The 71,739-nt window shown below is 41.8% G+C and overlaps 4 protein-coding genes, 2 long non-coding RNA genes and 1 pseudogene across 7 annotated transcripts; 3 read left to right on the top strand and 4 right to left on the bottom strand.

Moving 5' to 3' along the window:
- The first annotated feature begins 3,803 nt into the window (after window positions 1-3,803).
- LOC131024492 (ethylene-responsive transcription factor ERF061-like) lies at window positions 3,804-5,025 on the top strand. The gene has a single exon (XM_057954000.1). The coding sequence runs from the start codon at window positions 3,985-3,987 to the stop codon at window positions 4,786-4,788; it is 804 nt and encodes a 267-aa protein (XP_057809983.1). The 5' UTR covers window positions 3,804-3,984; the 3' UTR covers window positions 4,789-5,025.
- Window positions 5,026-9,879: 4,854 nt separating this feature from the next.
- On the bottom strand, window positions 9,880-11,211 carry LOC131024491 (uncharacterized). Its single transcript, XR_009101874.1, has 2 exons — window positions 10,640-11,211; window positions 9,880-10,565 (listed from the first exon to the last, which is right to left on the bottom strand). It is a non-coding gene; the product is annotated as an uncharacterized LOC131024491 (long non-coding RNA).
- A 9,275-nt stretch (window positions 11,212-20,486) lies between these two features.
- On the bottom strand, window positions 20,487-36,895 carry LOC131024490 (uncharacterized). The gene is made up of 2 exons (XR_009101873.1): window positions 36,756-36,895; window positions 20,487-21,074 (listed from the first exon to the last, which is right to left on the bottom strand). It is a non-coding gene; the product is annotated as an uncharacterized LOC131024490 (long non-coding RNA).
- Window positions 36,896-39,252: 2,357 nt separating this feature from the next.
- LOC131025992 (transcription repressor OFP15-like) lies at window positions 39,253-41,403 on the top strand (annotated as a pseudogene).
- Window positions 41,404-42,376: 973 nt separating this feature from the next.
- On the bottom strand, window positions 42,377-43,033 carry LOC131025991 (uncharacterized). Its single transcript, XM_057955772.1, has 2 exons — window positions 42,781-43,033; window positions 42,377-42,693 (listed from the first exon to the last, which is right to left on the bottom strand). The coding sequence occupies exons 1-2, from the start codon at window positions 43,031-43,033 to the stop codon at window positions 42,377-42,379; spliced, it is 570 nt and encodes a 189-aa protein (XP_057811755.1).
- Window positions 43,034-44,404: 1,371 nt separating this feature from the next.
- On the top strand, window positions 44,405-47,986 carry LOC131024489 (probable polygalacturonase). 2 transcript variants are annotated; one of them, XM_057953997.1, is made up of 6 exons: window positions 44,405-44,568; window positions 45,153-45,503; window positions 46,156-46,276; window positions 46,506-46,680; window positions 46,840-46,910; window positions 47,186-47,986. In XM_057953997.1, the coding sequence occupies exons 2-6, from the start codon at window positions 45,159-45,161 to the stop codon at window positions 47,830-47,832; spliced, it is 1,359 nt and encodes a 452-aa protein (XP_057809980.1). In that variant the 5' UTR covers window positions 44,405-44,568; window positions 45,153-45,158; the 3' UTR covers window positions 47,833-47,986. The 2 variants fall into 2 exon arrangements, with proteins under 2 accessions (XP_057809980.1, XP_057809982.1); XM_057953999.1 differs by lacking the exon at window positions 44,405-44,568 and adding an exon at window positions 44,586-44,697.
- A 5,312-nt stretch (window positions 47,987-53,298) lies between these two features.
- Window positions 53,299-54,456, bottom strand: LOC131025990 (uncharacterized). Its single transcript, XM_057955771.1, has 2 exons — window positions 54,124-54,456; window positions 53,299-53,925 (listed from the first exon to the last, which is right to left on the bottom strand). Exons 1-2 carry the CDS (start codon window positions 54,454-54,456, stop codon window positions 53,299-53,301), a joined length of 960 nt encoding a protein of 319 aa, XP_057811754.1.
- Between the last annotated feature and the right edge of the window lie 17,283 nt (window positions 54,457-71,739).

Genomic DNA, 71,739 nt, shown 5'->3' with positions numbered 1-71,739 from the left:
CGGTTAGTTGAGCAAAACTTGAAATAGAATAATTGGGAAGGTTAGTGTACCACTGGAGGGCCGGTCCTGTCAAACTAGAACCGAACCCCTTACACATGCAGGCCTGCCTCAATTCACGAGGAATTGCTGCAGTGAACATCCGTTGCTTGTATTGAGCTATGTGGTCGGTCGGATCCGTTGTTCCATCAAACATTTGCATGATTGGAAAGTTGAACTTGACAGGCATTTCAACTAGAGCAATTTCATCCACAAACGGCGAGTCGGCGTAGCAATTCTCTGAGCTTTTGTGGATGGGTGCCGGGACACCAGGAATTCGCTGGATCAGGGCCTCCATTTCGGCCAACTTTCTTGCCAGGACCTCGTCTCTGATTGCATACGAGCCGATCGCGGTTGGTTGGGCGAATTCATTCCCAAACAACTGTTCTTGGGCGATCTCCCTCTGACTGGGTCCGTCCGCCTGTTGATTGGGTTGGCTTGGCGCGACCGCCAGGTTGGGCCCCAATATAGTAGGTTGTGTGCCTCCTACGACGGCATTGCTCATTGCTATGCCTGGGGTGGTGAAGTTGGTTCGGGCGAGTTGTCCTCCGATGGTGGTTGTTCCATCCTGTCGGAGTGTTCATGCATTCAAAGTAGTACGGCCTGGATCAGTCAGGTTACTAACGACATTGCGGTTTCTTACCGAAGATGACGGATCCATCATGAGATGGTTGGATCCGTCCTTGTGAGTGATCGGTGTATCTCCCAGGGGTTGCATGGAAGATACTTGGGCTCGGAAGCCGGGAGGTTCGATGATCTCGATAGGCTCCATGGCTTCGAGACGGTCATACAAGTTGGCATTCTCCTTTTCCAACTTCTTGCACCTCTCCTGTTCCTGATTCATCTGTTCAGTCAGTGCGGAAATCTGGGCGGCTAGGTCAGCCTGAGTAGTTTGAGCAACCACGTGGGGTGCGTCAGGAGTTTCAGATCCGTCGCGACCGTCAGACATGATTGATGCTTGTAGAGATCTACGGAAAGTGCGTTGATTCGCTTGATTGCTAGGGCCCCACGGTGGGCGCCAAATTGTAGAGGCTAAAATCTACAATTGAAGTTGACGTCTGCACGTCCGGATGGATTGGGCACTAGCAACCTGTCAACACAAGAACACGTAAGAGCCCTAGGTTGAGCACCGGGTGGGGGTGTCGACCATAGAGCCTCCGACGCTCAAGTCAGTATCGGAATAGCCAAATAGAATGATAAACGAATTGAAATAGAGAGAAAGGCAGGCTGGAGTATGCAGTTACTCCAGGCTGTAAGCGGCGTCGAAGGGTGGAAACGGTGACAGTGTTGTGAAAATAGAATATGGGAGGCGGAGATAGGCCAAGCTGGCTAGGCGGCGGAGTAAAGAGAATTCAAAAAGTAGAGAGCAAGTAGGATTTTGTGTCCTTTGTAACCTAGTCAGTCTGTCTATATAAAGGGCAGCCAGCCGCTAGGGTTTTACAAGCTGACCTTATCCGTCCACGCTTTCCACTTCCAAGTTGTTGCGATTTGGACGGGATCATAAAGATTCATCCTTTGACTGTGTCAGCTTGGCGAAAGATATTTTATAGGGTTGATGGCTAGGTCATGTGACTTCGTCAACAAGGTGGGCGGTAACCCTTGGGCCGGATGTGATACCTCCAGCCTGGTTATCGATTCAAGTTGATCTATAGCTTATTGGGCTAGATGGACCAATATGCTTGACTGACTGGGCCTCTTAGGGTCGTGCCAGATTGGCGAGCTAACTTGATGGGTTTGGGCCAAGTGCGATTTATCCAACCGGACTATTGAGACAAGTTGGACTTGAAGTTTGTCGGGCTGGATTGACCAGGCTGTTTAGCTCATTGGTCCAACTTGAAAGATTAATTGGGTTGGATTGACCAGGTTGCTTGGCTTGCTGAGCCAGCCTGGAGTGCTGATTGGATACGGGTCATGTTGACGAATTTTGCCCACTACAAATATTCATATACTAATATTCTCATCAGATAATAGCACAGATGCACCTACAGAAAGTAGTCTTCGCAGTCGAATGCAAGGATTTAATTAGAAATACCAACTATAAAATGCCCTCAGATAATATTCATATACTAATATTCAGCTAAGCTAACTTTATAAAATTTTGCTCACAATTTAAATTTTATTTCGGGTGTAACTAAAATTTCAACAATGAAGATCTTTCTGAAGTTGAATTATTATTTTTTTGAAAACTTTCAGAAGTTGATTAAGATAGTGATTATCTACAATTATAATAAAAAAAAGGCTATGACGAAGTACACTCTATATATATTTTGGGTATCATTAGACTGCCACGAAAACATCACATGCAACAAGATTAGCTTAGATAGCGATTTAACTGGGTTTCTCGAAAAGACAAAGCTTATTATTTGAGATGAGGCGTCAATGACGCACAAATACTACTTTGATATTATACATAATTTTTTTCATAAATCAGACAAATGTTTCTGGTTTGAATGCAGAAGAAACAAAGAATTCATAGAATGGATACTTAAAGTAGGTGACAATGCTGTTTTTTAAAGTATTAGTGATGAAGAATTTAATGTGACATTGTCAGAAGATATTCTTATACGGGATGCAACAAATCCTATTGTAATTATAGTGGAAAGCATATACTCTGACATAATGAATATTAATGCATCTAATCCAGAAAATTTATTTTTTATTTTAAAATTATTTTATTCAGTACTTTATTTTATTGAAATGAAATTTATGAACAAAAAATTATATTAAATAATTATATTATATTATATTATAATAAAATATACCCGTCGAATTTCGACGGGCGCCTTACTAGTGAAAATGAAATAGTGATTTTTACGTTCATTCATAATTTCATGACTGTTCTAATAGGAATCATCATTTTTGAAGGAATGCATGCTTCCATGAGCATGAGATTAATCATTCATTCCCTCCACCATGATATTGTTTATTCTCATAAGTCCATAACTAGATTTTAATTTTATTTTAACAGAAAATTCTTATTTATTTTGACAAATTTAATCTCATATAATAATAATAATAATAATAATAATAATAATAATAATAATAATAATAATATTTTTGCTCATTCCAAGTTATAAGAATACTATGTTTATTCCATTCCATTCATTCATTTCATTTCATTGTTGCAAATCAGTCATCACAAAAGATTAACTTTTTTTTGGCACCCTAGTGAATTTGTTCGTGATAATTGAAGTAGAAAAATACTCCATTTGTCCCGCGAAACTTGAGCAGTATTTATTTTCAAGTTGTTCCGTAAAGTTTGAGCACTTTCTTTATGTGACAAAAGTTTTTCCTTTTATTCACATTTTCACTTTTTCACCTACCACACTTAACACACAAAATACTAACTTTTTAAAATTTGTGCCGAAAAAAAATTGTTAAAGCTTCACGGGACGGAAAAAGTATTAGTGAACACGATGAGTACAACTTTTATAATGAAATCAAAACACATTCTACAAATATTAAGAGTTCATTATAAATTGCGTTAAAAAAAATTCATTATAGATTTAAGAAAAAGTAATAAAGTTCAACAAGCAAACAGGTATCAGCTTGATTTTCATTTTTTCATTTTGGAAATTTTTTCTTCTTTTCAGTCTATTAAGGCCAAATGGATAGTTTGAAACTTAATTGACATCATGCAAAATAACAATATTTGAGTGGCAATGTAGTCATTTTCAGGCTCTATAAAAATGCAAAAAGTTGAATAATGAATGTGAACTGCTTAATTCCACTACAACTGGAAACAACAAAGACTCGTTGCTCTATAAATACACCACTCTCGTCATAACCAGAATCTAACACCTAAAATCAACCCAACTTTATTGTTTCCATTCATCCTCTAAGAGGTTCTCTTTTTTTTCTTCCTAATTTTCGATTTCTGAGGAAAAAGGACAAATTTTTGAGGTCCTGTTTCCCTCCCCTGTTTTCAGTTCATAAATTCAAGAAAACATGAGCACAACCCATCAAAATACTCCATTTTTCACTGGAAAAGATGATTCTGATATTGGATTATGTCTTTCGCAACTCATTTTAAACAGTAATTCAAACACTCTGGATTCAATATTTTCCAAGTGTTACGAACCGGGCCCTGCAACGGGCCCTGTTTTGGAGCCGCTGGGATCATCAGTGTACCTGCGGCAGAGAGATTTGATCAATCAATTCTCGGCCGTGAATTCAAGAAGCGCGCTGAGCGGGCCGAGAAACGGCAAGATGTACAGAGGAGTGCGGCAGCGGCACTGGGGGAAGTGGGTGGCGGAGATACGGCTGCCGCAGAACAGGATGAGGGTGTGGCTCGGCACCTACGACTCGCCGGAGGCCGCCGCCTACGCCTACGATCGCGCGGCCTACAAGCTGCGCGGCGAGTACGCCCGCCTCAACTTCCCCAACCTGCGCGACCCGGCCGGCCTCGGCCTCGCGAACGGCCCGCGCCTCGACGCGCTGAGGAGCGCCGTCGACGCCAAGATCGAGGCGGTGTGGCAGAAGGTGAAGAGAGAGAAGAAAGCCCGCAGAGCCGCCAGGAAATTGGAGGGAAAGAGAAGCGAGAGTGAAAGTGGGAGTGGCGTGAAGAAAGCTGATTCTTCGGAGAGCTGGAGGGCTAGTGTTTCTGGAGATGGGTTGTGGAGCGGCGTGGAGTTGCCGGGATCAGTGTCGTACGCCGTAGCTGCGGTGGAGGAGCCGGAGATGGATGGATGCTTGCTTGCTCGGCTGCCGTCTTATGATCTCGACTTAATATGGGAAGTTCTTGCCACTTAGTGGTATGCTTCCCGTCTATTAGGCTGAGACCCTAGAATATGAATCTCAATTCGTCAATTAAACAAATAGGAATATTTGTATTATATATACATCCAAGAAATTTGGAGGATCGAATTTTTATGTGGGTAGCTTGTATAGTCAAAGTGGTATATTTGGGTTGAGAAGCTTTGCCCATCCGGGTTTTATATATGGATGTATCTGCTTCTAATTCGTAATTCTACGACGTTTTATATTAAATGTTAGGGTTAATTACGCCAAAACATATGAACTTTTTTTTTCTTCTGATTTTAAGATTCTTCATCAACTTGAAATTTTACCTGCAATTCCCTCAATTTAGACGCGCGTTCAATTTTTCCACATAATTTTGCTCCGGCGAAGGCCCGAGCTGCCTTGGCTCCTAAGTGGCTGTGTAGAAAACGATGTCGTTTTTCGGACTAAATTAAAAGACGTCGTTTTTGTTGGAAATATGGTTTTAAGGCCATATCTGAAATTAATTATTTAATTAAAATAGTTATTGGATGTTAATCTACGTCTCGAGTAGATGAAAGTAGTATACTTGAAGTCTCAAAACCGATTTCCGGTGAATGAGATATTGTATGTTAAAGTTTGGAAGTTGTGAAGGGAAATAACACTTGAGAAGTGTTTATTGTCCCGCATTGAAAAATGAGAGAAGTATTCTCATGTATAAGAACAGCAATGCTCATGGAGCTAATAACTTGTGGGCTTGCTAGTGAGCTTGGATGAAGGCCTTGGCCTCGCGCACACACACGCGCGCCGTCGACGATCGATCGGACGGGCGGGTCGGGTATGGGCCGCGGCCTTGGATCTTGGATCTTGGTGCTTTGGGTGGTGTTTGGGTCCAACTATATTCTTTTTGGACAAAATACTTTTGGGCCAAATTGAAGTACCAAACTGGAACTGAAGTATATCAGTCTCGGACTGAAGTTTTCAATCGCGAACTGAAGTGTGAGACTGAAGTTTCAGCCGCGAACTGAAGTGTCGGACTGAAGCAGCTGTATCAGCTTTCGTTTGGCCAAACAGTATCAGTCTCGGACTGATGCAACTGTATAGTTTCCGTTTGGCCAAACTGGAACAACACAACAGCTGGCAGTTTCGAATTTTGAAGCCAAAAACGTTTTAAAACGTTCAACTTGAATTCACTTGAATTCTATAACATCCATAACTGTTGTTTGACAGATTAATGAGTAGTAATCTGCACTAATTCCTCTATGGTTGAGAGCAGCCTATATATAGGACTGCATAGATAGCATGGCATTACACTGAAATTATCCCAAATAGCATTCCACACTCCATTTTAGCTCAGTCTTTGATCCTGTTCAGTTCGTCGGAGCTCGCCGGACTTGTGGTGCTACATCCGCCGAGATGCTGCCGTTTTACCATTGGGGAAGAATCGCCAACACCGAAGAGCACTACCGGGGCGATATTCTTCTTGCGGGAAGAGTTCTACTCGACTCAGCATTCTAGTTTGTTTTAATTCTTTGTAACATCATCTTTCTTCATTGTTATTTTTTGATCTTCTACTTGTTGTCCAGTTTTATTGAGTTGTAAAAGTTTAGTCGATCGTGTACCCGATTGTAACAGTTTTATTATTAGAATAGCTTAAACTACGTCGTTTCAGTGGAGAAGATTAAAAGTCGTCTTTAACCTAATATCTCCAACTGTTCCCGCTATAATTTTTCTTTCACCATTGTTGACTTGTATTGTTTATGTGATTTTGACGCTGAGAAGAAGACGATATCTTGTTGACGACATGAGAAGTTGATGAGAAGCTGGAGAGAATCCACTGTTGATGAGAATAACCGTGAGCTGAAGGAACGAAAATTTAGCGGATTGGTATTTTTGATTTGGAGGGAAAATGGACGACAGGTACGAGCTTCACACTTTGTAAGGTTTGTGCATGCCTTGTTCATTTCATTTTTTTCTTCGTTTGCATCGCCTATAGCATAGTCCATAATAGCGATTAGGGTTGAGTCTATTTCAGAAATCTGTAAGCATATTTGGACCTAATTCCATTTTTTTTTGTTTCTTTCCCATTGTAGTGATGAATTTTCACTGGTTATATATCATGGAGGGAGGTTCGTTTGCGTAGGCAATAACAACAAATTGTATAGTGATGGTGAAATCACACCTAGATATGGATTAGATAAGGATAGGTTTGGGTATCTTGATTTAGAAGACGAGGTTCAAAAACTAGGATACGTCTCTTGGAAGTGTCTAGCATATAAGGTCCCTAGAAGTCTTGTTTTCATAGATTTGACTGAGGATAAGCATGTGATGCAAATGATTAAGCATATCTCGAAGACTTCTAGATCTATATCCATTTATGTAGATGATGAGAAGAAAGAAAATGTTGTTGGTGTTAAGGCTGTGACTGAAGTGGTTACTAAGACAGTTACTAAGATAATCACTACTACCAAGAGTAGTGTTGGTAAGAGAGGGGGGAAGTTAGACAAAGGTAAGAAGAAGGTAGATAAAGAAAGGCAGCAGGGAGACAAGGGGAAAGGTAAAGTATGGGAGGGAAGGGATAATGAAGACAAGGAGCACGTTGTTTTACATGATGACATAGAGCCAGTTTATTTCCAATTGACAAATCAAGCAGACTATATTGACACGAGGGGGAGAGCTGCTAACCCAAGAATCGCAAGCCAACAAGTGAATGACCAAGCTAGAAAAAACTCTTGTTTTGTCTCCCATGTTTTAAGTTAGTTTTAGCTTATTTTGGAATGAAGTACTTTGTCTACCAAACATGAATATGTAACTTAACACCTGGTGTTTTGTTATCTTTTGGTGTTATTAAGAATTGTTGGGTTCGGAGGATCTCGAATAGGTGTATGGGGGAGGGGAAAATACACCTATAGGCTATTTTTGAAGATGAAACTTGAAACACAAACTGACTCAACCTTTTAGTTAAAAGAGTTTCATCAAAACCAGGTTGACGACTGATACTGAATACTCTTCAGTAAAGAGTTATCAGTTAAGTCAGAGACTTTAATTGATACACGTAAAGCTTCAGTCGAGTTTGTTGAACAGAGAGATGTTACGAATCTTACTAACTATCACTACTACAAAAACGCTCATAGATAACGGATAAAATCCGTTATCTATGACCCCAAAAAACCGATAAGTATAGTGGTGATATCTATGATACAGTCATACATAACGGTTTTTTTACCGTTATGTATAATAGTATAGATAACGGTACGATGCTCATACATAACGGTACATAACCGTTATCTATAATAGTTATACATAACGGTTTTTCACCGTTATGTATTAAGATTTTACCGTTATGTATTAGAATTTTTTTTATTTTTTTTAATCATAGTTAACAGTTTTTTGTACTTTTTATAACGGTTTTAACCGTTATCTTTGATAGAAATACATAACAGTTTTTTTGTATTTTTTATAGTGTTATGTATTCCAACTATAAGTAGTATATTTAATATTTTTTTCTCAATTTTTATATTATTTATCTCAAAAAATAAATAAATAACTTTAAAACAACAAAATGATAAAATCAACAATAACAATTTTATATATCATCCAAAATATTCATACATTACCATCCAAATGAACCAAGTATCAAGTATACATCATTATTGTATATTCGATTCAAAATTAAAAGTACCAACTATCTTATAGCTAAAACGAAAATCTATCATACTATGTATTCTAGCACTAACTCCTCAAGAACTAGTTGCTCTTTCCTGAAATCCTTCTTCCTCATGAAAGTAATCTGCAATAGAGATTTAGTGAAAAATGAAGAATGACCGCTACCATCAGAATTATTAAAGTGACAAACTAAAAAAATAGGCACCAAATAGGCAATCGTTTGAGGTAGCACATTACATAACTTAAAGTGCACCTGAGCCATTCTTTTCTCTTTCATCTCTTCCTTGAGGGCTTCGTTACTGCACCTTCCCAAGAAGTCGAACATAAGATCCGACATAATAGCAAGAGCAGCTAGCAGAGCCTGCAAATGTCCAAGAATCCCGATTGGACAAAAATCTTTCCCAATAGTTCTGCACCAAAAATTTACATAATTGATTAAGATGAACAACATTAATTGCAAGCCAAGGTGATGCCCTGCCACTTTATCGGTGGGCTATATTGCAAGCCAAGTCTGCAAAAGGACTTTTAATGCTGCTTATTCAGAACTGGTTTCCCTTGCTTCTGAATCAGCATCCAACATAAAAATTGTTGCCTCTTTTTGCCTAGAAGATCATGTGATTGAAAAGGCAAAGGTTTCTTTAACAGGGTTTAATCCAACAACCTGCTTTGTTTGCTAAATGAACATGGAACTTTAACCATCAACACATGATTCGTGGAATGAGACATATAAGCAACTAAAGTCATACATCTAAACCTACAAAAATAAACCTACCAAACTCGAGGGGATAATGGAAATTCCAAATGAGTTGAGCTCAAGTGATTCCAACGTGCCTGAACTGATACTAAAGGTGTAGCCACGCACCTAAAAGCGAAACAACTATGGAAATGTCAAAGATATCCAACATTAATCTTGGCAAGACTATAAAGAACAACATAGTGCACCTTGCCAATAGTTTGACGTCTTCGAGTTGTAACAGTGTATCCTACCTAGCAGAGATAATTTATTACTAAAGTTAACAGATAGCAAGTTAAAACTTGAAACTGCAAACCTAAACTACATAAAAACTAGTGAAAATGCAGTAGGGGATCATAGAAAATACAAGACAGCTAAGGGGCATCCAAACAACAAATAAAGATTGTGTTTTTGTCTATAAAAACTCACAGTTGCAAATGAATTCAGCAGAATTGATTCAAAGAACACATATTAGCAACACATTCTCTAGAGGAACTTCTCTCAGTTGTGAGCGAATGAAAATTGTCTCAGATTCATAAATATGAATCCACCGCGGACCATAAGCAACAGCACATACCAATGCCTGCAGTCCAATCAACTTAATATCATCTTCCATCACAATCTCATCCTCAACAAGTACAACATCTCCCACCTATTAAACATGAACATAAACATATTAATCCAAAGAGACGGAGTGAAACTGTCAACTGTCAACTATCAACATATTCAAAGAAACAATAATAACAATGAAATTTGAAGAAACAAATATTTTCAACACAAGCTGGGAGCAATTTAAGAGAGTAGCAGCAACCTCAGCTTAAATGGAAATAAAAGAGTAGCAGCAACCTCAGCTTAAGTGTACAATACAGTAACAGAGCTCCCTGGGGACTTTGTCAACAACATTTCAACCGAATTTCTCTCAACAGTGCCCAAGTAAAAGCAACAAAAATTATATTTCAACCGAATTTCTCTTAAGCGCTAACCAATATATCACTCAAATAAACAGACGTGCTAATAGTCAATGCAGCTTAAGTAAAACTTCATCTACTAGCATTCACCAATCGAGAATCAGTCCAAATCGCTAAACATTACTTATTCATAAGCACATTATCTCATAAGATGGTAGTCTATCAATGGACAACTTTGTTGCATTCCTTCTTACAATGGACTAAAGCATAGAAATCTAACATAGCCTCAACAACAACACTAATTTCAAATTTATTAACACTAAATTCAAGTTCATCAACATAGTAATAAAATTAATCCACACACACAAAGAAAGCTGCAAATTTTCAGAAATCTAACACACAATAGCTCAATCTCACATTTAGAGACATATAACGCAAGGAGAAAAATCAAACCGCGCAATGGTGAAGCAACTGCAATCGGCTGGGGGTAAGGAAGACACACACTGTTGGAGAGAGAGAGAGAGAGAGATCAATTAGATAAAGAAGAAACTATATAGAAACTGTGTGAGTGAGAGACCTAAACCCGGAGATAAAAGAGAGGTGCCGGTGCGACGGCGGTGGAGCGGGAGCAGGGGCGTTGTCGGACACTTGCAGCGGGTTGGTGGCGGCGGCTTCCGGCGGCGTGGGTGGATGCTTAGACCTCCATCGATTGCACGGGGTGGGAGACTAGGGCTCGATTTAGGGCTCCATTTTTTTTTGTGAAGTGTTGAAATCCGAAGAGGTTTGCCATATATGTGTGCCCTAGGACCGCCGACGGACACGGCGTCAGAACTGCAGTCGCCGTCCCTCCCCCCTTTCCGATGGACTCATGTTCGTCGGCCATTTTTAGTTTTTGTAATTAGATTTAAAATAAAAACATTTACCAACTGCAGGGGAGTCCTTCGAGGGTCTGGACAACAGCGGCCGGTGACAAGGTCTCGGCGGCGGCGGCGGATGGCGGGCGGCTGGTGGCAGGTGAAGAGAGAATTAGGAAGATTGAGGAGAGATTTTAACAGAGATCTTAACAGAGATGGGTGGAAGGCTTGGCAGGGGAGGGCGGCGTGCGGAGGAGGAAGTGGTGGAGCAGCGTGTGGGAGGTGGCAGCGAGGGAGGGCGGCGACGGGGGGTGGGCGGCAGCGGGGGAGGGCGGCGTGGGGAGGAGGCGTCCATTGTTGACTTAATGTAGAAGAACAAAGGTTTTTTTTTTTGTTTGTAATTGGGAAGGAGAGATTTCTTTTAGTGATAACAAGGGTTTTGATTTTATAATATTATTAAATTTTAAAATAAATATAAAAAGTAATACATAACAGTTTTGAGGCGTTTATACATAACGGTTAAAACAATCGTTATAAAAAGACGCTCATAGATAACGGTCGGCTTAACGGTTCGATAATACCGTTATGTATGCAACTAATAGATAACGCTCATACATAACGGATTATCTCATACTGTTATCTATTTCCATGGACAACACTATATAGATAACGGTTTTTTGTCAAAACTGTTATCTATTCAAAAAATGCGCTCATACATAACGGTTTTTTAAAAAAACCGTTATGTATGAAGCGTTATGTATGTGCATTTTTGTAGTAGTGTATCCAGAGATAGATCAGTTAGACTAATAACACACGCAGCGAAAAACTTTTGTTTTGAAATAGCCTGTGAGATTAAACACGTTGTCAGAAATTAAGTTTTTCTTTGCAGTTAATCAGTTTTTAGTTGGAGAAGGATTGTGCACAATTAAGAATGTAAAAACTGAAAGCTGTAAACAACACAGAGATTTTTACTTGGCTCGGAAAATACTTCCTACATCTACGGTCAGTTGATCAGACCGACAACTTCACTGGGCATGTGCTTACAGGTGCACAGCAAATCTGGGCGTGTGCTTACGGGTGCACAGCAAACCTGGATAATTGAAGATCCTATCTTCAGTACCAAGACACCTGGTTGAATTTCTCACTCTTAGTGCACACTGGGCACTAAGATCTCTTCAGAGACAGAGCATTGGTCTGAACTCCTAACAACTCAAACTCTCGATTCGGTTGATTGAAAAGAGGTTCGAAAACTTGCCAACTAGATTATAAAGAACAAGTTCTCTGTAATCAGTTATACCTAGGCTTTGGATATACAATATTTGCCTAAGTTCTAAGAGAATGTATGTAATCAGCAGTGACTGATTTTTGGCTTTGTGATTATCTTCTTCGATTCAAACTTTGGAAGGGCTTTGAATGCTGAGTGACGAATTCGGCAGCGTTTTAGCTTATGTAGTTGAATCGGTGAAGATTGAAGTGATCCTCGAGCTCTATTTAAAGAAGACGTTTTGAATAGATCCGTTGGCTGAAATGGTCTTCAAGAATTCTTTCGTTAGAGAGTATTTTGAACTTGGGCTAAGGCTTCAAACTTCGAGGTTCCTTTGTTTGGTGAGAACGGCTACTTTGAGGAGCAGGAGATAGGACATCTCTGAAAAGGTAATCACCAAAAAGGAATGGCCTCTGCAGAGAAAGGACGATCCTGAGATCTTTGCATTTAATGCGGTTGTACTTCTGGAATGTGTGGCTTCCTTTAAACTTTAGAGGTTCAGTCCGAGGAAGAATGTTTAACTGATACTTGACTTTAGTATCAGTCCGCTGAATCCACGTGGCTCGCATTAAATAATCAGTCGTAACTGATTCTTGGACTGGTTAGTCAAATATCAGTATTTTACTTTGCCTTAATCGTCACATTAGTCGGCAACTTCAGTTTTCAGTCTTCAGTCCTGATCACTATTTTATTAGCAATAAAAATACCTCAACTAACACGGTGTAATCGTAGTATAAACAGAAATCGAGTATCGTATCTATAGGGACTGACACAACGAAACAACTCTAGCTATCTCCTAAACAGACTATAACAGTAGACAGGCAACAGAAAGTAGGATGGTTTGATTAACACTAAACTCAAATAGCAACAAATAAAAGCACGTAGAAGAATCGAATATTAAAGACAACTGATCCTAGGGTAGTAAATTCATTAACTAAATCTACGCAATAAATCTATTAATCCTATGTACCAGTTTAATCTAGTTATGATGAGAGATCACTTAATTAATCAATCACTCTCGCTAGAGCAGCAACGATCGTAGATTAATAAATTCTCTATCTCCGCTAGGTTTCAAGAAAATCTACTAACTCCCAATAGCTCATAAGAATAGCTCTCTATGATCCACCTATCTCCGCTAGGTCTCAAGGTTAAAATCATATCATACATTCCTGAATCCACTAAACAGTTGTCTCCGCTAGGTCTCAAACCGAATAGCTAAACATGCAAACTATTGATAAGATAATTCACAAGAAAACAAGCATCAGGAATTATGAATCATAAACTGGAAGGCACGAAGGTATTAACAAATAAATCACATAAATTCAATCAACTATTTACAAACCCTAGAATCAGCTAAACGAAACTAGCCAGACATAATAAAAGAAAGCATAAACATAATGAAAAAGAACACAATTGGAAGAACTGAATTATATAAAAACCGAAAGTAGAACAATTGTGGCAGCTTGAATCTTCAATCTTGTGGAAATTCAATCTAAGCAGTAAAAACTGGAAAGCAATAAATTCTAAAGCTATGAAATTGAAAAATTAAGTCTGGGACTGAAAAAATAAAGTTGGGAACTGAAAAAGGAACCCAAAATAGGTCAAAAGAAGACCTATTTATAGGCACATGGGATAAATACATTACAGAACTCGAAAATACTGATAAAATCCAAAAATCCCGCAAAATCCTGAAAATTCGGAAATTCCCGTTGGGCACTATTCACTGCTGCGCGCGACTTTCTTATTTCGGCCATATCTTCCTCGTCCGAACTCGGATTTACAAACCGTTTGCACTCACGAACTCGTATCAAGACGATCTACAACTTCTATTTCAGACAAGTTTTTCAAGTTCGAACTCAATATTTCTGTAAAAATCATCAAAGTAACATATTTCACAAGATAAAGCAATTTAAGCACAAAACAATCATCCAACACTCAATTTCCCATAAAATTATCATCATATGAACATTAAAAACCATGGAAACATGAGTGTTATCAAGTCCTCCGGCTTCAGTCTTCAGTCTTTAGAACAACAACTAAACTAGAAAAATAACTCTAACACTTGAGTTCGAACAGTTCTAGTTTATTACAAGTGAAGCCTATTGATTTTGGTATCATCAAAACTAGGATTAGAATATTTCATTAAGTTCCCAACAAGAATCTGACTTTGTATGAATGCACTGGTGTATGATTTTTTTAACATGCAAGTATGAATGAAATATTCCAGGTTTTCACTACGAATCTTGTATTTTCATTGCACTTGAAAATTGAAAAATACAAGATGAAGAATCACATACAAACTCCAGCCCAATCTATTAACCATTTGTAGCTAAGAAATGACACCAAAATTACATAAACTAATACTCCAAGACAAGCCCTGTAAATGAAGTGCTTCCTGTTTTCTTTTGCTTTCAAGTTCTTAATCTCATCTTCCAACATCCGGATTCTCCTCAAGTCCTCCTCGACGTACTTTCGTAATCGATAGCATTCGCCAGTCCAAAAATTAAGTTTTGAATCCTCGTCATCTTCATCTTCATTGCCTGACTGAATCTTAGAATCAACCCAATGGAAGAATGAACACTGAAGCGCAACCTGAAAAATAGGGTTCTACATTGTGAAGCAACAATAGGCGAAGATTCACTTGTTTATGGTACACTTAACCAAAAATCAACAAAGGGAAAGATTTACATCTTTTTTGGGACAACATAGGAACCTTCGTCCAGGGTTTAGGCGTGTTCTCGACGTCTTCATCACCACGCGGCTTCCGCATTCACACAAAACGTCGCTCATGGCCGAAGCGCCAGAGGATGAAGATCGGGCAACCATCTTCTTTGTCGACGAAGCTTAAAATCGGAGGCGATAGGATCGGGCAATTTCAGAAGTTTTCTTATGTGTGACGCAAAGAACCCTAAATGGAAAAAAATCAAATGATTTAGAATTTTGAAACCTAATTTCATAAAATAGATGCTTAAATGATGGAAAATGATGTCGTTTTATATCATACAAACGACGTCGTTTAACATAACGGTTGGCGTGTCCACGTCATTATTTCGGCGAAGTAAAAAATGCCATGTCAGCTCTTAAATTGGGGATTTGTAAAAATCTTGGAAAAATTGAACGCGAGTCTAAATTGAGGGAATTGAAGGTAAAATTTTAAGTTCATGGAAAATCTTAGAATCGGGGCAAAGTTCGTGGCTTTTGGCGTAATTAACCCTAAATGTTACTTCCTCAATTCCATTAGTAATGTTTCGTTACTTTTCAGCATAAAAATTATAAAAAATATAATGAATTAGTAAAAGATATTTAAAAATTATTTTAAATGAGTTGGTATATGAAATAAATTGGACCATTGTTAATAACATTTTAAATAATTAAACTTTTACTATGAAATGCATGAGGTATTACTAATAAGACGTCTAATATAGTAATTGGGATACGATCCTTGCTAGACCGATCGAACGATACGCAAACGAAAGACTGAAACGAACGAACTATGAAATCCCAAAACCTCTGAATCTAACATACGAAATTATATAGGCGAATGACTTCCCTATATCCCAAAGTGACGTTGACGCAGCAACTCGGGGATGATGAATGACACTCGACGAGGGTTGGTTGACTCGTCGTTACGCCGGATAATTGAACTCGTCTTGAAAAAATTAAGAGAAATTTGAAAACTCTCAAGAGAGAAATAAACTCATAATTTGATTAATGATAAAAGCTGCTGAAATTCGTCCATATAGAAAGCCTTATATAGACAAAGACTAAACCTAATCTAATAAGGAAATAACTTAATTAAACTCTAATCAGCCAAACAATGCCCTTACTCTTAAAATTTGAAAATAACAAGCCCTACAACTAATGGGCTGCGAAAACAAGACTTAAATAAATAAAATGGAGTCTTCAAACTTCGGCCCACTCGTACGTAATAAGATTAATCAAACATGGGCTCAATTCGCCAACTCCACAATCTCCGATTGACTTCTTCATCAACTCTTGCTTCCAAACTTCTTCAACTAAGATCATCAAGTTCTCCTTGAACTTCTTGGCTCGAGCTCTTGTAACTGGACCAATAGGAACAGGCACCGGGTCTTGCACCAACGAACCTTGGGCTGCATCAAATTGGGACATTAGTAATGGAACGAATGTTAGGTGAGTGTGTTATGAGTAAAAGAATGAGTCCATTTTTATTGTGACGTTATGATAGTGAGAAAAAAAGTAAGAGATTTGTGATGGGTCATCTCTGATAAAATTGTAAATAAGTTAATAAAGTATGGATAAAAAATAAGGGGTTTGTAGTGGGGTACTGTCCAGAAAAAAAGAGTGCACACTCTTATGAGACGTACCAAAATGACAAAAAAATGCACACACTTATGGGACAAACAGAATATTATAAATATGGAAAAATTCAGGATACAAAATTGTTGAGCGGGGGAGACTCATGAATTCTTATGTATGATAAGTTAATACTCCCCCCATCCACAGAAAATAGTCCATTTATGTCATTTTGGAATATCTACAAAAATTAGTCCCTTTTAGAAACTATCTATCACATGGTAGACCTTATCCTCCACTCACGATACAATTAATTACCATTATAAAGGCTATTTTATAAGCGGGACCCTTTCTCTGTTCATAATACAATAACTATTTTAATAATACCTATATCGTTTCTTACAAGGACTATTTTTTGTGGACGGAGGGAGTAGATAATTAAGCGGATATTCGTTGATCCAGTTTAACATCAGTACAAATTTAGTTATTGCAAGCAAATTTGATAAGTTATAATGAATTTAATTTCTATTATATCTCGTCTACTTGATTAAGAGGGATTCTTAATCAACTAGATAATAATTGTCTTAATAGGGGAATCTACCCACTTTCATAACATATCTATGAAAAATACACATCCATATAATATGTCTTACAAAAGTATCCAAAAGCAAAATTGATGGTGATAGGCATGCTTGGTTTTTTGTAAAAGTTTTTACACAAGTACAATTGTGTAAGAGTTGTGTAAGATGAGTAGTTAAAATTGGTACAAAATGTGAGAAAGATGTCATAAATGCTAACTCACGGCACTTTCCTGCATTAATATATACTGTAGGTTTGAAAATTTGGAAAAAATTAGGGGACGTTTATGTGTTAAAAATATTATTACGAAGGCAAAAAAATTCACGATTATGTATATTATGAACAATTTTTTTTGGAGCGAATGGAGTGATTAGGCGTCAGAAATCTTTAGCCGGTAGCACTAGCCGCGTCGATTTTTGACCGGTGGCTAATGTCGCCGGCTGCGAATTTCTGGCGGCTAATCACTCCATTCGCTCCAAAAAAATATTTTATTCATAATACACATAATCGTGAATTTTTTAGCCTTCGTGATAATGTTTTGTTATAACATATGTATCGTAGGTACGTTTGTTTGTTAAAAACATTATTAAGAAGGCATAAAAATTCTCTATTATGTGTTTTATAAAGGAAGTAATTTTTTTGAAGGTAATGGGGCAAGTAGCCGTCAGAAACCTTAGCCTGAACCACTAGCCGCTTATCTTTTTGACCGGCGGCTAGTGTCGCCGGCTACAAATTTCTGGCGGCTAATCACTCTATTCTCTCCAGAATTATTTTTTTGTTCATAATAAACATAATCGTGAATTTTTATCCTTCGTGATAATATTTTATTATAACATATGTACCGTTATTTTGAGATTTTTATTTAATTTTATTTTTTTATAGTAAAAGAAGTACACATGAATGTGAAATATGAGAGATAGTAAATTTGCCAAAATTTGGATTATAGTGGGGGTAATAACACTCACTTTATGCATGATTTGATTGCATATAAAATTATAGACTTACACATAAAATAATAAGAAATTATCGATTAAAAATATCCAACTGCATACATTCGGAAATGAAATAATATTATCTAGCTAAAAATATAAACTAGCTGCTAGAAAACCATTTTCCGGCGTCACTAGCCGCGTGAAAAATAGCGGGCGGCTAGTGCCTCCGTTGAATGATTTTCTGGCGGCTAATGTGTCTGTTAGGTAGAAAATATTGTTTTGTTTCAGAATATATATATTTGTTTAATTTTTCGGCTTATTATGAATGTTTCAATGTAACATACGTATCCTTATTTTGTATTTATTTTTTTTTTGTTAATTTTTTAGTAAAAAAAGTATATACCGAGAAGGTGACTCTGCAAAAAATTTAATTGTAGTGAGACATTAATGCTCACTTTATGCATGCATTCCATTACAAATGAAATAATAGATTGAATTGTACGGAATGAATAATACATTTAACGTGAACTTTTACTAAGGAATCAAAACTTAGTCCTTATAAGGCTGCATTTATGAATGAGCAAAACACAAATTGAAATACTCATATCTATTTCGTGAGTTTAGAGAAGAAATTTAAGAATAGAAACCCTAAAGATTTGAGAAGTGGTTCTGTACGAGAGGTGGTGCAATTTGTGTTGAATTTCTGCCTTAAAAGGTGATTCTCCCGTATTCTTCGTATAAATTATAGTTTGCATGTTTGATTGTATGTTATTTTTAACGTTGAGAACATGTTTTACGTTATTTTTATGAATTAAGTTACTATTTGACATTTACAAGCGTTTCAGGGAGATATTATATTTGTTCCTAATCGAATGGAGTACTACAGCGGATGCATCAAGTAGTCGAAAAAAACGAGTACCCAAAAGGTTTGGTATATGTGGCTCGCCTGGCCACACACGTAGAACATGCAAGGGTATGGGTGGCGACGAGTAGTTGAATTTCCTGTTATATTCAATGTGTATTGATTTTTTTTCACTGCAGTAATTGATGTGTTCAATTTGGCATTGAAATCATAACTTTTCCTTTAGATATCACTTGCATCATCTATAAAAAATAACAAAAACAACAAATGTTGCACTAGCCGCCAGAAATTCATTTTTTAGGAGCACTAGCCGTTAGGGCTAGGAATTTCGGGATCGGGTAATCGGGTACCCGATACCCGACCCGAAAAAATCGGGTATCGGGTACCCTATACCCGATTAATTCGGGATCGGGTACGGGATCGGGTATTTAGGGGTCGAAATAATCGGGTATCGAGTATACCCGATCGGGTATACCCGAATTACCCGATATTTTAATTAATAAATTTTAAACTATTTAATTAAATTAAATATGAAATCTAAACTCCCAGCCGACCCTAATTGCCAATTCCCCAATTCCCGATTCCCACCCAATTCATCCTTCCCAATTCATCCCTCCCAGCCGGCCCTAATTGCCTCGTCACTCTCACTCCCGCCGTCACTCATTCACTCCCTCCCGCCGCGGCCGCACTGCTCCAGCCTCCACGCAGCCACGCACGCATTCGCACCTAGCGGCGACCCCGTCGCCGGTCTCCCCCACCTGACCACTGCGCAGCCGCGCAGCAGCAGTCTCGAGTCGCCTCCGCGCAGCAGCAACAGCAGTCTCCAGTCGCCGGCGCCGTCGAGAGGTTTTAGTGCCGCCGCCCCCTCCGGCATGTTCTTTTCGTCCTTTGCCTCTTCTCCCACAGCAACAGCGTCGCGCCGCCTCCGAGCTCTGAGCCTCCGACCATCGGCATTTCTGGATCTGGACAAGCATTTTGATTTTTGGGCATCCAATTCAAATCTGCTCGGGTAATTTAGGGTACCCGAATACCCGATTCGGATACCCGAGTCGGATATTAGGGTACCCGATTTAGTAATCGGGTTCGGGATCGGGTACTATTTTTCACCGATTTTCGGGTTCGGGTACCCGATTTTTTCGGGTAGGTACCCGAACCCGACCCGATTCCCACCCCTACTAGCCGTCCTACAAAAAATACCGCGGCTAGTGATCCAAAAAAGAGATTTTCTGGCAACTAGTTAGTGAATTCATATTATTTTCATGTTTTATATGCAATTCCATAGTTTTCTACATCAAATATAACATTAAATTAATTCAAACATATTGGAGTAATTGATGTGTTCAATTTGGCATTGTAATCAAAACATTTCCTTTTGACATCAATTGTATCATCTATAAAACATAACAAAAACAACAAATGTTCCACTAGCCGCCAAGAATTCATTTTTTAGGAGCACAAGCCGTCCCAAAAAATCCACAACGGCTAGTGAACGCGGCTAGGCATTTTCTGGCGGCTAGTTTGGGTTTTATCATTTTGTTGATGTTTTAGAATCTATTCAAGTGTTTGATTTGAAATATTTGAAGCAGAAAACATACGCCTTTAGTAATGACCAACATTGACATGTCATAAGAAGTATTAGTTGAAATTATGAATGAGAATTTAGAGAAATGAACAATGTTTTATATAAAAGTTGAGTACATAGCATAAAATAACTTGAGATACCTTGGTTATGCATTAAACAATAAAATAAGATGAAATATCCAGTTAGCCGCCAGAAATTCATTAGCTGCCGTCATTAGCCGCTGAGATTTTTAATAGCGGCTAGTGATTTTCTGGCGGCTAATTGTATATTTCATCTTATTTTACTGTTTTATGTAGGTTGCAATTGAAAATGAAGAGAAATATACACTAACAGATACTCCAATATCTAATCAAAATATCAATATGCATAATAATCATTTACAAGTAGAAATACATAATCTTTTGCTCCGGGGATGCAAAACTCGTAGATGCTACTGCCTATCTTGCGCCTATAGTCGGGGGCGTGACTATTGCCCACGCAATGCTCGGAGAGCCTGATACCAGACGCTCCACATACATGCACACATAAATACCAGAGCTGCATTGATCTGGCTGGTGAAACTGCTTATCCTCCTGGGCATAGCGGATTTGCAATTTACGCCATGAGATGTTTTCTAACGGGTTCTGGACAATTCGTGTCCTTGCGAACCACTGAGCCACCTCAACTAAAAATAATTCATAATTAGTTATTAAATTACTAGAAAAATAATTAAAAAATTATATAATCATAATTATATTACTAGCCGCCAGTAATTAATTGTTTTAAGCACTAGTCGTTGGGTTTGTAAATCCGGCAGCTAGTGCTTAAAGCTATTAATTACTGGAGGCTAATAGATTATGGTATTTAACGAAACCAACACCTAAACTACGGAATGAAAGGCATAAACTATACCTAGTAACGTAGATCGGAAAGGATGAACTAACAATCGGAGAATCGAGCACGAGAGCAAAATATAACTGTAGTATTCGAGAGCAGATGATAGCGTAGAAAATGTAATACACGAGCACGAGGCCTATTTATAGATTACAATTGAGGGTAAAAAGGTAAAATCGATGCTAGTGCATGCGTTTGACGTGATTGAAGGGTATATCAGGAATTTCATCTTCACGCGTGGAAAATCCTCCGCGTCTTTGGCGATCCTTCTGAAAAAGGCGATCTCTCTGGCACGGATGACTTCCCTGGTGTGGAGGACTTCTCTGACGTGGATGACTTCTCTGGCGTGGAGGATTTCTCTGACGTGGATGACTTCTCTGGCATGGAGGACTTCTCTGACGAAGATGACTCTTCTGGCGAAGGATGACTCCTCTGGCGAAGGATGACTCCTCTGGTGATGGTGACTTCTCTGCTGGGGGTGACTTCTCTGATGATAGTGACTTCTCTGATGGAATTGACTTCTCTGGTAAGTGTATCTCTTCTGCCATATTCGTCCCGCTCGTGGGGTCGATTCCACTGATTTATACTCTTTCCCTACTCTGCACATATTACTCCTCATCAACCACTCCCCCCTCTGGTCTGGTTGAACCGGGTATTCTTCGTGTTCAACCATTGTAGTATTGTTAAAGCTGGTGCTATGATGTTTTCCCTGATCCCTGCAAGTCATGAAGATATAAACATTCTAATATTTTACGAAAATAAAGGTAAGTCCTGTGAGTTGCTCTCTGGTGTTTTTATTACCCCCCCTTGGTCTGGCTAGTTCACTCTGGATTAGTGCAACTAGTCAGAGGACTCGCCCGCATAGGTGACGTCACCTGCATTAAATGCCTGCCCGATCTACAGTGCTTTTTCCCGTACCCCGAGGTTACTTTTTAACCTTTGCGTCTTTTCGCCTTTCCGTAGGGATTCTTAGCCGTCGATCTATTCCCGTATGCCACGTGTCGTTCATCCCGCATGTTGGTAGTTGCCCGCGTATATTTTACTTAGTCGATTCGAACTCCCATTTTTCACTATTCTTCTTCTCCAAGTTTCCGAACTCTTTTTCCTGCATTTTCCGGCGATTCTCTTCCTGTTCCGGCGTATTCTCCTGTGATCCTTCCGTTCCAGGTTTTATCATCAATCTTTCTCTGGTCTAGGTAATTCGCGCATCTTCTTCTTCTTCTGCAGTTTTGTGCTTGGTACAAGTAGTTTCGAAATTTGTTGGTGCTCTGATTGAGTGTGTTTAGAAACCCTAGGATTTGAAATTTTCCGACAATGGCCTCTACTTCCGCTCCCCAACCCTCGCGCTCGCCTTCTCCTCAAAATTCTTTATCTCCTTCTCCCCAACCCCAGGAACTCGAAAATCTTCCTTCCTCCTCTTCCTCTCACAATTCCCAAGCTACTCCGAGCCCCTCTCCATCTAAAAAGAGGACCAGAAAGACACCCCAGCCTCCCAAGCGTGTTCCTGAATCCCGTCTTGATGTCGCAGCGGTGGAGAAACTGAAGAGTAAATGCCGACACCCCGAAGGTTTAAAATTCGAAGCCTTCTCTAAAGATTCAACACCCCCCGAAAGCCTTCGCCATCCCAAGGTGATAGTCATCTGGAAAGCCCAAATAGATGCTGGCCTAAGGCTCCCTCCTCCTACCCTTCTGGTTGATGTTTGTAATCACTTTCGCATCCCTTTCTTTCAAGTCACCCCCTCTGCTATCCGAAGGTTATATGCCTTCCATATTCTATGTCGGGCTCACGGTGTTGGGGATACCGCCAAACTATTCTGTCAAACCCAATCTCTTTGTATGCAGGGCAGTCCCCTGTATAGTTTTGCTGGTCTTCCCAAATATCCTACTACCTTTCTTTCCTCTCTAAATTCCCTTGATAAGGGCTTTCTGAGCCATTACTGCTATGTGCGCACCCTCTTCGGCACTTGGCGCGAGTATCACGTTTCGGAGCTGGAGTGGCATAACCCTCGCACTACTTATAAACCAGCCTCTTCCGACGCCCCTTCAACCCGTGATCTGAGTATTATAGCTCATCTTAATGCTATGAACGAGGCCCAGCCCTTAGACTGTAAATATCTTGTTGAGAACAATTCGGCACTGGCATACAATGATCTATTTCCCCTATATCCAAAGAAAACGATAGGTAAAAAATATAAATTAGAAAAATATGTTAACTTTTGTTACCCGGATGTTAATGATGTAGCGTTTTAAATTGCAGACATGTCTTGGAGGAAGAAATGTGGGGACAATCTGCCCGCTGTTGCTTCTCCTGTTCCCAGTGGGGAGCATGGCTCCAGGGGTTCTGCTTCTGGGACAGGCCCCTCAGAGCAGCCAATTGGGGTCGAGCTAGTCGCCCTTCCTCCTGTGGTAGAAATCCCAGAGGGAAATGTGGGAGCCTCCCGCCCCTTTAATGTAGAGGAAGTTGATGCCGGCGCCCTTGTTCATAGGAGCAGGCGTCCCAATACTGATGGTGCATCTGGCACCTGTGAAGAGGATATCCCGATTATGGATATTACTGATGAAGTTCCTTCTCCTGACTCGATCCCCGATGTCACCCTGACTGAACTTTCGAAGAAAAGAAAGAGGGGTTCCCTGATCTCCGTGGGGGAGAAGGAGAAACAGGAGGGCCTGAAGAAGGCCGGTCAGTCTAAGGAGCCAGCGAAGAAATCCACTGGTGGTTCGCGGGTCCTCCCCTCCGCCGGGGGAAAGGGTAAGGGACCAGCGAAGAAGTCTGCCGGTGGATTGAAGACCCTCCCTTCTGCTGGTGGAAAAGGCAAGGGCAAAGCTGTGGCCTCTGCTGAAGAACCAGAGGATGTTGTTCCTGGGCCGATTTCGAGTCTTTCGGGTCAGGTGTTAATCGATGCCTTGCTAGCTCGTGTCCACTCGCAAGACCAGGAGAAAGTGGAGAAATTGTCCCGGGGGGTTTTAGCTACTCAGCTGTGTCAGTTGGCTCTTCAGGTACCTTGTCTCTTATACCTTTATCATAGAAAGAAAAACGAAGTTATTAACCTTTTTGTTGTTCTGTCGGAACCCATTTTGTTTTCTTGCAGGTGGAGGCTCGGATGTGGGGAGCTGTTAAGTGCATCCACGACTACGACATGGCAGAGAAAGAAAGAAAGGAGGAACAGGCGGACATCGCCAAGCGTGATGATGATGTCGCTGGGGTGGTGGAACGTCTGAGTAAGGCTGAGGCAGAGATTGCTGAGTTGAAGGCCCAGCTGGCCCAATCGGAAGTGGAGAAGTCCTCCCTGGTTTCTGAATTAACCAGGGTAACCAAGGAAAGTCATGAGAACCTGGCTAGGTTCAAGGCTGGATATGAGGAAGCCTACAAGGCGACTCGGCGTGATTGGAAGAAGACGCTCGTGGAAGCGTAGAATCGTGCCTACGTCCTGGGGGCGCGAGATCAGCGCCTAGAGTATTTCTTGTCTCCGCAGGGTCAACACTTTTTGGGGTTGATGCTGGAAGGCACCTTGGCGGCCTTCAAGCGGACTCAAGAATACCTGGAGGATTTCGGACCCCTCTTTGCCTATGTGATACAGCAGTCCGCCTCCAAGGCGTTAGAAATGGCAGGGGCGACCTCGGAGCAGCTCGCTACCCTGGATTTGCATGCCCTGATGGATAACCTCAATGATGAGGAAATAAATAAGCTGATGGGGATCCCTGCGAATTCTCCGAAGAAACCAGAATGGTGGTATCCAGTGCTGGAGAGGGCCATTCCCTATTTCGCCTTTGGGGTTGGGTCTGCTTCAGTGCCCTCCGCTCCATTGTATGCGCCTGTTGTCTCTGCTTCCCTGGCGGGCTTTGTGAACCGGCTGCGGGATCCCACCAACAAAAGTACCCGGAGTTTTTCCCAGTATGGTGTGGTGCCTCCTCTGCCCTCTGATTTGGCGGCCTCCATTTCTGAAGATTCAGCTTCCTCCTCCTCTGCGATGGATCAGCTTTTTTCCCTGTATCGAGATGAGAAAACGTTCGTACAAGAAGCTGTGAAATTGGTGGACTTGGGAGTCCGTCTTCCCGCGGTGAAGGAAGCTGGCATGTTGCCCGTGTTCGCAGAGGGAGCCGTTTCTGGCCAAGTCTCTACGAGTGGTGTTCCTCCCCCGGTTTCCTCTGCCTCTGCTCCTGCCCCTTCTGCCATTGATAAAGATGCTTCTGTTCCTCCTGCCTGAGTTAATAAAATTTTTGTAATTTTTTGGTCTGTATGAACTTAACATTTACCTCCCATTTTTGATATGCAACTACACCTTCACGGCCTGTTTATATGAAATTTCTTCCCTGCTTGTATTGCTTTTTTCCCTTTCATTACTTGTGTTGTTTTTGTTGCTTTCACGTTCATGTTGAATCTGTGCTTGGCTTGGTTTGGCTCATCATGCTTGTTGTCAGTGTTTCTTTGATTTTCTCCTTCGAGATTTCTCTGATTTCCGCTGTGGGGGTTTTGTTGATTCTTCTGGCAGGAACTTCAGTTGACTCTTCTGGAAAGGATTTCACCGCCTCCTCTGATGAGGATTTGGTTGATTCTTTTGGAAAAGATTTTACCGCCTCCTCTGACGAGGATTTGGTTGATTCCTCTGGAAAGGATTGCACCGCCTCCTCTGACGAGGATTTGATTGATTTCCCCCGGAAGGGATTTCACCTCCTCCTCTGGCGAGGATTTGGTTGATTCCTCTGGAAAGGATTTTACCGCCTCCTCTGACGAGGATTTGATTGATTTCCCCCGGAAGGGATTTCACCTCCTCCTCTGGCGAGGATTTGGTTGATTCCTTTGTTAGCGATTTCGTGCTTCCCATCCAAGCTGCTTCCCATCCGCGCTGCTTCCCAGCCAAGCTGCTTCCCATCCAAGCTTGAGCACTCTGCGCGGAGCATGGAAGGCCCGGGGGGTGCAACCAACTTTCGCGGCTTACGATTAAATAGTAACCCTCTGCGCGGAGCATGGAGGACCCGGGGGGTGCAACCAACTTTCGCGGCTTACGATTAGATAGTAACCCTCTGCGTGGAGCATGGAAGGCCCGGGTGGCACGACCAACTTTCACGGCTTACGATTAAATAGTAACCCTCAGCGTGGAGCATGGAAGGCCCGGGTGGCACGACCAACTTTCACGGCTTACGATTAAATAGTAACCCTCTGCGTGGAGCATGGAAGGCCCGGGTGGCACGACCAACTTTCACGGCTTACGATTAAATAGTAACCCCCTGCACGGAGCATGGAAAACCCGGGGGGTGCGACCAACTTCCGTGGCTTATGGTTAAGTGCAACCTCTGCACGGAGCATGGAGGACCCAGGAGGGGTGCAACCAACTTTCGTGGCTTACGATTATGTGCAACCTCTGCGCGGAGCATGGAAGGCCCGGTTGGCACGACCAACTTTCGCGGCTTACGATTGAAAGAACACCCTGCACGGAGCATGGAAAACCCGGGGGGTGCGACCAGCTTTCGTGGCTTACGGTTAAGGACAACCTCTGCGCGGAGCATGGAGGACCCGGGGGGTGTAACCAACTTTCGCGGCTTACGATTATGTGCCACCTCTGCGCGGAGCATGGAAGGCCCGGTTGGCACGACCAACTTTCGCGGCTTACGATTGAAAGAACACCCTGCACGGAGCGTGGAAAACCCGGGGGGTGCGACCAGCTTTCGTGGCTTACGGTTAAGGACAACCTCTGCGCGGAGCATGGAGGACCCGGGGGGTGTAACCAACTTTCGCGGCTTACGATTATGTGCCACCTCTGCGCGGAGCATGGAAGGCCCGGTTGGCACGACCAACTTTCGCGGCTTACGATTAAGTAGTATTCCTCTCTCTGCGCGGAGCATGGAAGGCCCGGATGGCACAACCAACTTTCGCGGCTTACGAGCGCTTCCCTTCCTCTGCGCGGAGCATGGAAGGCCCGGATGGCGCAACCAACTTTCGCGGCTTACGAGCGCTTCCCTCTGCTCTGCTGGAGCGTGATCCCTCTGTTTTTCCCTTTACTTGTTGAGAAGTCATTTTTGAATTTGAAAATTGGGGACTACGGGTATACACCCTACTCCCCCCTCTGGTGACATGTGCAATACTCTGTTATGAACATGTTGGCCCAATTACTTCTTACTCCCTTCTCCGGCCCATAAATTCGCATAAGCCCATTACCCCTTGGCCCCTTACTTAGGCCCGATACCATCTCTATATATACCCCTCCATTCTTCATGACCTAGCTCAGAATCCCTTATTTTCTTTCCGCCGCCCCCAGCTGCTTTCTTCTCAAACCCTAGATCTCTCGTCTTTTTGGCTCAAAATGCCTTCCTGTCTTGGTTGTAATGCCCTCAGTCGGGGGAGCGAGTCCTTTTGAGAAAGTACGCCGGCGCCCGTTGGTGACTGAAAAAACAGGACTCCCCCCCGCCTGAGGGTTTTATCTCCAAGATTCTTAGAGAAAGCTCCCTCGTTACCCTTTTCCGACTTCCTCTCAAACCCTAGATCTGCTATTCCTTCTCTCCTACTTTCCGTATCTTTTCCCATCTTGGTTGTAAAGCACTCAAATAAGGGAAGTTCCCCTCTGAACATTCACATCCCTGAAGGCTTCGCCCTTTTCCTCTGTGCCTCTGGTGCAGATCTCTAACTTTGTGGTTGTGATGAGCGGACTTCCCTTGCTTGAGAGCATTATTGCCGCGTTTCCCGGATCTGGCCGTTGTTTCTTCAAATCTGGTCGTTAATTCCCCGGATCTGGACATTGGTTTGTTTTTCTTCTGTATTTTTTTCTTTTTGGCATTTTGACTTGTTGTTTTTCTTGATACTCCTGCAGATGTGGGGTGGAGCTGGAGTAGATCTGAGGAATGAACATGTCTCGGCGGCGAGAGAGAACTCGGAGTGTGGAAGAAAAGGCGTCCATCCCTGGTGCTTGCTTTCTCTTTGACCTGCTAAGAAGCAGTTTTTGTATTCGTTTTTCCCTTGTCCTGCTAAGAAGCAGTTTGTATTTTGAATTTGAAAATTGGGGACTATGGGTATACACCCTACTCCCCCCTCTGGTGACATGTGCAATGCTCTGCATGAACATGTTAAGTAACATATGAAATGTAAGAAGGCAAAAATTGAAACAAATGAAACAACACAAGGGAAATTCCCTAGAACCATATATCTGTTTTATTGATATCATGGCCCCGGACCTCGTTAAAACCCCTGTGGGGAAAAAGAGTATCCGGTCTACAAATGATTACTCCTGCTAAATAGCAGTTATACATAGAACTTTTTGAGTGTATTTATATTCCATGGCCTGGGGAGAGTTCTGCCGTCTGAATCTGACAATATGTACGCTCCGCCACCCAAAACCTCTGTAACGATAAATGGTCCTTCCCAATTTGCTTCAAACTTGCCCACAGCCTTTAACGCGTCTGCTCTTTTCAATACTAGATCGCCCTTGACCAGTTTTCTTGCTCTGATCCTTTTGTCGTACCCTGCTTTGATGACACTTTTATATTTTGCTGCTCTGATTTGAGCTTCCTCTCGCTGTGCTTCCACAAGGTCGAGCTCTGTTCTCCGAAGATCGGCGTTGTGTTCCGTATCATAAGTGATAATGCGGTATGATTCCAATCTGGCTTCTGCTGGTACCATCGCATTGGATCCATATACCAGCGTGAAAGGAGCCTCCCCTGTTGCCGTCTTTGGACTGGTGCGATAAGCCCAGAGGACGGTATCCAATTCTTCAACCCACTTCCCTCTGCTCTGATTCAGTCTCTTCTTGATCCCTTCACAAATAGTTCTGTTAGCCAGCTCTACCTGGCCATTGGCTTGTGGGTGGGCCACCGAGACGAAACGCTGTGTGATATCCATTCGGTCGCAGAAATCCGCGATCCTTTGCCCTGTGAATTGAGTCCCGTTATCAGATACAATGATTCTCGGTACCCCGAATCTGCAACAAATGTTTCTCCAAATAAAGCGCTCCACTGTAACATCATCAATCTTGCCCACAGCCTCGGCCTCGACCCATTTAGAAAAATAATCTACTGCCACGATGAGAAAGCATTTCCCTCCCGGTGCTGTAGGCAACTTCCCGACTATATCAATGCCCCATTTGTCAAACGGACATGCTGCGTACATGACACCCATAGGCTCCCCTGGTACATTGATTCGCCCTGCATGTCTCTGGCAAGCCTCGCACTTGCGGATGAACTCTCTGGCCTCCTTGTTGATGTGAGGCCAATAGAACCCGGCCCGGATAATCTTGCGCACAAGATCCCGAAATCCCGTATGCCCACCACAGCAACCTGCATGAATTTCTTGCAAAGCAAAATTAGCTTCCTCTGGAGATAAACATTTTAGCAAAGGTTGAGTGAAAGATCGTTTGAAGAGTTGATCGTTGATTAAGCAATAGTTCTCATAGCGAGCCCTCTGATTGGATTCTCTACTCAGCCGCTCCCCTGTCTTCAGAAAGTGTATAATCGGGGCCCGCCAATCATCTCTGATTTCTACCGAGAACACCTGCGAAGTTTCCATCTCTCTGGTATCACAGAGTAAGATAATCTCGTCGCTCCAAGTTTGCTCTACTGCGCTAGCCATGCGCGCCAGTAGGTCGGCCTTCGTGTTCTCCTCCCGAGAAATCTGTTCGAGCTTAAATTCCATGAACTTTTCTTTCATTTCGCTAATTTTGGTATGGTACGCCTTCATCCTCTGATCCTTGATACTGTAACTTCCCGAGAACTGTTGTGCAACCAACTGGGAGTCTGTCTTTATGATGACACACTCGGCTTTAAGCTCTGACAAGATGTGAGCCCCTCTGACCACGGCCTCATACTCCGCTTCATTGTTAGATAACCGACAAGTGAATTTGATGGCGAACTGGTATGTCCCATAACCCGGCGAAGTGATATAAACCCCGATTCCACACCCTTCTTTTGTTACTGATCCATCCACGAAAGCAACCCAGAACTCCGGCACGGGACGCCGAGTTGTTTCTTGTAGGAAATCTGCCAGCGCTTGTGCCTTGATCGCCGTTCTCGGTTCATAATCCACGTCATACTTCCCCAACTCCACAGCCCACTTAACCATTCTCCCTGACAAATCCGGGCGACCCAAAACTTGTTTGAAAGGTAAAGCAGTGCGCACCACCACCCGATGTGATAAGAAGTAAGGTCTCAGTTTTCTTGCCGTAATCATGACTACCAGAGCAGCCTTCTCAATCTCTGTATAATTCAATTCAGAACCTTGAATAATTCGGCTGACGAAATAGATGGGCTTCTGATGGCTTCCTTCTTCCCTGATAAGCACAGAGCTGATCGCATCCTCTCCCACCGCTATATATAGATACAACGTTTCTCCCGGGACCGGCTTGGTAAGAGTAGGGAGTTTCGCTAAGTACACTTTAAGATCCTCAAATGCCGCTCGGCATTCCTCTGTCCACAGAAACTTACTGCCCTTCCTCAATACTTTGAAAAACGGCATGCTCCGCTCTGCTGATCGCGAGATGAATCTGCTCAGAGCAGTGATGCGCCCATTCAGAGTCTGCACCTCCTTGATTCCTCTGGGCGGTGTCATTTCCATAATAGCTTTGACCTTTTCGGCGTTAACCTCAATTCCTGCAGGCGTGACTTTATATCCCAAGAACTTCCCTGTTGTGACCCCAAAGGTGCATTTTGCTGGATTCAACATAAGCCAATGGTCTCTGACCACCGTGAAGATCTCCTCTAGGTCAGAAACATGATTCTCTGCCCTCACACTCCGAACAAGCATATCATCCACGTATACTGAGATATTCTTAGCAAGTTGGTCTTTGAAATTTTTTTCCATCATTCGCTGATACGTGGCTCCCGCATTCTTCAGACCAAACGGCATACTCTTCCACCCATATACCCCACAACAGACGGCAAAGGCCGTTTTGGCGATATCTCCCCTGTTCATCTTTACCTGATGATACCCTTGGTACGCATCCATCATGGATAATAAGGCACATCCTGAAGTAGAGTCCACCAATTGATCAATCCTCGGCAGAGGATGGTGGTCCTTCGGACAAGCAGCGTTTAAATCTCTTAAATCCACACACATCCTCCAAGTGTTTGTTTTCTTGGGTACCATCACCGCGTTTGAGATCCACTCTGGATATTGCACCTCCTCAATATGCCCGGCTTTTAGTAACTCATAGACCTGCTCTCTGATTGCAGCGTCCTTTTCAACCCCAAAGTTCCTTGTCCGCTGTTTCACCGGCTTAACCTTGGGATCCACATTGAGGCAATGCTCTGCTAATTCTCTATCAATTCCTTTTAGATCTGCGGTGCTGAATGCGAATACATCCGCATTTCGCCGAAGACAGCTAACGAGCTCTTCTCTGACTTGATCACTCATGGTAGACCCAACCTTTGTCAGGAAACCCTCTTTCCCTGGAAATAATTCGATCATATTGCAAACATCGCTAGTGGACACCAGCGCGGTTTTCTCTGTGGAGTCTCTGTCTTTTAACAAATCCGCCAACTCCTGGCGCTCTTCTGCTGGGGCGTGCACCTCGCCCACTTTCCCCCTCTTCCGGGCGTCCGACCCCTCTGTCCATCTTTCCCTTTTCTGTCCCGCTGACTGTGTGAGCATTTGTACGTGGCATGCTTTTGATGTTGTTTGATCGCCGCAAACTTCTCCCACTCTTCCACCCTCGATTGGAAACTTCATTTTTAGGTGAAACAAAGAGATAACTGCCCTGAACGCCGTCAAGGCAGGCCGGCCGAGTATGACATTGTACGAGGGTTTAGGCATATCCACCACTAAGAACCGTACCATCCTTGTTTTGTTGCCCGCAACTGCACTGCCAAGAATCAATGGCAGCTCTACATATCCTAGAGGCATGACCATTTCTCCCCCGAACCCAAACAGAGGGGCGTTTGTCGGCTCAATACGAGCGTTGATTCCCATATTTTGAAGACATTCCTTATACAAGATGTTTACAGCGCTGCCCGAATCTACGAAAATACGGTGAATAATGCAGCCGGCAATGTCTGCCGTAATGACCAGCGCATCATCATGCGGGTACATCAATGTGCGTATATCTTCTGCTCCAAAAGTGATTGCAGGCTCTTCTGCTGTATTCGTAATTTCCATGACCCTTTTAGGATAGTACCCTGTTTTTACTGCTCTGATACCCTGTTTTTTGGCCCGATTCGATGGGGGGGAGGAGGAGCTTGCCTGTCTGCCCCCTCTCTGCGATTATCCCGGTTGTCATCAAGCCTGCGATCTCTGTTGTTTCCCTGCTCTTGTCGCTGATCCCGGTTATTTCTTTGATTCTTCTGATCTCGCTGATCCCTCTGATTCCTCTGATCTCGTTGATCTCTCTGATCAGTCCTCCTCTGGCCCTCATTTCCTCTGTCAATGAAGTGGTCGAGATATCCCTGACGCACCAGTAATTCTAATTGGTGTTTAAGATGTCCACAATATTTCGTGTAATGCCCGAAGGAATTGTGATATTCGCACAACTTATTATTAGGCCCCTCCTGTGGCGGCCCTGTCCGGTAGGTTCCCGGTGCCCGAAAGAACGACTGATCCTTTATCAACTGAAAAATTTCTTCTTGTGGTTTATTCAAGGGTGTGTACTCGGTAAACCGCGTAACCTCATTCACTGTGCGCTGCTGGTGGGACGGCATTCCTCCCTGGGGTGGCAATACCCTGGGAGGCAACCCTCTGAACGGGGCCCTTTCCTGATGTCTCTGTCTTTCGGGTGCTTCCTCAGCTTTCTTGACCCTATGCTTATCATTCTCCACTTTTCTTGCCATCTTGGCATCTTCCAACTGCAAATAACCTGGCAACCTTGCCATAATGTCATCAAAATCCCTTGCTGGACGAATTTGCAATTCGTCAAAGAAGATTCCTGGCCTGAGTCCTCTGACATAGGCGCAATTCTTGATTTGCGATTCTGCCTCTGGCATCTCCAGAGCAGCGAGATTAAATCTTGCTGTATATTCCCGCAACGTTTCACCCTGATCTTGCTTGATATCCATTAGCGAAAGAGCTGATTTCCCTACTCTCCGCGAACTCGCGAACTGACGTAAAAAATGAGTTTGTAGATCCTTAAAGGAATGAATAGAGTTCGGGGGAAGCATCCCAAACCACAACTGAGCCGGGCCAGTAAGCGTAGTTGAAAAGATGTGGCACTTGATGCCCTCCGTGTACATGTGCAGCGTAACCAACCCTTCAAACCGATTGAGGTGTACCTCCGGATCGGTAGTGCCATCGTAATCCAGTGAGATGGGCTTGTAGCTTCTAGGTAAGGTATCTGCCAAGATATCGTCCGAGAAAGGACTGCGGTTGTTGATCGGGTGGAACCTTGATGTCTTAGCTCTCTTGTCCCCCTTATGCCTCCCCTGCTCCCCTCTGTCCCTGGGTGCGTCACGAGCGTGGCGCTTGTGGATTCTATATTCAGGTCTTCCAGAGGAATACTCCGGTTCTCGTTCCTCTGACCTCTCTGTGTAGCGCGATTTTTCTGATCGATGGGACTTCTCTACCCGGTGCGATTTTCCTGACCTTTGTTCCCTATCCTCCCTTCGGGATTTCTCCCTCAGTGATTCCTCCAGATCCTGGAGTTGATGTTTCAGCTGGGACACTTGGTTTTTCAACCTTGCTTTTTCCTTCGGTCTCCCCTCCTCAAACACCAGGGAGACGGATTGACTATCAGACTCGTCAACCCGCTCTCTTCTGACCACACTGTTGAGTCTGATCCGGCTCCCCTCTGGTCTTCTTTCCACTTCCCTGTCAGCCGGGTCCCCTTGCATTTCCAGAGGCATCGCAGCCTGTTTGTTGACTGCTAAAGTGTTTACCTCCTGGGCAGTTGGAGGTGGGGCCTCAGTGCCCTGCGGGTTTGCTGCTCCAATCAGGGGAGCTACAGTAGGAACCATAGACAGCATTGGTGTTCCCATTGCTTGGCGCATATTAGCGTAACTGAGCAAGGCCATCATCTGCTCTGCTATCCCAAAGTTAATCGATCCCCCACCAGATGTGGGGGCCAAGCTCGGCACCTCTGATCCTGGCGTCACCAGAGCAGACCTCTGGAAGTTACCATTCAATCCCATCAGCGGAGTAACCGAAACAGCGGGGAATCCCGGTGGCGTAGCGAAGGTTGTGTTGCCCTGCAAGTTGTTGAACAATGAGGTAGGCACCTCAGTGGTAAGCGCAGCGGAGTCGAACTCCTTTTCTAGGTTGCGGTGTGCATCAGAGGATCCCATGGTACCTACACATAAACAAAGTGAGAAACCATTCTAACGACAAAAGAATAAACCCTCTGTTGTCGATTGAAATCCTGATATAAGAAATCCAATAAGAAATCCCGGTTACCGATACAGAGACCGTTAAAAAATTCCCCACGCAGTAACTCTATACACTGGGAAATAAACCCAGGGCATAGATTAAGAAAACAGAGCCCGCATAACGGTGGTTTCCCCCGTGAACCTCCACCAAAGTTCGGCGGAGAGAACAGAGCACCCAGAGAACCAAAATAGGAAATCCAAAGACAAGCAAAAACAGGGCAACCACCAGCAAACTTATTAGCGTAATACGTTAGAAATGATAGATAAACGAGAGCTTATGTAAGGAAACGAACAAGATTAACACGACAATCAACCCAAGATTAACATGATCCTGTCTTATAATAATCACAAAGCCTATAAACAATAGGATTATCGCGACTATCACCCAAATTATTAGCGTAAGGCAGTATTCAACGCATAGGACGAAAATTAGTTTAAGCAAGCATGAAGGACATCCATAATTATTCTTTTAAACGCAAATTATCCACCCATCAGCAACACAAACCTCATGATAACAACACCAAAACACTAATCGACGTATTAATTGGTGCGAAACCCGTAAATTAACAGTAAAGAAGTTCATGAAACAAGAGACAAAGTGCGAAGTAATCTTTCATCAGTTCAAAGCCCCTTATTAACAACAAACCCTCTCATCCTCCCAAAAACAGAATAATACTCAACAGCCCACAAGCACAATTCAAAGATTATAGGAGAAAACAAGAAGATCACCCACAATTATCCCGTTTATTCGTAAAACACCCGTATACTAACAGCATAAACCCAAGATACCGGCGATACGAGGTCAATCCACAGTTCATCGACGCAAAACACTAGATCCGTAAGAAAAAAGCACCCAACATAATCAAAACAGAGCCTCATACCACAATTTTACCATATAAAACATTAGATCAGTGAAGAAAGCATCAATTCTACCAGGAAATCCTTCGTGCGTAAACAATTAACCCAAATAAACGGTGAATAAACGTAGAATTCCCCGATTCATGATTTGTGCCCGTCGCCACCTTTCCCCATGCACCAGAAACATAAATCAACGCACATCACAGCAGATTATCAGTATATTAAATCAGAAGACGCAATTAACCGATTAAAAACAGCTGGGTATCCGAATTATCTGCTCGATTGGTGCCAACGCCCGCAAATCCGATTGGAATTTCAGATCTGCGTACGCCGGCGACCGTGATCTCACGTCCTAGCCCAGTAACTTTCCCACAGACGGCGCCAGTTGGTATTTAACGAAACCAACACCTAAACTACGGAATGAAAGGCGTAAACTATACCTAGTAACGTAGATCGGAAAGGATGAACTAACAATCGGAGAATCGAGCACGAGAGCAAAATATAACTGTAGTATTCGAGAGCAGATGATAGCGTAGAAAATGTAATACACGAGCACGAGGCCTATTTATAGATTACAATTGAGGGTAAAAAGGTAAAATCGATGCTAGTGCATGCGTTTGACGTGATTGAAGGGTATATCAGGAATTTCATCTTCACGCGGGGAAAATCCTCCGCGTCTTTGGCGATCCTTCTGAAAAAGGCGATCTCTCTGGCACGGATGACTTCCCTGGTGTGGAGGACTTCTCTGACGTGGATGACTTCTCTGGCGTGGAGGATTTCTCTGACGTGGATGACTTCTCTGGCATGGAGGACTTCTCTGACGAAGATGACTCTTCTGGCGAAGGATGACTCCTCTGGCGAAGGATGACTCCTCTGGTGATGGTGACTTCTCTGCTGGGGGTGACTTCTCTGATGATAGTGACTTCTCTGATGGAATTGACTTCTCTGGTAAGTGTATGTCTTCTGCCATATTCGTCCCGCTCGTGGGGTCGATTCCACTGATTTATACTCTTTCCCTACTCTGCACATATTACTCCTCATCAGATTAATTATGATTTTATAATTTTTATTAATATTTCAGTAATTTTACATTTCTGAAAAACCTAAAAAACTTTATTATTTTATGCATAATACAATATCACAATATTAAAAGGTAGAATACTTATTTGATTTGAAGAAGAAGCTATAGCCGTAAATTCTTCTATCTATCTCTCTGGAAATTTCATAGAGCAAATTGCAAATTTGTAAATAAACACTCAGTGAATTATTTTCGATAGATAATCAAAGGGGAAAATCATGAAAATTATTCTCATGAAAAATTGCAAATAAACACGCATAAGCTTACCTCACCAACAGTGGGACTACACAACAATTGAACTCTTCGTGAATTCTTCTCTCTCTCTCTCTCAGCAACTTGCAATTTGGTGAATGTCGTGTATTCTCCCATCTCTCTCAACTTGTAGCCGTTTTTTAATGTGTGCTTCTAATGAAGGCTAGAAACCCTTAGTATTTAATGTGTGCGTCTAAACTAATGGGCCCTACCCACTTGATCACTTATCAAAATTTGAATTCTTGGTCAACAAAAACCCACAAAAACCGTGTAGCATTGACACAATATTCCCCAACCCGTGAATTTTTGTTGTAAAGGCTTGAGATTCTCACCCTATAAAGCTTTTCCCTAGCCGTTTCAATTGTCCAATCACGCATGACTTAGACTTAGGTCTTCAAATATAAAAAAAATAGAACAAACATTAATATGAAGGGTAAAAATTCAAATTTATGTATATTGTGATATAAAAAACCATTATAAATGAAATGGTTTAAGAAGCCGCCAGTAAACATTAGCCGATGGCTCTAGCCGCGACGAGTTTCTTACCCGCGGCTACTGCATCCAGATACTAATTTTTGGCTGCTAATAAGGTAGTAAGCTCTGTAATATTTTATTGTTTCATAATATATGAGTTTAGAATTTTTTTTATCCAACATTTGCTATTATTTTATGTGTCACGTTATTAATTCATGTTGAATCAAATAAACTCAATAAATTGAGACTTATTACTCCATAATAAACCAAATTTGTCAATCTGCTTTTCTAATATGTACTTCTTTTTCAGAAAATATATTTTTAAAAAACAAATACAACATAAGGATACATTTGTATATAATAAAACATTAATATGAGGACTTAAAAATTCAAATTTAAGTATATTGTGAAACACAAAAAAAATATGAACCTAATGGGTCAACTAGCCGCCAGTAAACCCTAGCCGCTCACACTAGCTGCTGGGAAAAAACAGCCGCGGCTACTGTGAGCGGCTAAGGTTTATTGGCGGCTAGTTGATCCATTAGGTTTAGAATTTTTTTGTGATTCCAAATATACTTAAATTGGAATTTTTCAGCCCTCGTATTACTGTTTTATCATGCACAAACGTATCCTCATTATTTTCAAACTTAGGGCATTTTAGGCTTACAAAGTGACGTGACTTTACAATAATTGCACATTTATCAGATTTTGCGCATTTTTAACTACATATCTTATACATTTTCTTACACAATTATACTTGTGTAAGAAAAGTGTAAGAACTTTTACAAAAAATCATGCAAATCTATCAACATCAATTGTGCTTTAGATAATTTTGTAAGATATATTATATGGATGAATATTTTTCATAGACATATTATGAAAGTGGGTACTTTAAATTCCCACCCATAATAATTTGCAGTATTTATAAATATACTTTTCGCTACATCTACTATCTTTCTAGTAGTTATTGGATTCTTTATTCTACAATTAGTCCAACATTCTCTTATTACGGGGAGAAAGAACTTTCATTCAAATTAATTATAAAATATTTAATTTACAAATCAAATTAAAGATCACAATAAGAGCTTTAATTTGATATATTTTGTGTAAATTTTTGATTTAAAATGTAAAAAATATATTTATTTTAACTATTAAGTGGCAAGGCACCCAAAGACTCTTTTGTGAGAGATCTTGGGTTCAATCCCGCCCGCGTGCGGTTATTTTCCCACCTTTGTGTAATATAGTGGTCCCGCCTGCGTGTATATTGCTTATTTAATTAGATAATAGATACCTCTTGTAATTATATAAAAAAAACTTCAAAAACTATTAAAATTTTAAAAAAATCTCTCTCCTCTCTCATATTTTTGGAATAAATCTATTTGTTGTATTCTTTTTAATTAGTGTAATTTTATTTTTTTCAACTCTTTTTTTTTCATTATATCAAATTTTATAGTAATTGTGAATTTTTTTTTTCATATACAATTCAAATATATACAACCAAAATTAATCTATAATATATTACATATGGTTAAGGTACAAATGCACCCTTAATATAGACACACCTAGAGCGTATACCCTCTCATACTCGACAATAGATCAAATAAGCCCCCGATGTACCAAAATTCGGGCAATTAAACCCTCCCCCAAACGGCGTTACTCGACCGTTACTAATTTTCCATTCTTCTTCGCCAAGCTCGTTGAAAATGGCCTCCGGCCATGTTCTACCTCGTCTGCAGCGCCTTCTCCCCTATCTCTCCATCTCGCTTGACTCTCTCCACCACTCATCTCCACGCCGCGCACGGTCATGGCTTGATTGATCCATCCGTTTTTATTTTGTGAATCTTCATTTTGATTTTTGGCACAATGTCGAACTGGTTGATAATCAGGGTGAATGGGTTGGCGTCATTTCTATTGATGAGCAACTTCCGATCCGGCGAAATTAACGACTAACTTAGAGAGAGAGAGAGGTAACTAACTGCAAGATACCAACACCCCCGACAAATTCGAATCAGAATTCGGCGGAAAATTCGCAACTCTAATGAGCAAGACTCAAAATGGGAGGCCTCCGAATAGGAAGCAGCTTAACGCAAAGGGTGTTAAGAAATTGGGGACAACTTCTTCTTTGAAGATTGAGAGGGGTAAAGTGCAGAGTGTGACCGAAGAGAATGGTGGTAAGGCAAGGTTTCTTGCTGCGGCGACTGCTTGCCGTAATTAAGGGGGAAGAAGATTTAGGAATTTCTTAGAAGTTGGGGAATTTTGTTGGTTATGTGAAATCAAGAGGCGAGAAAAAAGTGGAAGAGATTTGGAGGAGGAGCGATGGTGGCACGACCGCAATGCCGTTGTTGCTGCGGTCATTGTCGTCGGCGAGTGGTGGCAAACGGAGTTGAGGAGAAAGACAGAGAGAGAGATAAAGAATGATAAAAAATAAATAAGTAACAACCGTGTAACGCCATTTGGGAGGAGGGTTTAATTGCCCCGATGTTGGGAAATCGAGAGTTTATCTGATCCAATGTTGAGTATGATGGGGTATCGGTATACGCTCGAGGGGTGTTATTAAGGGTGCATTTGCACCTTAACCCTATTAAAAAAGCAATTTTCAATTTCAAATCAATTTCAAATCCTGCTCAAAAAAAAAAAAATCAATTTCAAATCAATTTGAAAATTAAGTGACAATTTTGTAGTTATAATAAAATTGAAGGTTTATTTGTAAATTTTATTTTTTTCTTTTTATTTTTTTCTTTAATTTCTTATTTTTTATTTTATTTCTTTCCAACATTGTGAAATTTGATTTATTATAAAATATTTAATTTTCACATCAAATTAACGATCATGATAAGAGCTTTAATTATATTTTATGTAAATATTTGATTTAAAATATAAAAATTATATTTGTTTAACTATTAGAATTTTAAAAAATTCTCTCTCCTCTCTCATATTTTTTGAATAAATCTATTTTTTTTACCTTTCACGATATCAAATTTATAGTAATTGTGAATTTTTCTTTATTTTTTTATTGTTTCAATATACAATTCAAATATATTTAGTTAAGATTAATTTTTTTTTATCATATTTATAAATATGATAATTAAATTATTATTATTTTTATATAAATATAAAATCTTAAAAATATTTTCTGTTCATTGCACGAGGTGCAGATGATAATAAAAAGGGTTAAGGTGCAGATTAGCCCCTTAACTAGACCCCCCTAAAGCGTTTACCCCCCCAGACTCGGTCAAGGCGCGTTGACCTCCCTGAACTCCCGAAACAATGGTGCAAATAAACCCGTCTGTTAAATGGCGTTTAAACGTCTTTTTCTTTAAAAAAAAATTATTTTTTTTTATCACTCCTATCTCTCTCTCTCCAATTGACCTCTCCCTCTCTCTTGGATTCAAACGATATCTCCGCCAATAAATTTCCCTTTCTGTTCAAAGCCACCGATTCTCCCACCACCGCCACCTCAGCCGCGTCGTCGTGGCCTTGGTCGGCCTGCGTCATCAGCCCTAAGACTCTCTCCTTCTGCGCCAACGCCAATTCACCGAAACCCCCAACTCCTTATTCAGCATCCGCCGCGACGAGAGCTTTTACGCCTCTGCGGCGGCGTCACATGTATTCCCCGACGAGACCGCCGTGATCGGAGGCCTCTGATCCGATCGCCTCTGCTTCGAGCCTGGCGAGACAAACTCCATCCTCAAGGAGGCGGCGCGGCGAGGGCGCGTGTCTTTCCCTACAGTGGCGGCTGCGGCGGCGTCAAAATCAGATCCTCGATGGCGGAGATGGTGGCGGCGCACGGCATCAAGCGCCGGGACTGCCTTGAGGAGCTGTCGACGTGTTACCTCAGAGTCAACGAGAAAGGCAATCACGGATACATCGCCGGCGCCTTCGTCGATCTCCTCATTCACCTCTCACTGCATGCGGTAAATTGTCTTAGTTTATTCATTATTGAAATTAGTTTGTTGGGTTTGTAAATTTCTGGAAGGAATAATGTAAGTTAGAAACAGAATTAAGGGAATTTTGCTCCATTGGCTGAACTATGTTCGCCGGCACCGTTCAGTTTCAGGTCGTTGTATTCGAAGTGGAAAACTTGGTGGTGATTATTGTTTATCTTTTCTCGATTTCTCTGTCTGGTTCGAAAGTAGAAGAAGAAGAAGGGGAGATATCTCTCTCCCGTTATGCTCCCTCCGCCGAATAAAGAGGACGATGCCATTCCGATTTTTGATTGGAGATTCAAAGCTCGCTTTCTGGTGATAGATTGATGACAATGGCCGTGGAGAAGAGAGAGAGAGAGGAGTGGGGCCCACTAGAAAAAAAATGGTGTTTAGGCGCCGTTTAACGAAGGGTTTTATTTGCACCCTTGTTTCGGGAGTTCAGGGAGGTCAACACGCCTTGATCGAATTTGGGGGGTAAACGCTCTAGAGGGGTCTAATTCAGGGGCTAATCTGCACCTTAACCCTAATAAAAATAAAAACGTGAGTTCAAACAATGTGTCCAATTATATTGCGAATTGGCACAGAATAGAAAAAGAAATAAAGTTTTGGGCCAATTTGGCCTGTGAAGAACTGGGCCGGGGTTGAAGAACATGCAGCCCGACCTAATCGTAATTCGTACAATTGGCTCAATGGGCCCTTCACGCCAGCCAGTGACAGCTCCGATATTTGCTCACGATAAATGCAATCTTTGAAGTTGGTGAATAATAAATGATTAAGGAAAGGCAAATAATTCCCCCTCAAAACAGAAAGGCAAATAATTGGTAGCTCCCGTATATACTGCCACATGGAATTGCAACTTGCAAGCAGACAATGAAATCTGTTTATTTATATTAAAACGTTAAAATTTCAAATCAAAATTGAAGGAGTATAAACTTGAAGTGATAGTTTGATGATTAGAATAAAATCCAAGGTTAATTTGTGTGTATATATATATGGAAAAGTTCTACAAGAAAATTAATATTTACAAAGAATAGAGAAAGAATCTCACCCCTTTAAAATGCTTCATCGAATGGCTATGATTAATCCATTAAATTGACGGTGATTAATCCATCAGTACACGATCAAGGATGCCATTGTAGTTTTACTTTAATCATATCCCTTAATTATAGCAATCATATCAGATTAATTATAACATATTTTAGGGTAAGATACGTTTCAACATTTAACCTTTTTTCTTTAGTTTCTGCCTTTTATCACACGAAAATCCGGCGGAGCACCGGCACGAGGTTGAGATGCGGCGCTACTTGAAGCTTCGTCGGCGTCTTCTTCCCACTGTGTTGCGTGCTCGCTTTCATCTTCGATGATCATGTTGTGCAAAATGATGCACGTGAACATGATGTTGCTCATCTTCTCCTTGCTCGAAAGACGCGATGAGCCTTTGACGATTGCCCAACGAGCTTGAAGGACGCCGAAGGCTCGTTCAATATCCTTGCGAGCCGCTTCCTGCATCACTTTGAACCTCTTCCCCTTCGGATCCGTCGGTGTGTAGGACTCTTCACGAATACAGGCCAATTGGGATAGATGCCGTCAGTCAAGTAGTACCCACTTGTGTAGTAGGCGTTGTTGACTTGATATGTGACCGACACTCCCATTCCTTGCAGCCGATCGTTGAACAACGTCGAGTTGTTGAGCACGTTGTGAACCAGGAGTCCCAAAAAAAGCATGCCAGATCCATAGATCTTGCAATGCGACGGCTTCGAGGATGATGGTCCGTTTTCCCTGATCGCCGCGAGTGTATGCGCCTTGCCATGCCGTTGGACAATTCTTCCACGGCGAATGCATGCAATCAAGGCTCTCTAGCATTCCCGGGAAGCTGTGCTTTGCTTCGTGCATTGCTAGAAGCCGTTGGCAGTCAGCGGAAGTCGGCCTCCTCAAGTATTCCGCGTCGAAGAGTTGAATAATGCTCGACAGAATCTGCGCAAGCACTCCAACGAGGTGGACTCTGCAATCCAGAGATACTCGTCGTATTGGTCCACTGCCCCACCGTTAGCTAGCATACGAACATCAACAATGCATTTCTGCACTGGTGTGAAGCCGGGTCTCCCAAGTGCATCCGTACGTTGTTGGAAGTATGGATCGGATGCGACGGCATTAACGATACGCAAAAATAACGCACGACGCATGCGAAATCGGCGACGGAAGATGTTGTCGGGGTAGACCGGATTTTCATCAAAGTAATCCGCGTGCAAACGTAGAGCGCCGGCTTCACGGTCCCGACGAATGTAGGCCTTCTTTGCTACTCTTCGTCGACGACGACGAGGTTGCTCATCCGGATCACCAATAGCTTGAACAATTTGATTAAATTCTTGTACAAGATTGAAAAATTCTTGAGCACGTCGCTCGTCCTCGTGGCTTGATGAGGAGGAAGACATTTTTTGTAGAGAATTTTTTGATGTGGAGATGATTTTTAGATAATTAAATGAATGGAATTAAGTTGGGATATATATAGATAAAGGGAGAAAAAAAAATTAAAAATCGACTGAATTCGACCGTTGGCCCCAACGGTCAATTTAAAAAAAAAATATTTCAAACGGTTAAATTTTTTAAAAAACTGAATTTCGTTTTTTTTTCTTTTAATTGGGCGCGTCCTCCGGACGCGCCACACATTTCTGCCCTTCGCCCCGGGTCGCCGCTACGACACGGCCTTGCATCAGGCCGGCCCTCCAGTGCAGCACCCCTCCCTTCGCCTCGCCCCGGATCGACACTCCACTCGACAAGCAGAGTGGAGATGCTCTAAGAGCATCCGCAGCGCTGGGTGCGATGGCCGGATCGAACCCGGCCTATCGCACCCAGCGCCGTTGCTGCACCCGGGAGCGAAGGGAGGGGGCGATGGGTCGCACTCGACAATAGTGGGAGCGAAGGAGGGGCGTGTTTACACGCGCCCCTTTTATTGCACTTCTATTGCACCCACTATGGGTGCAAGCGTTGCTGGAGTGGGTGCAAGCGAAGGAGGTGCAAGCATTGGAGGTGCAAGCGTTGCGGGAGTGAGTGCAATAGAAGTGAGACCACTTTTATTGCACCCACTATAGGTGCAATGGCCGCGGATGCTCTAAGAAGTGTAAAACATTCCTTTATGGAGTATAAAAAGAGGACTTAACTAAAAAAAGATTATATTAATCTCTGTTGACGACAAAAGTCGCTTGGAAATCTGGATCGATAAGTATCCGTTAATAATGGATTCCTCTCTTCATTATTATTGATTAAAAGAAGCAACATTTATAAACAAATTTACGACGCAGTTTATTCTCCAATCTTCATAAATCTCTCCGCAGCGTCTGCCTTATTTCCTCTCTCTCTTTCTCTCTCCTCTCTCTGTGGAGAAGAAGACAACCACTTGCAGACAGAGAGATTTCTGCTTGCCACTTCAGGTAGCATTGCGATTGGCGCACACGCGCGCGCTCGCACACTCACACAAGTATCCGTTTCTGTGTTTGCTAGCACTACTTTTTTTGTTTACTTCCGTGTGTTGTTTTCTGCCATTTACATCATAACTCTAGGTAGCGTTTACCTTTTTATCTTGATTTTTCTAATTTATGCCCTCACGTTTTCGTTTCTTCATATTTTGCTAATTTTCCTTTTATATGCAAATTTGCTTTATCAGCATTGCAGAAGATTCATATTTGGAGGTTTCTGTTTGGATCAGTTTCTAGATCTCACTCTATTAGGAGTTGCTTTAGTCATTGCCTTTTTAATGAGTGGTTAATTATGTGTTTACGCTTCTTATTATAGCATAAAGCAAGAAGAACTCTCTTTTTCCAGTCACTGTCGAGATCAGAGTGTCAGCATTAACCGTGAATTATTGAAAACTTTTTTGATTAGGTTCAGAAAAATTCTACTCCATAAATTCACTCCCTTTTGTTTCGTTCCGTTTGTTTTTCTTCACCAAATCCTCTTATTATTCACCCCTAGGCTCACGATCTGAACTTCTTTTTCTCTGAATAATTAAAATCAGCTCAAAATGCACGAGAGTGGATTTTCGATTTTCCTATGGTTTGGGATTGCTGTGCTTCTGATAAATTGCTTGGTGTCATCCGTTAACGCTGATGAGGTGACGTGCTCGGGAATTGTACCAATGAGGCATCGCGATGAGAACATATCCATAGCCGATTTTGGAGGTGTAGGTGATGGAGTGACTTTGAACACCAAAGCCTTTCGAGAAGCAATATACAGAATTAAGCATTTGAACAGGACCGGCGGAACTCTTCTCTACATTCCTTCTGGGGAGTACTTAACTGGACCATTTAATCTCACCAGCGGGATGACTCTATACTTGGCTAGAGGTGCTGTTGTCAAAGCCACAGTGGTATTGTAATCTTCTCCTTTGTTATTTTTGTTTTGATTCTAAACTCTGTCCTTCCTTTTTTGGTTTAGATCTTGTGGTGTGTTCTATTTTTTTTATTGTAGGCATAGGCAGGTGGTAGGCTGTTAGCATGAATGAGCTTACTTTATTTGTATATGGCTATGTGAAGGTTGTTTTTATCTTTTGGGAATTCTATTTTCCTACTTGGACATCTTTGAATTGACACAACCATGGGCTCATTTAAGCTCAGCTTTCTAATTTTTGTAACCAATTTTCTTTCCTTCATAATGAAGGACTTAATTTTCGCTGATAATTGTGTTTTTGCTGCTTAAACTAGCATATCGAGCACGATTTAATGCAATGTGATAAAAGAAAATGGGATAGCTCAACAAGGAATATTCAGTTTTCTCATATCTTGTTTACTGGATTTCTTATGGAGTGTTTCTGATGCTGCTGGTTTCTTAAAGTTCATTCAAATGACTTGATGAGAGCCTTTACAGATACACTTAATGAGAAAAATATTTCAACTCATTAAATTGGTGGTATGATGTATGATTATGTTATTCATTCTGAAAGCTTAAACTACTTTCTTTCCTTGTTTTCAGTTTGTACGCGTTCCATATGATCTTTAACTAACTCTATATTCATTGTGCAGGATTCTAACCAATGGCCTTTAATAGCTCCCTTGCCATCTTATGGGAGAGGAAGAGAACGGCCTGGAGGAAGGTATATGAGCTTCATCCATGGGGATGGACTCCATGATGTGATAATAACAGGTTAGCATATCATACTAGATTTGTTGACTAAGAATTTGGGAAAAGTGCTTTTGAGTTTAAAAATACCACAATGTCAACAGCGTAAGAAGGCTGTTTGCTGATTATCTTCCACTTGATATAATGTTCAAATGATGTAAACCACCCTGCAGTATACTATTGAGTTTTGCTACTTTTAACGGGAACATTGAACTTTATGTACGCTCTTGTTTATAAACTGCTATCTTGGTAGGTGAAAATGGGACGATTGATGGTCAAGGTGACGGTTGGTGGAACATGTGGAGGCAAAGAACTCTTCAGTATACCAGACCCAACCTAGTTGAATTGAAGAACTCCAGACATATAATAATTTCCAATTTAACTTTCAAAAACTCGCCATTTTGGAACATACACCCTGTGTATTGCAGGTACATAGCTCAATATATTTTCTTGTTACCTCATTTCTTCTAGCAGCTTTAGAAGTTGTTTATGATGTATGAAAAATGTTTATTTGCTAGCTGCCTCTGGATGTTGTATGCCTGAAAGGGTAGCTGACCTGGTTTTCCTCATTCTTGACCTCTTTTCAGCAACATTGTCATCAATTATTTGACCATACTGGCTCCTGCTGATTCTCCAAACACTGATGGAATAGATCCAGGTAAGCTATCAAATGTTGTTACTTTTGCTTACTGTATCAAAATAGTTAGTAGTAGATGGTTGCAAGAAATCAAAAGACATTAGTAGCTTAATTTATATTTTTGTATTGGACCTATTGGTGCGAGAAAGGAAGTCTTGACTTAGTACAAGTCTGTATCCATTTCCATTACCTTAATGAATTCAGAGTGATGTTTTCAGTGCTTTAAGATATAGCTTATGAAGTGCCTTATATCGAGGATAGTATTAAAGATTTCGTCCTTATTGTTTCCTTTCCAGATTCAAGCACTGATGTATGCATTGAGGACACCTACATTTCAACGGGAGATGACCTGGTGGCTGTGAAAAGTGGGTGGGATGAGTATGGAATTGCTTATGGCCGTCCCAGTCGTGGTATAACCATTAGACGAGTAACTGGATCATCACCATTTGCTGGAATTGCAGTTGGAAGTGAAACATCTGGAGGTGTAGAGGATGTTCTGGCTGAGCACATAACTCTATCTAACATGGGAGTTGGCATCCATTTGAAGACTAATATTGGCAGGGGTGGAGTCATAAGAAACATCACAGTGTCCAACGTATACATGTACAAAGCACGAAAGGGAATAAAAATTTCAGGTGATGTTGGCGACCATCCGGATGAAAATTATAATCCGAATGCTCGCCCAGTTCTCAAAGATGTTACAATCAAGGACGTGTGGGGTGAACAGGTACAGCAACCCGGTCTGGTTCACGGTCTGAAAGGTGCGCCATTTACTGGGATTTGTCTCTCCAACATTAGTTTCAGTGGTGCCTCGGGAACAAGAAATTCGCCTTGGCAGTGCTCTGATGTTAGTGGAGCTGCAGTTCAAGTCAGCCCGTTGCCATGCTCGGAGCTGATGAGTAGTCAGCAGGCAGGTGAGTGCGCTTCTTCCTTAAAGTGGTGAAGTTTGTTCTGTCACTTACAAAGTGCTAATACTGATCAATGATTTGTAAGAAGTAAGAAACACTCTTGTAATCTCTAAAGTGGAAGAACTATGAAGAAACTCGACATGAATCCCAGATTGATTATGTATGAAATCATAAAATCTTCCTAAGCAACTGAAACAAAACATGTTTCAATGTAGATGTACATATAGGAATTGAATTAGTTTGGGGTGCAGTATCAATTTGAAATTAATTCCCATGGCAATTTTGAAAATATTTTAAATATAAAGGCTAAGAATTAAATAATCTATTCACAACCCCACTACCTCTCACTCACATTCTCGCACATCTAAGTAAAGTATTTAAGCCCACTAACTCATGAAAGATTTATTTACAATTCTATAATATGTAAAAATGTTTATTTTCTTTTTCTTTAACTTTTTATTTCTTTCTAAAGTTATGGAATTCGCTTAATTATAATATATTTAATATGCATATCAAATTAATATTTTATGTAAATATTTTACTCCCTCCGTCCCCAAAATAAGTTCCTCTTTGGGGACGACACGAGTTTTAAGGAAAAGTGATAAAGTGTATTGATAGTGGAGAAAAATATGTTATAATTAGGGATAATTGCGTGAAAATACACAAATTTTGCCAAAAATCCATATTTGACGCGAAGTTAGGATTTTACATTTTAATACACCAACTTTCGTTGTTGTCCAAATTTGACACGACTTAATTTTTAAAAATTCAAAAACAACCCCTTTTTGTAAATAATTATACAAAGACTCACTTATGTTATTATTTGGGACATTTAAACCAAAACAAGATATTTCCTTATAATGTTTTCTTTTAATCTTTGATCCGCGCCTAAAATGGTTTAAAAGAAAACATCATAAGGAAATATCTTATTTTGGTTTAAATGTCCCAAATTATAACATAAGTGAGTCTTTGTATAATTATTTACAAAAATGAGTTGTTTTTTGAATTGTTAAGAATTAAGTCGTGTCAAATTTGGACAACAACGAAAGTTACTGTATTAAAATGTAAAATCCTAACTTCACGTCAAATATGAATTTTTGGCAAAGTTTGTGTATTTAGGTGCAATTTTCCCTTATAATTAGTATTGAGAGTTGTGGAAAAGTGAAAAAATGTTATAATTAGTATTGGGAGTGGGGAAAAAGTGAAAAGTAAGAATAAATAAAGTATTATAAGTGGTGGGGTAGTTGTCCAAAAATGGAAAGAAAGAAAGAGGAACTTATTTGGGGGACGTCCCAAAAAGGAAAAAGATGAACTTATTTCAGGGACGGAGGGAGTATTTGAAATATAAAAGCTATATTTATTTAAAGATTAAAATTTTAAAAAATTATCTCTCATCTCTCATCTTTTTTTGAATAAATCAATTTTTTAATTATTTTTTATTTTTAACTTATTTTTTTGTCTTTACATAATATAAATTTTCATTATTGTGATTTTTTTTATTTTTTTATTTTTCAATATTCAAATAAAATATATCTAATTAATTAAAGATAATTTTTATTATATTTATAAATATGATATTGAGTTCATATAAATTTTATATAAATTTATAAATATAAAAATATTTTTCGTGCATTGCACGAGGTGCAAATACTAGTATTAATCCTAATTACTAGTTTAATCCAGCTATGATGAGAGATCACATATATAATCAATTACTCTCGCTAGAGCAGTAATGACAGTAGATTAATAAATTCTCTATCTCCGTAATTATATTTAGAAAATCTACTAGCTTCTAAAAAGACCTAGGAATAGTTCCCTATGATCCACCTATCTTCGTTAGGTCTCAAGGTTAAAATCATATCATACATTCCTGAATCCGCTAAACAGTTATCTCCATTAGGTCTCAAACCGAAAAGCAACACATACAAACTATTGATAAGATAATTCACAAGAATTCAAGCACAAGGAATTATGAATCGTTAAAATCATATCATACATTCCTGAATCCGCTAAACAGTTATTTCCATTAGGTCTCAAACCGAAAAGCAACACATGCAAACTATTGATAAGATAATTCACAAGAATTCAAGCACAAGGAATTATGAATCATAAACTAGAAGGCAAAAAGGTATCAACAGATTAATCACATGGATTGATAACAAGGATTTCATTTTTTCTCTCTCTAAGAGTAGTTCAAACGTGAAAAAACTTTTCCACAAAGGCGACGACATCCTTCAGCCGCCCTTCCGGCAGCGACTCCCTCAGCCCCTCCGCCGCCTTATCCACCTCGTCGGAGATGTTCTCAACCGTGAACGAAATCGAGATTGGAGTGAGATGCTGATATGGGTCCAGCGCGCCGCCTGAATTCGACCTCGCGACCAGCACGTTTGACCCTCTGCCCTTTCTCTAGCAGCCCCTCGCCGCGCCGCGCCGAGCGCCACCTTCATCCTTCGCCGGCAAGCATCAGGCCCGCGCAGCTGCGTAGGACCCCATCTGGGCCACCGCCCACCGACTTTGACTTGAGGAACTTGACGGAGTCCAGCCGGACCAGCCACACCCGGCCGTTCCAGATCGCCGTCGCCCCTTCCCCTCGCCAGCCAGGCGTCTGCGCGACGCCGTCCACCCACGATCCGCGCACTGCGCCCAGATCGGAGTCCTCCCCCAGCTGTGATTGAGCCGCTTTCCCACCGGTCCGGCCGTCCACCTTTCGGACCGCCGCCACCGGACTGGAACATCGTGCTGCTGCTCCGGCAATCCAATGACTACCTCGCCGGCGGAAGATCATGATAAGGGAGCTTCACGGGCCACCTCGTCGGCCGGAACTCAAGATAAGGGATTCCTAAATCTACCCTCTGTTTCTGCGAATTTTGAACACCCTCAACCTCGATCTTCTTCCGCTCTGTCTATATCTGCCACGGTTAGTAACAGCGCGGTGAAGACTACTGAGGCCCAGGATGCCGCTGGGAAGGCATCGGCCACAAATCCTTGTGGTGCCGATTGCACGGCAGTTGATTCTGTAAATCCTAGCGTTGCCGATAATGCTAGGATTTCTTATGCTAGTGTTACTGTTAAACGACCTGTTAAACGGCAAGATTTAGCTGCTCATGTTTTTCATGATTTGCGTCCAACGAAGGAAGGAGATCTATTCTCTCTCAAAATTCCTAAGGCTTTATATTTAAAGGAGGTCCAAGCTTTTGAGCATGCACTAACAGGACGACTTCTGTTGGGGAAAGGCGATAAGCCACGTTCAACTATGGAGTTGAAGTCGGAGCTTCAACAGATTTGGGGTATAAATTCTGACTGGCAACTGATTCCGCTGGGAAAGGGATTTTACACGCTCCGTTTTACTACAGCGACTGATAAAGCTACGGCAAAAGCAAAGGTGATCTGGGAGCTGTCAAAGGGTCTTCTTCGGCTCCGAGAGTGGACTCGCAACTTTGATCCATTCAAAGAAAACTCTCCCTTGGCGAATGTTTGGGTGCGAATTCATTATCTTCCTATCGAGTATTGGAATCCACAAATTATCTCTGGAATTGGTCGTTACTTGGGCCATCCTCTAAAGATCGATGGTGCTTCGGCAGGTAGAGATTTCGGACATTTCGCCCGTATTCTTGTTGAAATAGATATGTCTCACCCTCTACCTAATACTCTTCTTATTGATATGGAGGATTTTTCTTTTCATATTGAGTTTGTTTTCGAAAATCTCCCTCTTTATTGTGGTCATTGCAAGATTACGGGACACTCCCCCGATAGATGCCGCAAGTCGAAGTTTGGGGGGATGGGTGAGCAGAATGACACTGTGAATGACAAGGCTAAGCTTACGCAAGTTCACAATGGGCCGCATTGGCAGGCGGCGATTACCTCGAATGAACAGGCTGCAAATATAAATGTCCAACAACAACTAACTTGGAAGCTGGTGCAGCCAGAGTTTGGGCAGCAGGAGGCTGCCCCTTTGAAGAAGCAGCAGCAGGTTGCTCCGACGGAATCGGCAGAGAAAGATTATACTTTTGGGAAGACTCATGCTAAACCTGCTGCGGCTTGGTCAAAGGTCGCCGAAAAGGCGGTAAAAAGACAGATTGTTGGTCCGGTTCTTCAGAAAGAGGTTGTCGACACGCGAAATGCATTTCAGGCTCTGGACTTGGAGAATAATGCGGAGACTTGTTTGGATACGGGCGTGGATCCTATTTCTGGACCGTCTTTCGGGGTTCATTTATCTGAGCCGGATATGTTGGACAAAATACTGGTTCCGATTCAGGGGGATAAAGATGTGATTAAAGATAGTGACTTGGTCATTAACGAGGAGGACTCGGATGTGGAGGAAACTTTGGAGATGGAGGCTCCGGATGGCACGGGTTTGAACACACCGATTATTGACGACACAGCTGTTGCTCTCGAACGTGACCCAACTTTGGACAAAAGCGGGGGTGTTTCGCATGAAGGTAACAAGGATTTGTCCGCTCTTGGCCCGGACAATATTACTAGTCGCATTAGTCGGTTAGAGGAGCAGGTTAGTCAAGGGATGCAATTACTCTCGGACAAGACGACCAAGCGGGGACGTGGCCGCCCAAAGGGCACGAGAAAGGGCATGGGAAGTGACCCGATGGAAGCAGTTTCGGAAGGTAGCATAAAAGGTCGCCTCAGGAATGCGGGGGAAATGGGCTACAATCCGAGGAACTTTGTGGTTGATTATAGCAATAGTGATAGCATGAATGCAATGAATAATATAGTTCATAGATGTTGGTCAGATGAGATGGACGACTATCCTGATTTATGGGATCGCTAGTGTCTTCAGGTTTCTTTGTTTAACGATCTCTTTTGGAGTTTCGTGCCCTTAGTCTGCGTTTTGTGCTCTCAAGGGACTCTTTTTACTTTTTCTTTTATAAAAAACCTCAATTTAATACAAACCCTAGAATCAGATAAAGAACTTAGCCAAACATAGCAAAATAAAACATAAACATAATTAAAAAAACAACAATTGTAAAAATTGAATTATATAAAAAATCGTAATAAAATCAAAGTAACAATCTTGAATCTTCAATCCTTGCAAAAATTCAATTCAAGATCTAAAATTTGGAAAGCAATGAAAACTTAAAGCTATGAAACTGAATAATGAAGTCTGGGACCCTAAGACAGGTCAATAAAGAGGCCTATATGTAGTCTCAGGAAAAAATCCAGCTAAAAACTTGAAAATACTAAGAGCATTCACAGTGGGAGTGACTTGATAGAGGGAGGGGGACCACATTGGGTCAAGGAGGCTGCAGTGGGATGGCATGATAGCTGACCTGATCTTTTTAGTTTTGATTCTTGTCTTTTTCATTTAAATTTAATTGCACAAATTTAAATAACACAATTTACTTCAAATTTAAATTGCATTAATTTTAAAATCCTAAAAATGACATAAAAAAATTACATAAATCTTAAAAATTTAAAAACATATTCTAAAATAACTATTCGTGCTCTAGAGGTCCGAAACGTGCCCAAACGTGCTCCATCAAATCATGTTAGAGCACAACATGCATCTGCCTATCTCGGAAAATTACATCTCTTTGCACGTATTCCTCGAAGCAAATCGGGGTTGCTCGAGCACTCTCCGTCGCATCACTGCTAGACGCCCCGTGTCCTGCTTCATCATCTTTCCAATGGGCAGCTCTATCACCTTCGTTCTCCACAATCATGTTGTGGAGAATGATGCAACACATCATCATGTCCTTGAGATTCTTGATGTACCAACCTCGCGCCGGACTTCGAATGATTCCCCATCGAGCTTGAAGCATTCCAAAGGCACGTTCGGCATCATTTCGTGCCGATTCTTGCATCTTCTTGAACCTCGCCTCCTTTAGATTGGTCGCCATCGGCGGGCTCTTGACGAAGCAGCGCCACTTCGAATATATGCCGTCGCACAAATAGTAGTCCATCTGGTAGTAGCGTCGATTAGCCTCAAAGAGCACCGGTGCAGCCGTTCCATCCAACACGTCGGAGAAGAGAGGTGACTGGTTCAGAACGTTGATGTCGTTCGAACCAGCGACGTTGAAGAAGGCATGCCAAATCCACAGATCGTGGGAGGCAACGACCTCCAAGATCAAGGTGGGCTCCTCTTGATCACTGCGTGTATATGCGCCGTGCCACGCCTTTGGGCAATTATTCCACGCCCAATGCATACAATCAATACTCCCGAGCATCCCGGGAAATTCGTGTCGCGCCTCGTGCATTTGGGTAAGGCGTTGGATGTCCGCCGGCGTTGGACGATGAAGATAATGGGCTCCGAAAGCCCGGATGATAGCCGTGTAGAACATCTTGAGGCATAGACGCCCGGTCGTGTTGGCGACCTTGAGATACTCATCGAAAGTATCCGCACTGATGCCGGTGACTAATTGGCGGATAACCGCCGTGTATTTCTGCAAAGGTGTGAGAGAGTCTTGACCTCGTGCATCATGGCTCATCTGGAAGTAAATATCTTCACATTGAACAGCCTCAACGATGCGCAAGAACAACTCCTTCTGCATCTGAAAACAACGTCGAAAAAATATAGGCCTGTACGTCGGATTGTCGTTGAAGTAGTCTTGCATAAGACGTAAATGGGCACCCTCACGATCACGGTGGACGTATTGACGGTGATGAATAACACGAAGCAAGCAACTGTTTATGCTCCTGGAGCTCATCGATGATCTTTTCAATGATCCCGTCGGACAAAGACGACGAAGTATCATCGAATTGCTCCATTTTTTGAGTGTGTGAATGCAGGAGGAATAGATGAAGAGTGGAAGAAAGAATTTTTATGTATGTGTTTGAAGAAGGAATAGAGAGGTATTTATAGAAATGAGAAATAAAAAAAATAAAAATAAAGAAAACGGCTAAAATAGCCGTTGGGAAGATAGAGAAACAAGAGAGCTGTTCAAATTTTTCAAAATTTGAATTTTTATTATTATTATTTTTTTAATTAAGGCGCGTGTTTTTACACGCGCCAACCATTTTCTCCATTGGGGTTTCCCGGTTCGATCAGGCCACCCTCGTGTCACCGTCGCCTGCAGTGGGCGACCCGATCTCGGGGGTGACTCGAGTCCCCCCTATCGGATCCCCACTGTTGATGCTCTAAGAAAAACGTAAAAGAATAAAAACACGCGGACAAATCGGCGACCCGATGATCGCATTTTTATTTGACACGCCGCAAGTGTACGGGTGCAATTGTGTATAGCAGTGACAAGGTCGAATCCACGGAGACTAAATTAACCAATTTCTATCTTAAATTATTCTACTCTATATGGACAAACGAAATTAAGAGTTTTGGTTCTGAAAATAAATTAAATAAATAAACACTAGAAAGAAAATAAATCAAGCTATGAAAATGCGGAATAACAGATAAGAGAAGATTTCCCAAGGTAAATGTTTCAACAGATGCTCCTAACTAACATGTTTAATTCAATTAATAAGATGATCCCTAAGGCAATCTCTAAGCTAGTTCATACCCACTCCTGTGGCATACAAACCGATGATTACATGCAAGACTACCATCCCTGAATCACACTTCTAACTTGTAACTCCTAAAAATTCCTAGGATTAATGCCCTCACAAATATCAATTCCCTTTAGAATTAAAATAAATGTGTTCTAAGTTATTAGTTCAGGTAATAATCATCATCTCCCGATCTCAAATTAAAACCTACGATTATGCTAAATTGGTGATCAAGCAATAAAACAAACAATTATAACAAGAACATAAAAAGGAATAACAGTCTCAATTAATTGAATCAAACAGTCAGAAATTCAAATCATGTCTACTCCCTAAACCCAGGGAAAAATGGATTTTAGCCACACATAGACATATGACTAAAAATTAATATCTCAAATAAACAAATAAACATTCAATAATAAAAACTGTAGTAAAGTTGAGATTCTCCTGTTCTTGTTCCAATGATGTTCTCCGTCTCTTCAAAGCTCTTCAAAAGATGTAAAAATTGATAAAAGATCCGCGGGAATAAGCTATTGGGTGGTATTTATATGCCCTAGGTCTTCACGCTAAAAAATACTCCAAAAAATTCACGCTTTAAGTGAAAATCCGGATAAAATGGGCGAAACTCGGCGTCTCGCGCGACCGCATGGCAAGACTGCGTGAGCTCGCACGGCCGCACGCCGCGCCCGCGTGTGCTGCCCAGCGAGTTCTGTCATCGTCGCGCCGCCGTGGCATGCGGCCGCATGCCCGGACCGCGCGACCTCCTGTCGTGCGCTCCTCGCCTGTGGCCGCGTATCCTCCGACACGCGGACTTCCTGACGCCCGTTCTTGCTCATCCGATGCCCGATTTGAGCCCCGTTCGCACCTATGGACTCGTCTCTTCACGTACTTTACTACACTTCATCCAAAACTTCACAAATTGAGTCCAAGAACCTGTGAAAACATCACGAGCACGGACGAGTAGTCTATTCCACAAAACTAAGCAGATCAAATCAAAGACACTCAAGAACTCAATGAAATCACCCAAAAATACTAAGAATAAACGCGACATAGGAGTGAAAAAATGCATGTAAATCAACCCCCCAAACATAAACCATTGTCCGTCATCGGACAAAAACAAAGATGAATCAACAATAGCGCAGAGAAAAGTGGATGACATTTCGGCTTCAGACTTGTCAACAAAAACAACATGCATTTGTTTCTCCTATCATCAAGAAATCACAATCGTGAAAAACTCAACTTGTGGTCTCAACGACTTGCAACCCTCACCAAAAAGATAAAAATTAAGTACTCTCAACTCTCAAGTGTATCAATCAAAGATATGGACGTGTTTACACTCAGTTCAAGCAAAACAAGTACTCAACCATAAGCTTGTCAATCGTCTCATCTCTCCACCACTTAATGTGTGCTCCTATAACCAAGATAAAAAAGGTCTTTATTAAGGGTTGTAATGTAGGCTCTTTGTTAAGGTGTGATATATTTGGCTAAGTGACTAAAACACACTCTTCAATGTAGCACAATCACCAACCGTATAACATTCTTACTCAACAATCATCCTCCTATCCCAACAATCAAATTTTTCAATGTAGAATCCATCACAACACCTCAATTGCTTCTCATGATATTACGATTTTCTAAAGCATCCTATATACCCATTTTTTTTCAATTTTTTTCTTCTTTTTTTCTTTTCTCCACCATTTGTTTTTCCAACAACTTGTAGGGTACTAGGATTTTCAATTTAAAACCACAAAACATAACTCATGATCACTCATCTCCACAACCCAATTATCTCATATCAAATAATCTCCAAGCTCCCACCCATGGCTAAAACAGAGAATATGGAAAAATAAGGCTCAAATGGGGTGAACTAGGATCATATATAGTCATAGGACATATATGGGATAAATAGGCTAGCAAAGATGACCTTCTATCATCTCAAGATTATTAAGCACACTATGTGACCTCGAGGGAGACACCAAGACAAGTTCTAGTGAGAAACTTGAATGCTTGAACAACCACTCAAGAAAAAAAAAGACTGTATAAATATTGACAGCCAAGGCTCAAATTCCTCACACCTTATTTCATTGATAGCACGTAGAGGCCATGCTTATCATTCATCACTCATGCTCAAACTCAACAATATCAACACAAACACATGCAACATCACAATTTTAAAGCAGAAATCATCATAAGCCAATCATGCAACTAATTCCTGCACAGCTCATATTTCCACCAAGGTATCATCACAGAGAAACTATCAAAAGCAAGACTGACATCTCAACTACAAAACAAAGACTCCAAACAAAACAAACAAGACTCAAAACAACTAAAACAAACTAAAAGAAACAAAGCAGAAAGATAGAGTGCCCACACAGCCACATCCCCCCAAACTTATTCTCCACAAGGAAGAATAAGTTTAAAAAGGGAGTGTAGGGCATGGAGTCGAACTCACCGGGGCTCAAGGGGCCGAGGGATCCTGAGGATCCTGGGGTTGTCCCGGGAATGCACGCTGCCAGTCGGTTATCGCCCGCATGTACGCCTCATGGTGGCGCATGTACTCCTCGTGCTGCTTTAGGCGGGCAGCGCGCTCAACTTCATAATGAGCATCAAAATAGCCCTGCTGATGCCTCTGAAAGGTATCGAATCGAGCATCCATGTGACCGTAGATATTCTGGTGTATGTTCTAGAAGCCTGCATCCACGTGGCCATATAAGTTCTGCTGCATCGCGGCAAAATCGGCATCCATGTGGCCAAAGAGACGTTGCTCCATAGCAGGAAAATCATAACCGGTGGGCGGCGGAGCGTGGTGGTGTGGAACATAGGAAGAAGAGCCCGCCTCGAATCCTTGGGGCATGTCGCCCTCTGCTTCATATGTTGCTTCCTCTTCTGTAGCCTCATCTCGGGCAACTGATCGTCCTGTGCGAGCTGCCGGCGGCTGCTGTACAATGAGTGCAAGGTGCGCCTGGGTGTTCATCAACCAGTTGGAGCGATCCTCCACATCCACCACAGTCGTGAAATGCGGGTTGGGCAGCGGAAAATAAAGCTTAGGCTTCAAGATCCACAACAAGTTTCGGCCCCCCGTGATGTGCCCCGCGGCTTTCAACACTTTCATATCCACCAAAATCTCCTCAGAAACCGCCTCTTTCGTGATCTCAACCTCCGCATCGAGAGCTATGGCGGTGAAAAATCCTCCAATGCCAATGGAAGCAGTCGGGGAGGTAAGCTGACTATGGAATTGGTCTAGCAGCTGTGGCGCTAAGTCAATCTTGTCGCCCCGAAGCATACACTTTAAATGGAGTATCTCGTCTGATCGCATGTTGGCCACATTCTCTCGGGCAAAGTAGTTGTACGCCATAACCCGCTGTAGATAGCGGAATACCGGATTTCTCAAAGCCTTGGATTTGGCACAGCCGGTGACAAAGTGCTTGGCTTCCTTAAAGCTCAAGTCGGCCATGGCTGCCCATAATTGTTGTGGTTGAAAGCCGATGACGTCATACATCCCGTCCCGTGGACTCTCAAGTACATCATTGAAATCATTGCAGAGAAGGGTATAGTCATGATTCTTCATCCGGAAGGAGCACTCCGTAGGACGCGTCCGCTCATAAGTTATTTGCAGCGTTGACAGAAACTCAATTGTCAGAATCCTATAAGAAGGCCAATTCCCAGTGAAGACCTTCCGAAGCCCCACGCGATCAACCATGGCCCAAACATCATCCGCGATGCCCAACTTCTCCAATGTAGTTGGACAGATATACTTGGTGGGCTTAACCGGGATGTGAATGAGCTTTTCCCAGTTCTTCAATAAGGCATCATCAGGGAGTTCAACACCGAAGTGAGCCGGTGAGAACTCCGAAACCGGCTGCGCCGCACGGGTGGTTCTAGAGGACGAGCCAACTGCCTTGCCCTTTCCTTTGGCAGCCCGAGTTGCTTTGCCCTTAGGTGGCATGATGGGATTACTGCGAAACCCAAACATGCTTCATTAGAAACGATCCCCCAACCTTAACACACATAAGAAAGATAAAACCAAGGCACATCATGCCACCACCAACACAACAAAAGAATTCAAAGGCTAAACTCAAGTGATGCTTATACATAAAACATGTAGCAGGAAAACCCAAACACAAGCTAGAACGATTAAAATCATGAGATGTAAACCAAAGAAATTCATCCCCACATTATATCATAGAGTACCAACTCATACCAAGAGCTCAAAATTGACCAATAATTAAGTCTACCCATGATATATAAAACATTCCTAAACATGAATTCGTCCAATTACAAGCATAGAATCAAGAGAAATCAAGAGAAAACTAGAAATCCCCAAATTAAGCCCTAGTTTGGAACTAAGAAAATAGATTATGAAATAAGATAAAACAATCGGTCAAAAGCTAGTAAATCATGCCAAGAATTGAAAAACATAAGTAATTGGCGCAAGAAAAACATACCTTGGATGAATTGGAAGTAAGAAAATAGAGAGAAATATTAAATGGGGTGTTAGTGTGTGAAAAAATGGGTGTGTGTGTGAAAAAACATGTGAAAGTGGGAAGAAAAAGGGATAAAACTGGGTCTGGGCGGGTTGCAGCGCGGGTCCGCATTCGGGTCCCGGTCGCGCGGGCGCCGCTCGCGGCCGCATGCGGACCCGCGACTAAGGCAGCAGAATCTGGGAGCTCGCGCGGTCCAGCCATGCGGCCGCGCGACCCGGACCCGGATACGGATCCGCGCTGCAACCAGCCCAGACCCGGTTTTATCCCTTTTTCTTCCCACTTTCATACATTTTTTCACACACACCCACTTTTTCACACACTAACACCTCATTTAATATTTCTCTCTATTTTCTTACTTCCAATCCATCCAAGGTATGTTTTTCTTGTCCCAATTACTTATGTTTTTCAATTCTTGGCATGATTTACTAGCTTTTGATCGATTGTTTTGTCTTATTTCATGATCTATTTTCTTAGTTCCAAACTAGGGCTTAATTTGGGGATTTCTAGTTTTCTGTTGATTTCTCTTGATTCTATGCTTGTAATTGGATGAATTCATGCTTAGGAATGTTTTATATATCATGGGTAGATTTAATTATTGATCAATTTTGAGCTCTTGGTATGAGTTGGCACTATATGATATGATGTGGGGGATGAATTTCTTTGGTTTACATCTCATGATTTCAATCGTTCTAGCTTGTGTTTGGGTTTTCTTGCTACATGTTTTATGCATAAGCATCACTTGAGTTTAGCCTTTGAATTCTTTTGTTGTGTTGGTGGTGGCATGATGTGCCTTGGTTTTATCTTTCTTATGTGTGTAAATTAAGGTTGGGGGATCGTTTCTAATGAAGCATGTTTGGGTTTCGCAGTATTCCCATCATGCCACCTAAGGGCAAAGCAACTCGGGCTGCAAAAGGAAAGGGTAAGGCTATTGGCTCGTCCTCTATAACCACCTGTGCGGCGCAGCCGGTTTCGGAGTTCTCACCGGCTCACTTCGGTGTTGAACTCCCTGATGATGCCTCATTGAAGAACTGGGAAATGCTCATTCACATCCCGGTTAAGCCCATCAAGTATATCTGTCCAACTACATTGGAGAAGTTGGGCATCGCAGATGATGTTTGGGCCATGGTTGATCGCGTGGGGCTTCAGAAGGTCTTCATTGGGAATTGGCCTTCTTATAGGATTCTGACAATCGAGTTTCTGTCAACGCTGCAAATAACTTATGAGTGGACGCGTCCTACGGAGTGCTCCTTCCGGATGAAGAATCAGGACTATACCCTTCTCTGCAGTGATTTCAATGATGTACTTGAGAGTCCACGGGACGGGATGTATGACGTCATCAGCTTTCAACCACAACAATTCTGAGCAGCCATGGCCGACTTGAGCTCTGAGGAAGCCAAGCACTTTGTCACCGGCCGTGCCAAGGCCAAAGCTTTGAGAAATCCGGTATTCCGCTATTTACAGCGGGTTATGGCGTACAACTACTTTGCCCGAGAGAATGTGGGCAACATGCGATCAGACGAGATACTCCATTTAAAGTGTATGCTTCGGGAAGACAAGATTGACTTAGCGCCACAGCTGCTAGACCAATTCCATAGTCAGCTTACCTCCCCGACTGCTTCCATTAGCATTGGAGGATTTGTCACCGCCATAGCTCTCGATGCGGTGGCTGAGATCACGGAAGAGGCGGTTTCTGAGGAGATTTTGGTGGATATGTAAATGTTGAAGGCCGCGGGGCACATCAAGGGAGGCCGAAACTTGTTGTGAATCTTAAAGCTTAAGCTTTATTTTCCGTTGCCCAACCCGCATTTGATGACTGTGGTGGATGTGGAGGATCGCTCCAACTGCTTGATGAACACCCAGGCGCACCTTGCACTCATTATATAGCAGCCGCCGACAGCTCGCACAGGACGATCAGTTGCACGAGATGAGGTTGCAGAGGAGGAAGCAATATATGAGGCAGAGGGCGACATGCCCCGAGGATTCGAGGCGGGCTCTTCTTCTTATGTTCCACACCACCACGCTTTTCCGCCCACCGGTTATGATTTTCCTGCCATGGAGCAGCGTCTCTTTGGCCACATGGATGCCGGTTTTGCCGCGATGCAGCAGAACTTATATGGCCACGTGGATGCAGGCTTCCAGAACATGCAGCAGAATATCTACGACCACATGGATGCTCGTTTCGATCGATACCTTTCAGAGGCATCAACAAGGCTATTTTGATGCCCCATTATGAAGCTGAGCGCGCTGCCCGCCTAAAGCAGCACGAGGAGTACATGCGCCACCATGAGGCGTACATGCGGGCGATGACCGACTGGCAGCGTGCATTCCCGGGACAACTCCCGGATCCTCAGGATCCCCCGGCCCCTTGAGCCCCGGTGACTTCGACTCCGTGCCCTACACTCCATTTCCAAACTTATTCTTGTGGGCACTCTATCTTTCTGCTTTGTTTCTTTTAGTTTGGTTGTTTTGAGTCTTGTTTGTTATGTTTGGAGTCTTTGTTTTGTAGTTGAGATGTTAGTCTTGCTTTTGATAGTTTCTCTGAGATGATACCTTGGTGAAAATATTAGCTGTGTATGAATTAGTTGGATGATTGGCTTATGATGATTTCTGCTTTAAAATTGTGATGTTGCATGTGTTTGTGTTGATATTGTTGAGTTTGAGCATGAGTGATGAATGATAAGCGTGGTCTCTACGTGCTAGCAATCAATGAAATAAGCTGTGAGGAATTTGAGCCTTGACTGTCAATATTTATACAGTCTTTTTTTTTTTCTTGAGTGGTTGTTCAAGCATGCATGTTTCTCACTAGAACTTGTTTTGGTGTCTCCTTCGAGTTCACATAGTATGCTTAATAATCTTGAGATGATAGAAGGCCATCTTTGCTAGCCTATTTATCCCATATTTGTCCTATGACTATATATGATCATAGTTCAACCCCCTTTGAGCCTTATTTTTCCATATTCTTTGTTTTAGCCATGGATGAGAGCTTGGAGATTATTTGATATGAGATAATTGGGTTGTGGAGATGAGTGATCATGAGTTATGTTTTGTGGTTTTAAATTGAAAATCCTAGTACCCTACAAGTTGTTGAAAAAAAAAATGGTGGAGAAAAGAAAAAAAAGAGAAAAGAATTGAAAAAAAATGGGTACATAGGATGCTTTAGAAAATCGTAATATCATGAGAAGCAGTTGAGGTGTTGTGATGGATTCTACATTGAAAAATTTGGTTGTTGGGATAGGAATATGATTATTGAGTAAGAATGTTATACGGTTGGTGATTGTGCTACATTGAGGAGTATCTTTTAGTCACTTAGCCAAATATATTCTACCTTACCAAAGATCCTACATTACAACCCTTAATAAAGACCTTTTTGATCTTGTTTATAGGAGCACACATTAAGTGGTGGAGAGGTGAGACGATTGACAAGCTTATGGTTGAGTACTTGTTTTGCTTGAACTGAGTGTAAACACGTCCATATCTTTGATTGATACACTTGAGAGTTGAGAGCACTTAATTTCTTTATCTTTTTGGTGAGGGTTGCAAGTCGTTGAGACCACAATTTGAGTTTGTCACGATTGTGATTTCTTGATGATAGGAGACACAAATGCATTTTGTTTTTGTTGACAAGTTTGAAGCCGAAATGTCATCCACTTTTCTCTGCGCTATTGTTGATTCATCTTTGGTTCATCTTTGTTTTTGTCCGATGACGGACAATGGTTTAAGTTTGGGGGGTTGATTTACATGCATTTTTTTCACTCCTATGTCGCGTTTATTCTTAGTATTTTTGGGTGATTTCATTGAGTTCTTGAGTGTCTTTGATTTGATTTGCTTAGTTTTGTGGAATAGACTACTCGTCCGTGCTCGTGATATTTTTGCAGGTTTTTGGACTCGATTTGTGAAGTTTTGGATGAAGTGTAGTAAAGTACGTAAAGAGACGAGTCCATAGGCACGAACGAGGCTCAAACCGGGAATCGGATGAGCAAGAACGGGCGTCGGAAAGTCCGTGTGTCGGAAGACACGCGGCCACACGCGAGGAGCGCACGACGGGAGATCGCGCGGTCCGGGCATGTGACTGCATGCCACGGCCGCGCCATGATGACAGAACTCGCTGGGCAGCACACGCGGGCGCGGCGCGCGGCCGAGCGAGCTCACGCGGTCGCACGAGCCGGCCGCGCGAGACGCAGAGTTTCGCCCATTTTATCCGGATTTTCACTTAAAGCGCGATTTTGGAGTATTTTTGAGCTTGAAGACCTAGGGCATATAAATACCACCCAATAGCTTATTTCCGCGGATCTTTTATCAATTTTTACATCTTTTGGAGAGTTTTGAAGAGACGGAGAACATCATTGGAGCAAGAACAGAAGAATCTCAACTTTACTACGATTTTTATTATTGAATGTTTATTTGTTTATTTGAGATATTGATTTTTAGTCATATGTCTATGTGTGGCTAAAATCCCCTTTTCTCAAGGTCTAGGGAATAGACATGATTTGAATTTCTGACTGTTTGATTCAATTAATTGAGACTGTTATTCCTTTTTATGTTCTTGTTATAATTATTGCTTGATCACCAATTTAACATAATCATAGGTTTTAATTTGAGATCGGGAGATGATGATTATTACCTGAACTAAGAACTTAGAACACATTTATTTTAATTCTAAAGGGAATTGATGATTGTGAGGGCATTAATCCTAGGAACTTTTAGGAGTTACATGTTAGAAGTGTGATTCAGGGATGGTAGCCTTGCATGTAGTCAACGGTTTGTATGCCACGGGAGTGGGTATGAACTAGCTTAGAGATTGCCTTAGGATTAATCTTATTAATTGAATTGAACATGTTACTTAGGAGAATCTGTTGAAACATTTACCTTGGGAAATCTTCCCTTATCTGTTACTCCGCAAAACATTTACCTTGGGAAACATTTACCAGTGTTTATTTATTTAATTTGTTTTCAGAAGCAAAACTCTTAATTTCATTTGTCCGGATAGAGTAGAATAATTTAAGATAGGAATCGGTTAATTCAGTCTCTGTGGATTCGACCTTGTCACTGCTATACACAATTGCACCCGTACACTTGCGGTGTGTCAAATAAAAATGCGAACACCGATTTGGTCACCGTTTTTTCTTTTTCCTCCCTTCAACAACTCGGTGATCGCCAAGTTTCAGCCTCATATTGTAAAATCCATCCAGCGATATCGGCGATGTCGGCGATCTGAACAGCGATCACCATTTTGATCGTAGAGTTTCTTCACCAAAATGGCCAAAATCGGCGACCTCTTCTCCCGATCGCTGTTTTTCTCTTACATATCTTCCTTAGACACCTTCCTTTATCATTAATGCTCCAATAACACTCATTCATACATCAAATTAGTCAAAACTATACCCAAACGTGAAATCATGAAATGATATGAAATAAACTCTAAATGATAACACAACGGGCATAACTTCAACACAATTAACAGAATATAAGCCATAAAACCATGCAAAATTAGTGTTTATCAACTCCCCCAAACTTAAGATGTTGTTCGTCCTCGAACAAAGAGAAGAACAAAAATAATAAACACGAATGAGAACGAAAATTGGATCATCGATGTCTCAGAAAAAAAATCATAAGATCCCCTCAAATTCTCAACGAATAAACACAACAATCATAAATAAGCATAATCAATAGCAACATCAACCTTGACATCCAACAATTGACTCTCAAGAGAATGCGTTTCACTAAACTCATAATTGATAGGAAATGACGTGTGTACTCTCATCGAATTCAGTGCAATGAAGATCACTTACCATAGGCTTGCCAATCGTCTACAATCTCCATCGCTAGAAGTGTGTCAGGACTAAGATCAAATAGGTCTTTGTTTTTGGTTATAATGTAGGGACATTGGTTAAGGTACGAAAATATAAGCTAAGTGACTCAAAATAAATCAAGAATACCAACCTTATAACTTCACAAATCGAGTATGAAATAAATTCCATCTTCCAGCTAACTATGTCACCATAATTAACTCCAACCAAGGGATTTAAACATCACAATTCAGGACTAAACACTCTTTTATGCTCTTCACTTATTTCTAGCCAACAAAGTCGACTTTCAATGAATTTTTCAATATACTTTCGACTTTCACAATTTTTTTTTATTTTTTTCTTTTTCTTTCTTTTCCTTTTCACCTTTCTCTAGAGTTTACAAGAGCGAATAGTACTCATTTTTCATCCATTTTTTCTACGACCCACTACACTTCACCACACAAGGATTCCCACAAACTACATCACCCCCTATCATCCGGCTATAGAATAAAGGCTAATTAAGCTCAAAGTGGATAACAAATGATAATTTTTTCAAGGACAGTGTTTGGGATAAAATGTGGCTTACAAAAGAGGGCACAAAATTATCTAAAAATCTTAGGCACAACAGCAATCTCGACTAAGAATCATGACAAGTTCTAGAAGATCACCACATGCACGACAACACTCAAAACAAAGAACAAACCACGAATGATGGACAGTTATGGCGCAAATCCTCACAGGCTTGCTCAATGTCAAAAGTCAAGGCAAAAAATTACTCATCGATCATGTAAATCATTTCAAATCATATTCAAAATATTAAGAAAAATTGGCATCACCATTTTCGCAGAAATCATTACAGGCATCTTACCAACTATCTATTGAAGCAATAGACATCAAATGCAAAGCAACATGGAATATATCTGAAAATAATATCAATTAAGTACATGCCCTGAGTAGCTAAACTATGAATACAACATCAAAAATGAAACACAAAATTGATGCAAATCATAACCAGTCTCCATCCCCCTCCCCAAACTGATTAAGGAGCAAAAGCTCGAAAATAAATTTGGTGGGACAAATAGATGTAGGTTATAGTGAGCATACTCACAGTGATAAATTAAGGTGGCAGCTGCCCCATTTGGCTCTGGAACTCCTGAAACTGTCGAATGAGCTCCTCCTGCATCGCCATCTGCCTGGCGTGCTCCTAATGTTGTCACTCTATCTCGGCCCTCTGATATGCCTCAAAGACCGCTTGTGTGTCGAGCTGCTCCCTCGCATATGATAGTAAGCTGCGCATTCTTCTGCTGTGCATATGTCTACAACTGCATCATCCTCTCTATGAGCTCGCCTATATAATACTGAACTTTATGGCCTGCGCCTCCCATCTTTTCTTCCTCATCATTCACATGACGAGGATCTCGTTCAACAACTCACTCGCCCCCGACAAGTGCTTGATGGGTTGGTGAGTCCATCTTCCAATTCTCAATATCACATCGCCCATTTACATGGGTGAGGGCCGAATTCGGCAGGGGAAAGTGATCGCCATCATTTTGCACCAACTTAAATAGTGCCTGGGGTCTTGTGATGACCCTCATATCAAACATTCGGCGACCATGTAGCAGTGTATCGCTCAAAACAACTGGCCAAGTAGTAAACGCGGGGGCAGCTCGACGAAGTGCGAGAGGTGTAAGCATCCCTCCAATAGTGATGACCCCCGCGTAGGCCCTCGACACCCTGAAAAGCTATTTGAGAAGGATCTGGGTGAAGTTCAGAGGGGTGCGCGTCAGCATACCCCAGATGATAAACAGGTCCAAGTCCCTGACACCGCTATTTTGCTTACGAGAAAAGACAATATATGCAATGATGTGGTGCACCATCCTTAGGACTGGATTCCGAATGTCGGAAGCCTTTGACTCCCCAAACTTGAATGCATCTGTACCAGGCAACAAGATATCCTCCCTCATCTTCGTGGTATTGAAGTCCGCTCCAATAGTGGACATAGTATAGCCCCTAGGTGGGCAGGCGAATGCGATGCAAAACTCTGTCACTGGGATGTCAACCTCCCAAATGTTGTTGAGTTGGAAGGACTACTTTGTAGGGACAGTTTTCTTGTACACCTCTTTATCAATAGTGCTCAATATCTTAAGTGTCACTCTCTCGTATGTGGACCATCCACCTTGGAAAATACGGCCCCATCCCACGTTGTTAAACATCCTATGCATATCCTCATAGATGACCATTGACCGGAGAAGGTCATGGTCGGCATACCGCGTCGCCTCCACTCGTCTTGCCGCCAACATGTTGAACCTGGGGCGATCGTCTTTTGAGATCAGTGAGACCCCATGGAACTCAGGATCCACACGTGTGAACTTGGCTGCTTGGCGGGAGCCGGATGCTCCATCGGTTCGGTGTGGGCGTTTCTTGGGCACCATATGTACCTGTGATAATGTCTAGTCAGTATTTATTGTTTACACCACAGGTGTTGTAGTGACCCGCTCTTTTATATATATTAAATCCAGTATTTTGTGTTTATTATTTTTCATCAGTGAATGGAACCGATTATTATCCGGATATGAATTCAGCTTATGATCCTGAATTTATATTATTGAAGCAGTCAGTGATGTTTTTCAAAAGTTATAACTGGCTTAGCGAAGTCATGTTATTTATTGAGCGAGATGAGACTATCGATTATATTATTTATAATTACTTAAGTTGTGGATTATTTCCGACTCATGAGTTAATTAAATCTGCGGATTTAATTTAGACATCAGAACAGCGAATGAATTAAATCTACGGATTTAATTTAGATTCATTTTACAACCTGTCAATTCTAGCAAGGCGGGAAATCATAGGTCGAAACACAGGATTTATTTAAAAAGTTTGACAGTATCAAAGCAGATACGAGCACGTGATTCATATTACAATTACAAAAGCACCGAGATATACGAATATATCTCATTTATTCACCACAATCAACCTCCATTTCTATCTTCTAAATTACACCAACACTAAGTACCAAAAGGAAATAACAGAATAAGAAAAGGGGAAAAGGAAAAGTGGGCTGCAAAGGCAGTCACCACTGCACTCTTTCCTCCTGCTCCACCGCCTATTTTGCACCTTTTGACTAAGCACACTCAAGCGTGCATACCACATCCAACCACCTCAGCCGCAACCTATGACTATACCTCCTCTAAAGGCAGATACATTTTGACTTCCTTGTAGTATCAGCCAACAACTCCATCTTTTAAATCATCAGCCAAGCAATTTCCATCCACTTCTTCACACGCCAACAACAAGAGAATGAGAAAGAGAGTTGATTTGCTGCTGCTTGCACTTCTTCAAGAGGTAAGCCTTGTCTTAATTCCTCCACTACCATTCTTGTTCACCTGCACTTATTAAGGGAACAACACATGATTCGTTTCAGTAAATATCCACTGGATTAAATCCAACAACAACAACGAGCAACGCTAAACCCTCACAAGGTATATACTATCTCAGTTTATCCAGTCCACATTCATACCAACAAGCATGCTCAGTTTTATGGAATGCAGAGTGCATAAATGAGTAATATACGTACATATGGTCATAAGCAAACCACGAGTTGCTGTAATAAGATTAATCCATATTATATTTTTTTACACAAATTGAATCCCAATCTATGATGCTTCCCCTTGCTCTAGTAACATGAAAGACATAGATTATAGAATGAGAAATTCCTTTCGATTTAGTGAAACTGAATCTAGTATTTTAGGGAAAGATAAAAGTAGTATTTTGTTGCACCTAATTTCATTAAATCGGGGACGAGTACAAGATGACGTCGACGCTGACCGATGAAGAGGAGACGGAGGTCGTCCAGCTGAGCAGGGGCGACTTCGCCTGAACCGAGAGAGAGAGAGAGGCTAGAGCTCGATTCTTGAGCAGAGAACAGATTTCAGCGGCGCGGCGATTTCCGGCCAAGGAGGGACGCGGCCCTGTTCGATGACGAACTGCCGAGACCTTCGCTACGACGAACGGTGACTCCGGAAGTCGGCTTTGGGCGAGGCAGCGGCAGCCGACGGCGGCGGCGGCACCAAACGGCGACTGGAGTCAGCGGCAGCAGCCCCGGCGAGCTGGCCTCTGTCGGCAGCAGCTGTTCTGCCGTCTCTCGCCAACTCCAGAGCAGCAGCAACGGCAGCAATTCCAGGAGAGGCAACGGCTGCCGAGGCTCCAGCTGGCGACGGTGGCGGCAACTCCAGACGGCGGCGACTTCAGTGGACGATTACAGGCGCAACAGCGGCGGTGGATGTTGGACTTCGCCGGAGTCAGAGATGGGGGGGAGAAAACCGAGCCGTGAGAGAGCGAGAGGCGGGTCTGGGTGGTGACTGATGAGAGAAGGGAGGAGGACGAACGGCTACTCGCCGGATTTGCAGAACGCGGCGGCAACTGAATGGCCGAAGAAGAAGGCCGATCGGCGCCGGATGCCGACTGTTTCGAGAGTATAGAGAGAGAGATTGATTTTTGAAGAATGAATTGAATGATTGCTGAGAAAGAAAGAGATGCAGTCTCGATAATTGACATAGAGAGAGAGAGTGTTCTGCTTTAATGAAAAAAAAAAAGGGAGAGAACCGATAATTATTGAGAGAGAAAGGCATTCTGTGGTGAAAGAAAATAGAGAGAGAACCGAGATTGAGGGAGAGGGACCGAGATGTTTGAGTTTTGTCGGGCCAATTCTTTGGGCTTTATTTATTTTAGTATTTGGGCTGTGATTTGGGCCTTTTATTAATTCATTTGGGTCTTGTATTTTCTTTGGGCCAATTCTTTAAATTATGTGGGCTGCAGATTTAATTAATTAAGCCCAGTTAGTAATTCAGCCACTTGGGCTGAAATATTTTCTTTGGGCCGATTTCATTCACTGACTGGGCCTTGCATATTATTTCAATTGGGCTGCTATTATATTATTTGGGCCCAGATTTATTAATTATTCAAGCCCACTTATACTTAATTAATTATTAGGCGGCCTTATGTCGAGCCTTTTAATTACTTAAACTTACAACAGTACTTTCTCCCATTTATTAAGCCCGATTGAGTTTTACGAGGATAAAAGCGAGTAAGTCGAAGTATTTATTTATTCTTTCCTATCGACTACGAGGAGCGGGGTTTATTTAATCGGCGGATTAGAACACCCTGTAGAAAACGGATTAATTTTAGATAATTATCCAGCTTCATGAGATGAGACTTAGCTTTTGTTTAAATCCGATAGCCTGGATTAATAGTAAAATTTCCCGACTATTATTTCAGAATAATAATTCATGCATAAGAGGATCATGCATCATTAATTTCGTATTCTCATTATTTGAGGATTTTGCTCGAGCAGTATCTTATTTATATTCTCGTAATAAAGGTCAAGCACGAGATTAATAATCAGTCAAGGAGCTACTGTACCACAGAAAGTTTCTATCAGGTGGGCATTACTTTTACTATACGTATATAGAGATCCCCTGCGTGTCGTAGGCCTCTTATACGAATGAATGCATGAGATGAATTAACTGTTAATTTCAGTTTCATATATCTATCAAACGAGTTTAATGCTACCTTTGAACAAGGTATTTCGTGACAAATCTTTGAACTGGAAAATATTACAACTGTTGTCTTGCCATAAAATGTTTAAATTTTAGTATGATATCTATCTGCTTTGGCTTTGCCAATGATGCAATCGAATTCGGGTCCTGAGCAGTTGATAGCTATCCTGCCAGGACTAGTGTACACCAATTACCGTGAGTCATCTAGCGGGTTGGCCGGTCAAGTGACCGTGAGAGGTGGCCACCTCTCCGGCACACAGTTTCAGATATGATAGATTACAAGAGAACTTAGACTGCAGTCGAACTTTAAGAATCACAAATGAACTTAGTAAGCTTGGGCCTTTTTAGCGAAAAACTCCCTTGCTGTACTGTTTATGATGGCATGACAATTTACAGTTTTGAAGCATGTATTTTTATACCTAGGCATACGTGCCCACTGAGTGCTTTTGTACTCAGCCCTGCATATGTTTTCTAAATGTGCAGGTTGAGCTGATGTGATGATGGTGCTGCAATGAGCGGAGTCACCAGGGTTGTTAATAAATAGTTAACCTGTCTAGAATATGTCTTCATACATATGTCTAGCTACTTTCCGCTGCAAAATGTTGTTGATGTTATAGTATGTTATGTCATACTTTGAGTCTTAAGAGAATGGTTTCATATGATGTATA

The sequence above is a fragment of the Salvia miltiorrhiza genome, chromosome 5, assembly GCF_028751815.1.
Source record: "Salvia miltiorrhiza cultivar Shanhuang (shh) chromosome 5, IMPLAD_Smil_shh, whole genome shotgun sequence".
NCBI classification, from domain to species: domain Eukaryota; kingdom Viridiplantae; phylum Streptophyta; class Magnoliopsida; order Lamiales; family Lamiaceae; genus Salvia; species Salvia miltiorrhiza.
Note: the sequence above shows the minus strand (reverse complement) of the source record. Positions and strands in the feature narration are given on the sequence as shown.

What these genes read in the sequence shown, in the direction of transcription:
- LOC131025990 (XM_057955771.1), bottom strand. Translation starts at nt 54,456, where the DNA reads ATGAGCTCCAGGAGCATAAACAGTTGCTTGCTTCGTGTTATTCATCAC. An exon ending in CTTTCGATGAGTATCTCAAG is followed by an intron (nt 53,926 to 54,123) that starts GTCGCCAACACG and finishes AATTGCCCAAAG; the next exon opens with GCGTGGCACGGCGCATATAC.
- LOC131024489 (XM_057953997.1), top strand. Translation starts at nt 45,159, where the DNA reads ATGCACGAGAGTGGATTTTCGATTTTCCTATGGTTTGGGATTGCTGTG. An exon ending in CCATGATGTGATAATAACAG is followed by an intron (nt 46,277 to 46,505) that starts GTTAGCATATCA and finishes CTATCTTGGTAG; the next exon opens with GTGAAAATGGGACGATTGAT. An exon ending in CACTGATGGAATAGATCCAG is followed by an intron (nt 46,911 to 47,185) that starts GTAAGCTATCAA and finishes TTTCCTTTCCAG; the next exon opens with ATTCAAGCACTGATGTATGC.
- LOC131024492 (XM_057954000.1), top strand. Translation starts at nt 3,985, where the DNA reads ATGAGCACAACCCATCAAAATACTCCATTTTTCACTGGAAAAGATGAT.
- LOC131025991 (XM_057955772.1), bottom strand. Translation starts at nt 43,033, where the DNA reads ATGCACGAAGCAAAGCACAGCTTCCCGGGAATGCTAGAGAGCCTTGAT. An exon ending in TGCAAGGAATGGGAGTGTCG is followed by an intron (nt 42,694 to 42,780) that starts GTCACATATCAA and finishes GTATTCGTGAAG; the next exon opens with AGTCCTACACACCGACGGAT.